This window comes from Dicentrarchus labrax, unplaced genomic scaffold, assembly GCF_905237075.1.
Source record: "Dicentrarchus labrax unplaced genomic scaffold, dlabrax2021, whole genome shotgun sequence".
In the NCBI taxonomy this organism is placed as follows: Eukaryota; Metazoa; Chordata; class Actinopteri; family Moronidae; genus Dicentrarchus; species Dicentrarchus labrax.
The window spans coordinates 19,316,181-19,382,757 of record NW_026136705.1 but is presented as its reverse complement, the minus strand read 5'-3'; the positions used below and the strand labels follow the sequence as shown (position 1 = coordinate 19,382,757).

Genomic DNA, 66,577 nt, shown 5'->3' with positions numbered 1-66,577 from the left:
TAGTCTGCCAGAAAGCGCTGAAAACCCTTGGCCTTCTCTCAATGAGCTTCATGATGTAGTCACCTGAAATGGTTTTCACTTCACAAGTGTGCCTTGTCAGGGTTCATTTGTTGAATTTCTTGCCTTCTTAATGGGGTTGGGACCATCAGTTGTGTTGTGCAGAAGTCAGGTTGGTACACAGCTGACAGCCCTATTTGACAACTGTTAGAATTCATATTATGGCAAAAACCAATCAGCTAAGTAAAGAGAAACGACAGTCCATCATTACTTTAAGAACTGAAGGTCAGTCAGTCCGGAAAATTGCAAAAACTTTGAATGTGTCCCCAAGTGCAGTCGCAAAAACCATCAAGCGCTACGACGAAACTGGCTCACATGAGGACCGCCCCAGGAAAGGAAGACCAAGAGTCACCTCTGCTGCTGAGGATAAGTTCATCCGAGTCACCAGCCTCAGAAATCGCAATGAATGCCACACAGTAGCAGACACATCTCTACATCAACTGTTCAGAGGAGACTGCACGAATCAGGCCTTTATGGTCAAATAGCCGCTAAAAAAACACGATTAAGGAAAAGCAACAAGCAGAAGAGATAATTATTATTAGTTTATTATCAAAATTGTTGTTTTTCCACTGACACTATCAATCTGAACAAAATAATAACAGATCTAGAGCTGGTCTAATCACATCTGGATGGAGAAAAAGCAGTGAAATTACCATATTTACAATGGAGCTTACTTTGAAGTCTCCATGCTAACCTGAGCTAGATCTGTGTTTTGTATCTAAATTAGACCTGGTCTGATGTAGTCTGAATCAGGAAAAAGCAGTGAAACCAAATCACCATTTTTGTATTGTCCCTGTTTCACAGCTTTAAGTGGTGTACGAATGGCAAGTCCTCAGATTAATACGGCCAATTCAAATCTTAAAATAAATTAAGTTTGTTCAAACACCTGGTCAACAGCTTTTTGGTGGTTTACAAAGCTGTCAGTTGAATAACTAAATGTTACTGTTTGCCCCATTGGGCCTGGAGGCTTTAGTTTTAAACTTAGTATGGCTGCTAGTTAGCTTACAGGTGCTATGAGTTAGGGAAATCAACATTGGCTAAGCTACATTTAAAAATACTGAAGGCCCTAGTATTTTTCAATAAAGCCTTTTTCTATATCCTTTGTGGCTCCAGGTATGTTCTTCCTTCTCCTGTCCAATGTTTCATTTTGGCTCCCCCATCTTACATAAAAGTGTGCTAAATTGCAAGACATTCACAGCGGTCTCTCCCAGTTGTGCATTGTAGCTTGTCTGTGCAAGCTGATTTATTTTTCCTAGAAAGTCACAGCATATTTGTCCAATTTCCATGAGTGTATGGAATAAGGAAACAGGAACAGTTGTCTCACCCTATAGTCTGTGGGCCAGTATTTATTCTTCTGTGGCTAAAAGTAATTTGATAATGGTCCTTACTGCCTGAAGTCAAGTGGCTATGTGCAAATACTAATGGCCCATTTTTGATTTTTGGGAAAGCTAAATATGCTAGACATGTCACTGTTTATAAAACAGGGCTTGTATCCTTTGCTGTACAGGCTGCCTTAAAAAAAATACTACAAAAAAAAATAAACCACAGGTTTCTCCACAGCAAAGCACACATATCAATGGGTCAAAAAACACGGCGGATTTAAAGGGGTGGCATTGGGTGGCAGTGCCTGGCCACCCGATGCCACCCAGTTGGTGTCAAGTGCTGTAAAATTAAATACATTAATTAAGATTAATTAAAAAAATAACTTGTTACACATATAATTTCATGATCTGTTATGACCACAGTTTAGAATAAGCGATAGGTAAATTCAAGGAAAACAGACATGTATTTGGAGAAATGTCTGAAGATTTGGACATAAAACAGTTCCTAATCTTTAGATATATTCTATTCCCTGTTTACTAATGTGCCACAATAATGTAATGCAATGTTTTTGAGTTAAAATATCTTCATTTGGGGGATTTTCTAAGTAAACATTGATATATGTGATTGTTTGTGATTAAAATATATTTCTGCCACCCTTTAATGCCTCCATGTCACCCTCTTGCCGCATCACAAATATTTCTATAGATACACCCCAGTCAGTAAATACCATGTAATATATTGGTCCATGTCTGGTCTTACAGTACCCTAATAAAAAGCTAATATCCACATAGTGTAGTACTTTTTACATTGTTGGACAACACAGGCATACTGAACTTGAATATAGACTAGATCAGAGGTTTTCAAAGTCAGAGCCTGTGGGCCTCCCCTCAGGGAAATTCCTGTATGTCTATCAGATCATTAATATGTTAGCCTATTTGATCCATCCAATGTTTGTTGTATTTAAAGTACGGCAATATCTAATTCTAATATTTCACAAACATGATTTTCATTTGTTTAATTTTGGCAGCAGAATCTAAATGTAAAGTAGAGCCTACCCTGCATTTAATATATATTTTTTTTCCCTACCATACCATATGTTACATGGTTTATGGTATATGATGAAAATTAATGAAAACAGTGCACCAATATTGTGTTCATCATAACACACTGACTTTCTGTCAGGCATTAGTGAAGTTTTGGATCCCGATTTAGTTTGAAAGTTAGATAAAAACAAGGCTTTATTTTTTTCTTGCCATGATACAATTGTTATGGAAAAGTTAATGGTGTGCAACTTTTTTTTTGTCCTCCACTGGGTCATTTCCTGCCTGTTACAAAATCTTTATAAAACTGACAGGCTGCTGCTTGTGTTTGTCACACCATCAAGGCCGTCCGGTGAGGTAAGCACTGAAGTGCATCTCAAACTCATTGCAGACACAATCCCTCTCAATCATGTGCTGTGCTGTAATGGTTGTATTGTTTCTTCAGTATGGTTCAGGTGGATGAGAACTACACACAAGTTTCAGAGTTTGTTATTGTGGGCTTCCCAAGTCTCCAGCCGGGGGATTTTAACCTGGTAGCATGGTTCTTCTTTTTCCTCTATGTGGCTACGGTGGGGGGCAACCTTTTGCTGGTGGTGCTGTTTGCTTTGGAGCGCAGCCTCCAGAAGCCCATGTACATCGTCATGGTCAGCCTGGCCCTCTCAGACATTGGTAAATATGGTATTGTTTGTATTGTACTGCCTACTACTACTGTGTATTAGGTGTTACACATAAAAATATTACTGCCAACGGTCAGCACATTGCTATTTAAGAAACACTGATGGTCTCAGTGGTTGTACAAATTACTGTTGTTGACTTTGAGCATAACCCGGATTCACTATCTCAGCGCCCTCTCTTAATCTTTTGATGTACAGCAACGTTGAGACTTGACCAGGAAATGTGAGAGAAACAGTCAATACTTGAACTATAGTCCAAGTTTTTGCTGAAAGAGGTTAAAAAAAAAGAAAAAAAAAAAAAAAAAAATTTTTTAATTTTATTTAAAATTTTTGGGGGGGGGGGTTTTTTTGAAAAGGATTAATTTTTTTTTTTTTTAGTTTAAGTGAATGCATTTAAGTGTGACATTACTTCATAGGTTTAAAAATTAAAGTGATACTAAAATGGAAGTGAAATAGCTGAATAGTAAAAAGTCAAATCTGCTTTGCCCTGTCTTTTCTCATTTTTCTTCTCACCTCTCATTCTCCTGTAGGGTTTGCCACAGTTGTTTTACCCAAACTGACTGCTCGCTACTGGTGGAATGATGGGAGTCTTGGCTTTCACACTTGTCACTTCCAACGGCACATGATCCACTATTTTGGCTCCCTGAACTCCCTGATTTTACTGACAATGGCCCTGGACCGATACGTGGCTATCTGTTTTCCTCTCAGGTGAAGGGAAGCAATCTAAGCCCTGAAATAAGACTATATGAAATGAAATATGACTTAATTTTCTTTCTCTCTCTACCTCCCTTTCTCTCCTCAGATACCCAATGGTGATGACAAACCAAACCATGACGGGCCTCACGGTCTTCTGCTGGGTGGTTGCGCACATCTTCCCTGGCATTAGCACCATCAACTTCACCATGATGCCGTTTTGTGGGCCTAACCAAATCCTACAAGCCTTCTGTGACACTCTGTCTCTTAAAGCTCTTGTGTGCAGAGACACTGGCGAACTATACAGCAAAGCCTTCACTGTAGCGATGTTTATTCTTTATGTTCCTTTATCCTTCATCATATTATCTTACATTTTCATCATCATCTCAGTATTGCGCATGGCCAGTGGACAGGTGAGGTTATACTGTCCTACCCTTTAATATACTTTACTTTGATAATTAGTGCCCACCCTTAAATCTAAGGTCACACACTATTTATTTTCTAAATTTTACACACATTTTATTTCATTTTATTATTCATACCTCATTTTAACCCTAAGACACTGTTCTCCTCAGGGCAGAAGGAAAACCTTCTCTACCTGTGCCACCCAGGGCTGCATCATTTCCATCTACTACATACCACGTTTCTTTGTCTACTCCACACCTTTCTTCCCTAACCTGACGATGACCGCTGACAAGCGTATAGCCACCATCCTCTTCTACAGCCTTTTCCCTCCACTGATCAACCCGTTCATCTACTGTCTGAGAACCAAGGAGATCAAGCAAATATTTGCACGCTGGATCTGGAGACAAAAGGGCATTGCGCCTAAGAAGCAAGGCCAAATTGAAGCTATCACCAAATCACAATGAGAAGTAATGCAAGACCTTTATTGTTGTAATAAATGCATGCATGATCATTTAGTCTATATGGTTATGCACAGAAAAGTGTTTGATTATAGAAAATAATAATAACTAAAATGCTGTTTTAGTGTGGAAACCAGGGCACAAGTTTATATCCCTCTTTCTGTCCTGCTTTCACTCTGTCTGTATGTGTATAAATAGTGCTTTAATTCAAAAGAAACTTATCCTGCATTTCTATCTGTGTCAATATCTTAAGTCTTAAATGTAAACAAATGCCATATCAAAAACAATATGAGTCTCTCTAAGTCGTATAGATGCAAACTGAACCTTTGAGATGTGCGACACGTTTGTAAGAATGTGTTTTGGCAGTTTTTGGACTCATCGTCACAGATAACATTGATATAGTTCATAGCAGCAATTCTCCATTCTCTTGTAAAACAAAACACACTGGAGGGAGATGCTGCAGACATATCAGCATGTCAAAACCATCACCAACAGAAGGAACAATTATAAGTATTGCATTAAAGACAAACTAAAGCAAAGGGTAAAGATTGCTAGTTATTTAGGGAGAAAAGACAGTAAAACTAATCCATATTCATGACCTATGGGTATTAAAACACAAAAATATTTTTGAACCACCGAATGGTGACTGAATCTGATTTAAGAAATATTTATAATTAATATTATGGTGACAGAACTTTTAGGTTTTATTGAATGACTTTAAGTCCCCAAATCATCATTATTATTACAGGAGGTCTGTGTTAATGAGTCTATAAACTTTTACCAGACTACATTCCCATTATTCTTATTCAATTCATTCAAGCAATATTCCATATTTTCCAACAGGAATATGTGGAATTTGAGATGAAGAAACCTTTAAATATAGCTAATATATGTTATTCTCTATCTCTTATCTGTTGACTGTTAACTCACAACAAAACACATTCCTACAAACATTGCTGGAATATAAAGTACATTTGCTCAAGTGCTACTTAGGTACAGTTTTAAGTTGCTGTTGCTTTAATTGAATGTTTTTCCTTTTGCTCTTTTACTTGGCTGCTAAAGTTACTTTGCAGATTAATCATTTACACACAACACATGTAATAATCATATACAGAGGTGGACAAAGAATCAGATCCTTTACTCAAGTAAAAGCAGTAATACAACATTATTAAAATACTGTTTCAAGTAGGAGTATAGAAGTATAAATGGATTTAAAGCATCTAAAGTAAAAGTACTCGTTCTGCAGAAAAATTAGCCCTGTCAGTGTTATATTATTATTAAATTATAAGAAACATTTTACTGAGCTAGTTTTAACTACTTGTAACCCAACCTAGGAGTCGGGCCCCTCAGCCATTTCAGTGGAGCAAAAGTAGCGTGGAATGGAAATAATCAAGTACAAGTGGCTCTTAAAATGTGCAGAAGTACAGCACTTCAGTAAGGACTTTTTTTGTACATTTTGCCACTAATCGTATGTGGTGCATTGTCATAGCTTGACACAGAAAAATCTGCATAGCAAATAGCTCCTGTAGAAAAAAACATTTATATGTTTATCAGACAGTGTGAGGAAGAGCCTTGTGCTCGAAATGTAATGAAAACTCTTTCATGATGTGTATTTGTGTAGCTTCCCAGCAGCTACTACATCCCTAGTTCCTATAAAAGGTGAACCAAAGTAATTGAGTAATCTCAGTGAACACATATTCTGTGGTAAAGTTATCCAAAAAATCCATGAAGGAGTCAAAATTCCCATGGTACAAGTAATTTAAACTGCTGCCTTCATATGAAAGCATTGATGATAATAATAATAATAATAATAATAATAATTATAACAATAATAAGTCATAAAAATACATAAAATGAATGAATTAACTTAGTTGACTGTTTACTTGTGATGGGAGTGTTTTTACATTGTGGTATTATAATATTCAAGTTCAGAAAAGAATCACAGTACTTCATTTATAACTTTAAATGAAATGCATTGCCTGCATTACTGTTCAATAACTAACTGTAGCTAAGTGTTTTACATGTGTGTAAAGTTAAGCCTTAGTCTTAACCAGTTTCCCAACAGACTCATTTCAGCAGAAATGCAGCACAATCCACTGCCATGTAGTTGTCAGATAGTTCAAGATTTATTGAGTCACAGTTTATGTGCAGTAAGACATGACAAAAGGCAGTGCACTTCAATAACCTTTATTTAGATTACAGATATATTCCATTTTGAAGTTTGAAGTCTAATATTTCACCAAACCAAAAGATGATGTTAATTTGTTTAATTTTGGCAGCAGAATTTAAATGTAAAGTAGAGCCTACCCTGCATTTAATATATATTATTTCTTTCCTACCATACCATAATGTGACATGGTTTATGGTATATGATGAGAATTAAGGAAAACAGTGCACCAATATTGTGTCCATCATAACACACTGACCTTCTGTCAGGCATTAGTGAAGTTTTGCATCCCGAGTGAGAAAATCATTAGGATTCAGTTTAAAAGTTAGATAAAAACAAGGTTTTATTATATCTTGCCATGATACAATTGTTATGGAAAAGTTAATGGTGTGCAACTTTTTTTTTGTCCTCCACTGGGTCATTTCCTGCCTGTTACAAAATCTTTATAAAACTGACAGGCTGCTGCTTGTGTTTGTCACACCATCAAGGCCGTCCGGTGAGGTAAGCACTGAAGTGCATCTCAAACTCATTGCAGACACAATCCCTCTCAGTCATGTGCTGTGCTGTAATGGTTGTATTGTTTCTTCAGTATGGTTCAGGTGGATGAGAACTACACACAAGTTTCAGAGTTTGTTATTATGGGCTTCCCAAGTCTCCAGCCGGGGAATTTTAACCTGGTAGCATGGTTCTTCTTTTTCCTCTATGTGGCTACGGTGGGGGGCAACCTTTTGCTGGTGGTGCTGTTTGCTTTGGAGCGCAGCCTCCAAAAGCCCATGTACATCGTCATGGTCAGCCTGGCCCTCTCAGACATTGGTAAATATGGTATTGTTTGTATTGTACTGCCTACTACTACTGTGTATTAGGTGTTACACATAAAAATATTACTGCCAACGGTCAGCACATTGCTATTTAAGAAACACTGATGGTCTCAGTGGTTGTACAAATTACTGTTGTTGACTTTGAGCATAACCCGGATTCACTATCTCAGCGCCCTCTCTTAATCTTTTGATGTACAGCAACGTTGAGACTTGACCAGGAAATGTGAGAGAAACAGTCAATACTTGAACTATAGTCCAAGTTTTTGCTGAAAGAGGTTGAATGAAGTTGGCCAGAGAGAACCAAACACTGCTGTAACTGATATTAAAGATTTAAGGCTGTGGAGCTTTTACTGAACAACATGAATCCGTCTGTCTTTTAGTTTAAAAGTTAATGCATTTAAGTGTGACATTACTTCATAGGTTTGAAAATGAAAGGGATCCTAAAACTGAATATATGTGTCTTCTTCTACCATGAAATAGTAAAAAGTCAAATCTGCTTTGCCCTTTCTTTTCTAATTTTTCTTCTCACCTCTCATTCTCCTGTAGGGTTTGCCACAGTTGTTTTACCCAAACTGACTGCTCGCTACTGGTGGAATGATAGGAGTCTTGGCTTTCACACTTGCCTCTTCCAACAGCACATGATCCACTATTTTGGCTCCCTGAACTCCCTGATTTTACTGACAATGGCCCTGGACCGATACGTAGCTATCTGTTTTCCTCTCAGGTGAAGGGAAGCAATCTAAGCCCTGAAATAAGACTATATGAAATGAAATATGACTTAATTTTCTTTCTCTCTCTACCTCCCTTTCTCTCCTCAGATACCCAATGGTGATGACAAACCAAACCATGACGGGCCTCACGGTCTTCTGCTGGGTGGTTGCGCACATCTTCCCTGGCATTACCACCATCAACTTCACCATGATGCCGTTTTGTGGGCCTAACCAAATCATACAAGCCTTCTGTGACACTCTGTCTCTTAAAGCTCTTGTGTGCAGAGACACCAGCGAACTATACAGCAAAGCCTTCACTGTAGCGATGTTTATTCTTTATGTTCCTTTATCCTTCATCATATTATCTTACATTTTCATCATCATCTCAGTATTGCGCATGGCCAGTGGACAGGTGAGGTTATACTGTCCTACCCTTTAATATACTTTAATAATTAGTGCCCACCCTTAAATCTAAGGTCACACACTATTTATTTTCTAAATTTTACACACATTTTATTTCATTTTATTATTCATACCTCATTTTAACCCTAAGACACTGTTCTCCTCAGGGCAGAAGGAAAACCTTCTCTACCTGTGCCACCCAGGGCTGCATCATTTCCATCTACTACATACCACGTTTCTTTGTCTACTCCACACCTTTCTTCCCTAACCTGACGATGACCACTGACAAGCGTATAGCCACCATCCTCTTCTACAGCCTTTTCCCTCCACTGATCAACCCGTTCATCTACTGTCTGAGAACCAAGGAGATCAAGCAAATATTTGCACGCTGGATCTGGAGACAAAAGGGCATTGCGCCTAAGAAGCAAGGCCAAATTGAGGCTATCACCAAATCACAATGAGAAGTAATGCAAGACCTTTATTGTTGTAATAAATGCATGCATGATCATTCAGTCTATATGGTTATGTACGGAAAAGTGTTTGATTATAGAAAATAATAATAACTAAAATGCTGTTTTAGTGTGGAAACCAGGGCACAAGTTTATATCCCTCTTTTTGTCCTGCTTTCCCTCTGTCTGTATGTGTATAAATAGTGCTTTAATTCAAAATAAACTTATCCTGCATTTCTGTCTGTGTCAATATCTTAAGTCTTAAATGTAAACAAATGCCATATCAAAAACAATATGAGTCTCTGTAAGCCGTATAGATGCAAACTGAACCTTTGAGATGTGCGACACGTTTGTAAGAATGTGTTTTGGCAGTTTTTGGACTCATCGTCACAGATAACATTGATATAGTTCATAGCAGCAATTCTCCATTCTCTTGTAAAATAAAACACACAGGAGGGAGATGCTGCAGACATATCAGCATGTCAAAACCATCACCAACAGAAGGAACAATTATAAGTATTGCATTAAAGACAAACTAAAGCAAAGGGTAAAGATTGCTAGTTATTTAGGGAGAAAAGACAGTAAAACTAATCCATATTCATGACCTACGGGTATTAAAACACAAAAATATTTTTGAACCACCGAATGGTGACTGAATCTGATTTAAGAAATAATTATAATTAATATTATGGTGACAGAACTTTTAGGCTTTATTGAATGACTTTTAGTCCCCAAATCAGCATTATTATTACAGGAGGTCTGTGTTCATGAGTCTATAAACTTTTACCAGACTACATTCCCATTATTCTTATTCAATTCATTCAAGCAATATTCCATATTTTCCAACAGGAATATGTGGAATTTGAGATGAAGAAACCTTTAAATATAGCTAATATATGTTATTCTCTATCTCTTATCTGTTGACTGTTAACTCACAACAAAACACATTCCTACAAACATTGCTGGAATATAAAGTACATTTGCTCAAGTGCTACTTAGGTACAGTTTTAAGTTGCTGTTGCTTTAATTGAATGTTTTTCCTTTTGCTCTTTTACTTGGCTGCTAAAGATACTTTACAGATTAATCATTTACACACAACACATGTAATAATCGTATACAGCAGTGGACAAAGAATCAGATCCTTTACTCAAGTAAAAGCAGTAATACAACATTATTAAAATACTGTTTCAAGTAAGAGTATAGAAGTATAAATGGATTTAAAGCATCTAAAGTAAAAGTACTCGTTCTGCAGAAAAATTAGCCCTGTCAGTGTTATATTATTATAACATTATAAGAAACATTTTACTGAGCTAGTTTTAACTACTTGTAACCCAACCTAGAAGTCGGGCCCCTCAGCCATTTCAGTGGAGCAAAAGTAGCGTGGAATGGAAATAATCAAGTACAAGTGGCTCTTAAAATATGCAGAAGTACAGCACTTCAGTAAGGACTTTTTTTGTACATTTTGCCACTAATCGTATGTGGTGCATTGTCATAGCTTGACACAGAAAAATCTGCATAACAAATAGCTCCTGTAGAAAAAAACATTTATATGTTTATCAGACAGTGTGAGGAAGAGCCTTGTGCTCGAAATGTAATGAATAATCTTTCATGATGTGTATTTGTGTAGCTTCCCAGCAGCTACTACATCCCTAGTTCCTATAAAAGGTGAACCAAAGTAATTGAGTAATCTCAGTGAACACATATTCTGTGGTAAAGTTATCCAAAAAATCCATGAAGGAGTCAAAATTCCCATGGTACAAGTAATTTAAACTGCTGCCTTCATATGAAAGCATTGATGATAATAATAATAATAATAATAATAATAATAATAATAATAATAATAATAATAATAACAATAATAAGTCATAAAAATACATAAAATGAATGAATTAACTTAGTTGACTGTTTACTTGTGATGGGAGTGTTTTTACATTGTGGTATTATAATATTCAAGTTCAGAAAAGAATCACAGTACTTCATTTATAACTTTAAATGAAATGCATTGCCTGCATTACTGTTCAATAACTAACTGTAGGTAAGTGTTTTATATGTGTGTAAAGTTAAGTCTTAGTCCTAACCAGTTTCCCAAGAGACTCATTTCAGCAGAAATGCAGCACAATCCACTTCCATGTAGTTGTCAGATAGTTCAAGATTTATTGAGTCACAGTTTATGTGCAGTAAGACATGACAAAAGGCAGTGCACTTCAATAACCTTTATTTAGATTACAGATATATTCCATTTTGAAGTTTGAAGTCTAATATTTCACCAAACCAAAAGATGATGTTCATTTGTTTAATTTTGGCAGCAGAATTTAAATGTAAAGTAGAGCCTACCCTGCATTTAATATATATTATTTTTTTCCTACCATACCATAATGTTACATGGTTTATGGTATATGATGAGAATAATGAAAACAGTGCACCAATATTGTGTCCATCATAACACACTGACTTTCTGTCAGGCATTAGTGAAGTTTTGCATCCCGAGTGAGAAAATCATTAGGATTCAGTTTAAAAGTTAGATAAAAACAAGGTTTTATTATATCTTGCCATGATACAATTGTTATGGAAAAAATTAATGGTGTGCAACTTTTTTTTTGCCTCCACTGGGTCATTTCCTGCCTGTTACAAAATCTTTATAAAACTGACAGGCTGCTGCTTGTGTTTGTCACACCATCAAGGCCGTCCGGTGAGGTAAGCACTGAAATGCATCTCAAACTCATTGCAGACACAATCCCTCTCAATAATGTGCTGTACTGTAATGGTTGTATTGTTTCTTCAGTATGGTTCAGGTGGATGAGAACTACACACAAGTTTCAGAGTTTGTTATTATGGGCTTCCCAAGTCTCCAGCCGGGGAATTTTAATCTGGTAGCATGGTTCTTCTTTTTCCTCTATGTGGCTACGGTGGGGGGCAACCTTTTGCTGGTGGTGCTGTTTGCTTTGGAGCGCAGCCTCCAAAAGCCCATGTACATCGTCATGGTCAGCCTGGCCCTCTCAGACATTGGTAAATATGGTATTGTTTGTATTGTACTGCCTACTACTACTGTGTATTAGGTGTTACACATAAAAATATTACTGCCAACGGTCAGCACATTGCTATTTAAGAAACGCTGATGGTCTCAGTGGTTGTACAAATTACTGTTGTTGACTTTGAGCATAACCCAGATTCACTATCTCAGCGCCCTCTCTTAATCTTTTGATGTACAGCAACGCCGAGACTTGACCAGGAAATGTGAGAGAAACAGTCAATACTTGAACTATAGTCCAAGTTTTTGCTGAAAGAGGTTGAATGAAATTGGCCAGAGAGAACCAAACACTGCTGTAACTGATATTAAAGATTTAAGGCTGTGGAGCTTTTACTGAACAACATGAATCCGTCTGTCTTTTAGTTTAAAGGTTAATGCATTTAAGTGTGACATTACTTCATAGGTTTGAAAATGAAAGGGATCCTAAAATTGAATATATGTGTCTTCTTCTACCATGAAATAGCTGAATAGTAAAAATTCAAATCTGCTTTGCCCTTTCTTTTCTCATTTTTCTTCTCACCTCTCATTCTCCTGTAGGGTTTGCCACAGTTGTTTTACCCAAACTGACTGCTCGCTACTGGTGGAATGACGGGAGTCTTGACTTTCACACTTGCCTCTTCCAACAGCACATGATCCACTATTTTGGCTCCCTGAACTCCCTGATTTTACTGACAATGGCCCTGGACCGATACGTGGCTATCTGTTTTCCTCTCAGGTGAAGGGAAGCAATCTAAGCCTTGAAATAAGACTATATGAAATGAAATATGACTTAATTTTCTTTCTCTCTCTACCTCCCTTTCTCTCCTCAGATACCCAATGGTGATGACAAACCAAACCATGACGGGCCTCACGGTCTTCTGCTGGGTGGTTGCGCACATCTTCCCTGGCATTAGCACCATCAACTTCACCATGATGCCGTTTTGTGGGCCTAACCAAATCCTACAAGCCTTCTGTGACACTCTGTCTCTTAAAGCTCTTGTGTGCAGAGACACTGGCGAACTATACAGCAAAGCCTTCACTGTAGCGATGTTTATTCTTTATGTTCCTTTATCCTTCATCATATTCTCTTACATTTTCATCATCATCTCAGTATTGCGCATGGCCAGTGGACAGGTGAGGTTATACTGTCCTACCCTTTAATATACTTTACTTTAATAATTAGTGCCCACCCTTAAATCTAAGGTCACACACTATTTATTTTCTAAATTTTACACACATTTTATTTCATTTTATTATTCAAACCTCATTTTAACCCTAAGACACTGTTCTCCTCAGGGCAGAAGGAAAACCTTCTCTACCTGTGCCACCCAGGGCTGCATCATTTCCATCTACTACATACCACGTTTCTTTGTCTACTCCACACCTTTCTTCCCTAACCTGACGATGACCGCTGACAAGCGTATAGCCACCATCCTCTTCTACAGCCTTTTCCCTCCACTGATCAACCCGTTCATCTACTGTCTGAGAACCAAGGAGATCAAGAAAATATTTGCACGCTGGATCTGGAGACAAAAGGGCATTGCGCCTAAGAAGCAAGGCCAAATTGAAGCTATCACCAAATCACAATGAGAAGTAATGCAAGACCTTTATTGTTGTAATAAATGCATGCATGATCATTTAGTCTATATGGTTATATACAGAAAAGTGTTTGATTATAGAAAATAATAATAACTAAAATGCTGTTTTAGTGTGGAAACCAGGGCACAAGTTTATATCCCTCTTTCTTGTCCTGCTTTACACTCTGTCTGTATGTGTATAAATAGTGCTTTAATTCAAAAGAAACTTATCCTGCATTTCTATCTGTGTCAATATCTTAAGTCTTAAATGTAAACAAATGCCATATCAAAAACAATATGAGTCTCTGTAAGTCGTATAGATGCAAACTGAACCTTTGAGATGTGCGACACGTTTGTTTTTGAACCACTGAATGGTGACTGAATCTGATTTAAGAAATTATTATAATTAATATTATGGTGACAGAACTTTAGGTTTTATTGAATGACTTTAAGTCCCCAAATCAGCATTATTATTACAGGAAGTCTGTGTAAATGAGTCCCATTAACATTCCCATTATTCTTATTCAATTCATTCAAGCAATATTCCATATTTTCCAACAGGAATATGTGGAATTTGAGATGAAGAAACCTTTAAATATAGCTAATATATGTTATTCTCTAAATTTAAACAGAGAGAACACATCAAACTGACCTTTTAACTTAGGTAAGTCGGTGATATATAAACATATTTGCAGTGTAACTGATAATATGAGATGTCCTGAAGCTGTAATAAAGGAGATTATAAAAAAGGACCACTGTAATGAAATGAGAAACTGAGTAATCTGCAGTTACAGTTGAAGCAAACATAGCGAGACTGCAAAACACAAGATAGATTAAATACTGAGCATGAGATTTAAAATATTTATTTAGATATTTCACAGGGACATTTTGAAACTAAAAGAATAAGTGAATAAATAAAACTACAGAATAAATGCAATGAACTGTGAAGAAGGGAGACAAGCGTAAAAAACAAGCCTTACAGAACAAATGTAGTAATATCAAGTAGCTTTAAAAGGAGATTATAAGGTGTTTACTTTCACTCCAACAGAAATTTAAAAATCCCAAACTCATCCACCTAGCACTTGGTGGACAATTTTACCCAAAGCACCTTCTACAATGCGCATTCATAGCACTGGTGGTTATAATGTTCCTACACAGGTATTTTGCCAGAAGATGGCAGCGTCCTCAAACCTTACTGCAGTCTATGAGTCACACTGAGCAAAAACAAATCATGTCGTGCCATGCTGTTTGGCTGATGTTTGGTGTATGTTACCCCATAATTATATTTTTGCCTATATAATCCATCCAAACATGAGTAATGAATGTGTGAATGTAGCTCTATGATAGGGGTTCTCCATACACACCCACCCTGCCAGTCCCTGTCATTTTACACCCTGTTGTTGTAGTCAGAAGCATCAGTTTTATTCATGTTTACAGTCAAGCTCTATGTTTAAATGTCGCTGTTGGACATATCACATATATTTAAATGATACTGCAATACTACCTTTGAAACAATAATTTGTGTGTTTAAAGTGACTGGAGTTCTGTTCAGAAGCCAGGCAGAGGCAATACTAAGTGGTTTAATGTCACACAAACAGAATGAGCCGCTCTGTACTGTAACCACAATCTTCCCTGTCTGCACACAGACTCTTTCTATGTGTGTGTGTGTTTGTGTGTAAATAAGGGAAGAATAGTCGTATTCATGTTGAATATCTGGCCCACATTACAGTCACTGTGCGGACACAGCATGACTGCAAGGAGGAGGGATGAAAACAGGGAGGAGGAGAGGAAAAAACTACACTGAAGGCAACAGAAGCACAGTCATCATCCTTTAATATAATAACTTCTTAGCTCATACTGTCCTACCATGTCACAAACTCGCTGATATTCAAAGAATCTTTTATTTTCTTTGATTTAAAACTGTCCTCACACAATTATGGACCGTCTTGTTTGTCCAGTGTGACATTACCGAGGTATGTGAGGCTCTCCGGGTGACAGGCTGAACTGTACTTCATGTTCCACACTCTTCTTCCTGCTGCACTTTGGTCGACTGACTGTTGTGCAAACTGGACAAGTGACTTAACAGCATCACATGGTTATAACAGAGAAATGACGCAATTTAATTTTATTCTATCTTCATCACCTTCAATGTTGAGCGAGTGGAAAGTAAGACATCTTTAGACAAGCTTTACTGAGTTTTTAATGTTATAAAGCTGATTCTTTTTCAATCTGTTGACTGTTAACTCACAACAAAACACATTCCTACAAACATTGCTGGAATATAAAGTAGGCTACATTTGCTCAAGTGCTACTTAGGTACAGTTTTCATTGAATGTTTTTCCTTTTGCTCTTTTACTTGGCTGCTAAAGTTACTTTACAGATTAATCATTTACACACAACACATGTAATAATCTTATACAGAGGTGGACAAAGAATCAGATCCTTTACTCAAGTAAAAGCAGTAATACAACATTATTAAAATACTGTTTCAAGTAAGAGTACAGAAGTACAAATGGATTTAAAGCATCTAAAGTAAAAGTACTCGTTCTGCAGAAAAATTAGCCCTGTCAGTGTTATATTATTATAACATTATAAGAAACATTTTACTGAGCTAGTTTTAACTACTTGTAACCCAACCTAGGAGTCGGGCCCCTCAGCCATTTCAGTGGAGCAAAAGTAGCGTGGAATGGAAATAATCAAGTACAAGTGGCTCTTAAAATGTGCAGAAGTACAGCACTTCAGTAAGGACTTTTTTTGTACATTTTGCCACTAATCGTATGTGGTGCATTGTCATAGCTTGACACAGAAAAATCTGCACAACAAATAGCTCCTGTAGAAAAAAACATTTATATGTTTATCAGACAGTGTGAGGAAGAGCCTTGTGCTCGAAATGTAATGAATACTCTTTCATGATGTGTATTTGTGTAGCTTCCCAGCAGCTACTACAACCCTAGCTCCTATAAAAGGACAACCAAAGTAATTGAGTAATCTAAGTGAACACATATTCTGTGGTAAAGTTATCCAAAAAATACATAAAGGAGTCAAAATTCCCATGGTACAAGTAATTTAAACTGCTGCCTTCATATGAAAGCATTAATAATAATAATAATAATAATAATAATAATAAATAAAATGAATGCTTTTAGTACATTTTACTGACCACTGTTTACTTGTGATGGGAGTGTTTTTACACTGTGGTATTACTACTTCAAGATTAGAAAAGAATCATGCATTGCCTGCTCTAACTATAAAGTGTTCTACATGTGTATAAAGTTAAGCCCTAATCCTCACTTTAAACAACTGCTTTCAAAACCTAACCAGTTTCCCAACAGACTCATTTCAGCAGAAATGCAGCACAATCCACTTCCATGTAGTTGTCAGATAGTTGAAGATTTATTGAGTCACAGTTTATGTGCAGTAAGACATGACAAAAGGCAGTGCACTTCAATAACCTTTATTTAGATTACAGATGTATTCCATTTTGAAGTTTGAAGGGGGGAGAGGGAGCATTAGTGCTATTTACAATTGGTTTGAAAACGTTTATCTCTGTACAGATTTGAACCCTGATCAATATAAACAATATTTTTTTTAAGACCTAGTGCGGTTACAAAGCGATTCTATAAAGCAAAAAAACCACGAAGAAAAAAAAGGATTACATTAAATTATAAACAAATGAAAAAAATAATAATAAAAGAGCACAGAAGAAAGAAAATAAAAATACAGTCTGTCGATGATTAGGGAGGTTTTGCTGCTGTTAAGCACAAGACATTGTCAGCAAGTGACTGTGAACTGGCTAGAAGCTAACCGTATACACAATCATAGACTAAACACCAATATACTGTATATCAACAAGATCTAAAGTCATCATGTTCTATATAAGATTCATATTAAATATATTCTACACGTAACCTTAGTTTGGAACATTACTTCCATTGGAAAAATATAAAATAAAACAATAAAACCTTTTATACATTTTTATTTTATCTGATGAAGGAGCACATGCTTCGGTTGTGCAAAATGGACTTATTAATGCAGAGAGAGAATTAAGGAGAGAGTAAGAAGCGAATTAAGACAAATAAGGAACATTTTTCATTCCGAGTTAATTTCCCTGCTTGGACAGCAATTGTCATCCTTCACAACACTGTTTTAAAAATGAGCACAATGAGCCTTTCCTCGGAGAGAGGGATGATGCATCAGGGAGGGAAGCAAACTGACATGACGTCTTATTAATCACAACACTGGTTGGTCAGTAAAATGCATGGACTGTCAAAACACAGTCACAAATGTCATGGACAAACAAATAACCTAAACAAGACCACCAACACTGGTTGTTTGTTTATTTGTTTGTTTGTTAGGCTTTGTTTGGCTAAAATATGATGACTAAAAGAGTGGGATGTGTTCGGTCTGTACAGCGCTCTGCAGACAAAAAGGAATAATTTCTCTCTTGTGACCTTTAAGGGCACATGTAGAGGAGGGCAGTAAAAAGGACACAGGTGTGTGTGTGTATATTGTATCTCTGTGTGTGAGTGTGTGTATGTGTGTATATGTGTGTGTGTGTGTATATGTGTGTGTGTGTGTGTGTGTGTGTGTGTCCTGGTTTGAGTTCTCTGATCAGGCACGTCTAAGCTTCATCTGCTGCACGGAGGGAGATCACACAAGCACATATGGTTGGATGTGTAGACAGGTTGTCACTGTGTGTGTGTGTAAGTGTGTTTGTGAGTGTGTGTGTTGTATGTTGGCGAGTTGTTAGTGGTTAAAATTCTCAGCAGTCTGTATGAGAAAACAAGGCCACACACACAAACTTGGGCACTGCATTACTATGACAACCAGCTCAAATGGGGAGCCAGTTAGAAACTGACTTTTAACCGACCGGCTGAGAATGGCTAGACAAGGTGTGTATCTCTATGTGTGTATCTCTATGTGTGTGTGTGTGTGTGTGTGTGTGTGTGTGTGTGTGTGTGTGTGTGTGTGTGTGTGCGTGCGTGCGTGTGGCAGAAGGCTTAAGAAGGTGTGCATTAAGAAAAAGAAGAAGAAAAAAAAAACCGACATGCAAATGCAGTTGCTTCCTCTAATTTTCAGTTATGACAACAAATCAAATACAACAAAGGAATCAACTCTATCGTTAATCAATTTCCAGCTCCCAACTCTGTGTCCTGGATTAGCCTGAGCCCGCTGTCTTTCTATGTATGTGTCAGTGAGTGTGTGAGAGAAATCAGGCAAAACAAGCGAGAGAAGAGTGTGTTTGTGTTTGTCTGTATGCATATCTGCATTATGGACAGGCTCCAGAACAGGGGACAAGCTCATTAGGTCCAGGATGTTGAGGGCAGGAACGGATGAGAAGGATGGAGGGCCGGCGGCGGAGGTTTGTATTTACAGAATGACACAGCAGTTACTCTCCCCAGTCTTCTCTCTGTTCCTCTGACCTGTGAACACACACAAAAACATCATCATCAAGACAAACACTGATCCTATAAAGTCAGAGAGCTACCCAGCTAAATATATATTGTGACAAAATCATCCCCATTTAAGAGGTATTGCACACTTAAACTAATTTTTTTTTTTACCGCTATTGACACAAATCTGCATTGTATCGCTTGAAAACATGCCATCTACTGTTGTAAATTAACCTGAACCCTGCAAGCGAGTGCTGACATAGAGTCGACCATTTGGGACTATTTCACATCATCGCATCAAATGTATACTGATCAGGATGCATTCACAGGAGTTTATGCCAGTTTTGCTAACCCTCTACCTAGTAGTTTTCTATTTTAGAGCAGTGGTTTGGACTTCTGACAGCTGTAGAAGCACCAGCCTGCAATCTTCACCTTGGTCCCACACACTGACAGTCCCCCCTCAAACACACACACACACACACACACACACACACACACACACACACACACACACACACACACACACACACACACACACACACACACACACACACACACACACACACACACACACACAGTGAATGTGCTTCTAGTGAGTGTGAAAGCTCCAGCGGACTCTCTGTGTTTCCATTGCAGACAGAGAGAGTCTGACAGCAGCTGCACATGGCTAGTGAGCCCTGACTACCATCCCGCTGTTCCTGCTGCACTGCTGTGGTCAGTCTGTAATTCTCTCCAGTCATCATCAAACCTAGAAGGTGATTGTATCTGAACTCTTGACTACCCTATCTCTACATACAATCACCTTCTACTACAGAGTCACAAAAAGGAGACCTGTCACCTAATATGATTCATATAAGCTGTATATTCTACACAAATTGCTGTATCTTCAGAATACAGTTAAGGGAACCAATTACATGCACCAATGGCTATTCCTAACACAGAAGCGATGTGTAGAGATAAATAATGGCTGGGAGCAGAACGTTTAAAGTTGCTCAGCGTGTGAAAGGCCCACTGAAAGGAAAGAAGGGAGACGGAGAGCTGGTTACCTTGGGAATTTGGCTCAGGCAAAGTCTCTCTGGCAACTAAATGCATCACTGTGGTCTTCCCCAAGGGCAGTTTGAGAGCTAGTGAGAGAAAAACATAGAGGATGTAAAGGTTATTCAATGAGCTACAGTATCTGTGTATGTACAAGTTATTCACCATCAGTATAATCCTAGTACAAACTGAGCTATCCTGGAACGAGTAGCTACATCATATGACATAATAAACTGGCTGAAGATGTCAAAAACATATGACTGGTAATTTTGTTCCAGAATAATAATCTCTTGCAGGTAAGAAAAGGGCCTGAAAATCTTTAAACCTTTATGTAAATCAGTGTCAGATGGTGTAATGAATAAAATTATACAGCAGTTGCTTTGAACATCAGTGATTACCTATCTGAAGCTATTTAGTAGCTGATTTTACACCAAAATTGCTGGAAATCAATGGCTGTCGGGAAAATGCAGAAAAATGCAGTCTACTCTAACTACTGTATGCTTTGTAATATAACAAGTAGCACTAGCCATACTGTGATATTTCACACACTAAATTACAGTTAATATCTTAGCTGCAATACTTGTAACTCCTTTACAGCCAAAAAACTGTTTATCAACCATGTGGTGTGTGCTTTCACACGTGTGTGGCGTCTATGTTAACATTTCAAAACCACTAGGAGTTTTGGCTCAACTTTAAGAGGATTCTGTGTCAGCGTGCAAACATGTTAAACCAACGATAAGGGAATTATCAGATAGATGGCAGTAATGGGATGAGTGTAAAAGGGTTGGGGGCGGCCTTAACCCCATTAACCAAACAAAACACCAGTCAAATCAAAATTGGGTTAAGTAGACTCGAAAGCCTAAAAGCCAGAGAGAAGTGAAGTGGGCAGCCTCAAAAGAAGACCTCGTCTATTTCTCTTCACTTATGGCATTCACTTTCACCGGCCCCCCCTCCCTTTCTGTCTCCTCATTGTGCTGCTTGAGGTCTACTCTAACGCCAGTCTTGCCCCTTTCCTGACCAGTCTCTTTCCCCTCTTTTTCTGTATTTCCTCTCTCCTCCCTCTCTCCGTCAAAGCAGGCTTGTCCAGAGCACTGAGGTACCTCTGTTCTGCGGCTCAGGAAAGGGATGAGAACAGCAAAGAACTTTCCAGCAACACACTGCTGTGATTTTGTGTGCATGTCTATGAGCACATAAGGGGTGTTTTTTTGGAGGTGGAGGGGGGTGCACTTTCTGTGTTTTCTCACCTCCTAGTGTTACGTTGCCGTGTAGAAAACGGCCCTGGTAGATCAGCCTCAGGATGTTAGGACTGCTGACCTGCTCTTCCTCCCAGTCTGTAAAAAAGGGGAGACACAGATAGATGGTTTCAGCAAAGTCAACATTTTGTCTAAATTTTCACATCATTTTACCTATGTTCCATAAGAAATTATCATCATCATCATCATCATTGTATAATCTATAAACTGAGAACATGCAGGTTCAATAATGACATTTCACAACTTTTTTATTGCTACCTGAAATTGAATTAGCTTTAAAAGCCACCCTAAACAAAATCAGTTTATGATTGAACATTGCTAATGAACGTCCCCAGACTCTAGATGAGCAATTTAGAAAAGAACAAAAGGAATTTAATTGTTAAGGGGTTCTGACTGAGTTCAGCAGAGCTCATACAATGAAAAGCTTTGAATTTTAAACTACTGCTTTAGCCCTGGTCTACGTCAATATAATATACTGTATATAGTGTAGTGAAAAGAAATCAGTCATTGCATGGTGAAACAAAAAGACCACCAACAACCGCACTGAAGATATTTTAAGGCATTTAGGGCCTTTATTTCAGATCATTATATGCAGAATGTATAATATGTGGGTTTTGTGGGATGCGCTACAGAATGTGAGAAAGACTCAAAGCAAAAGAACACGAGGTGTGGCTTGGGAAGAGCTAAAGACAAAAAGTGAAGGCATTAAATAGGAGAGAAAACAGCGGGGGGAGTTGCACGGCAGCAGAGTCTGGCCACCAGATGTTTGTCTCCAGCTAAGGGAAGGGTGTTGGTGCTGACTGAGTGCCTGCTCTGGGTCTCACAGGGTTCAGATCTGTTGTCTGGGAGGAACACAGGGCACTTCCAAAACTGACAGGACTGAAAGAAGAACCCCTTCTTGTCATGGAGAATCAGTATAATGTATAGTTTTTCATGCACTGTGGGCTTCTCCTAAATTGGGCTACAGTCACAACACCGTGGGAAAAGGCTACAGTCTGTTCAGATTTGAAGGTGGCATAAGGTCGGTAGTATCAAATGAATTCTAACACTGGTGTAGCAGCAGTTAGGGAGTGGGTGTGTTACACAGAGGAGGTGGCAGCGCTGTGAGATTCCACATTGTCCTTGTATGCAATGATAATCAGGCTGAACCGAGGAGTGCACCCTAATTATCTTACACCAAAGATTGGCACATTCCCACACTGCTATACAGACCTACATGCAAGTAATTAGCGGTGGGTTTGAATGTGATCGCAGCTCTCTGTATACACAGTATAGCCCCTCAGCTGCCGTTATCTTTGTTATATAGAACATAAGGTCAACATAAGTCAGATTGTCTGGTTTCCAAGTGCATTAGCCGCTAAATTGTTAGCAATTACTGTTCATGCGAACGCACTGCAGCTGTGCTTATGCAATAATGTGATTTATTACAAAATAACACAATATGGGTCTTACCTATATGCTCAATGTGCGAAGATACAAAATGTCCCAGCAAGAATACCTAAACCATCTGGTAAATGTTTACATTTAGTAGTTTATCTAGTCTAATCTTAGTAGCGCAAGAATCTCTCAACTAAAATCACATTTTAATTTTATAACTCAACTCTTTAGACGTAAGGTTGGGAATATTTATTGTTGGCTGGCATGAAGGCACAGATATAGATAAAACTGCCACGGAAGACTAATACATAAATACTAAAAGAGAATATTTGATTTGGATAGTACGCTTATAATGGTATTCTGTGATCAAAGAGTAGATGTTCAACAAGAGTAACTCACTACTATCACTTTTACTATGTGACTGAATCTTTCTTCCCGACTTTAAAGTCTCTCTATCTTTATGCATTACATTATTATTTTTCACACATTGTACATTATCTTTATACTGTGAACATTTGCACTGCTCTTCTATGCTCTTCTTTCTATGCACCACAACACCAAGACAAACTCCTTGTATGTATAAACCTACTTGTCAATGAACCTGTTTCTGTTTTTATGTTAACGTATCTAAATAAATTACAAATCTGTGAAATCTGTCTTAAATACTTGAGAATGTTTAAATTTTTTGAACACAATGTACCCATCTGAATCAATGTGATGAACATAAATTTTGATAATATGTAATGTATTTGATAATATGTTATAATAATTGTTTATTTATTACCTAATTGCTAAGTAATCACCATCCCAAACAAAGTGTCATTTGACTATGCATCTCCTAGGGCTTTCTACCGACTCGGAAACTGTGACCTGAAAACACGGCTGACTTTTTGCTGTCACATTAAAGCTGCATTCATCTTGTTGGGCAACTAGGTGGTTATAACTAAGTACTTTTACTCAAGTCCTGGGCCCAGTCGCATAAAACCACTTAAACCAGAGATGGGTTCAGTTTAACCACACATTTGCATTGTGCACGTGTTGTGTTCATTTCTGAAGACATGCACTACCAATGCTTCAGTGGTCAAAGGGAAGCTCATTTTAATGAGTTTAAATACGGCTGGGTCGCTTGTGAATTTGCCCCTCAGGATCAACGTTTATCTTTATCTATGCTTTATTTATCTAATCATTGTCATTTCTTTGTTGACTACAGTTATTCAATAAATATAGTCAAGTAAAAAGTATAATATTTTCCCCTGAGATGTTGTGGAGTATAAGTATAAAGTAACAGAAAATGGAAACACTCAGGTACAAGTACCTCAAAACTGTAGTAGTACATTACTTGAGTACATTTACTTACTTTCCAGAACTGGAACTTGCACACTGAACTCTGAACATGATTTCTCCAACCTGAACAAGGTACGAGGCTACAACACGGACAATGATTTCATGATTCTTCTGATTCTTCTGATATCAATTTATTCTTAAATTTAAGAATTAAAAGGCTGCAAGGAGAGCACCTTTGGCAACATTTACATATAATGATGCCTTAATAAAATTGTTCTCCAAGCCTGCACACTGCGTTCATAACGTGCTAATGTTTTGCAGGGGTTATTCTTAGAAATTTAAGAAATAATAGTGGGAAGAGTAAATATCTGAGTGACCTGTATTTGCTTTTGTAGCTAGTGGATGTAACTACCGCTACTTCTTTATCAACCACCAAATCACTGATGTATCTAAATGGAGGTACTCACCCATCGGCCAGTTGTCATACACATGTTTAGCAATGTCTGCTGCCGAGTCATTGGGAGAGAAGAGGAATTCTTTCGTCTTCCCGCTGACTAAAATAAGCCGCAGGTTTATCTGCAACACAGATAAAAACAAGATGGCTATGTTAGAACTGTATTTGAGAAACATTATTGGACACATCAGATGGAACATAACACAAACAACTGTCCCATATGTCAGCTTAAACACAGTCAGATCAGGAAGCACACAGGTTCAAGTTAAGTAATTTAATAGGAAACAGGAGAGGGATATGAGCACCCTGAGGAGCGTCCTTCCGCAGGATCAACTCCCATTAGTCTCTCCAACTTCCTCCTCACTTTTCTCTCATCGCACTTACTCTGTGTTTCTTTGTATTTTGGTTCCGAATACTGAGAATTTGTCACTTTCTTATCCTTACCACTCAAAAAGCCAGATGTTATTATATAATATCCTACAAGACACTGCAATAAAATTTGCTCATTGAACTGCGAATTAGAGGCACTATGTATGCACATTTTGTCAACAACTCGGTTTTCTCCATTTATACTTAGATAGCCAACTGCATTTTCCAATTAAAATCATATTGCTATTTTATATGTATTGCATTTTAAAGGTACACTATCAAAAACCCTTTGGCTTGCAGGCATAATGGTATTATTCATGAATGAGACTATGAGCATGTTTATAATTTCAACACAACCGAACTTGGCTCTCGCAGTGTAAAACAATTAGCTGGTGTTGGAATATTAAAGGCTGTTATAATGTGCAACCTGCCCCGAATAGCTTATCCCAGCAGTCAGTGGTGACAGCCAAGTATAATAATAAATGACTAATAGTGTGAGACTCTTGTTTACAGCGGGCGTCAATTCTCATCACACAAAGGTCAGAGTCAGCCACTGAACAGCACCTCTGGAGCAGGTGGGGAATTGTCATTATGGGGTCTACTATATGATTTTTAGGGTTGCAAAAGACCTCATTAAGTGACTGAAACATACAAACATGAGATACCACACACATAGTGAGTATTTTTAACAACATTTCTTTTGCATTGACAGTCAGAAGTGTACACATATTGAATGACATGAAAATAGAGACAACAATAACCTGTGAGGCTATTGTGAGAGTGAAAATCCCCTCAAATGCTGATAATGCACAAACCTGTACCAAAACAGAAAACCACATCCATCTGAAACTTTAAATAAGATGGGTGATGGTGAGACGAGGGCGACTGTAAACTCTTCAGTGAGAGCTTGAGGTGAGTGAACTTCAGCTTAGCTGTGGCTGCGTACTGAAACCTGCTGAACTGGATTATTCTCATTAACAGCACACTATTTTACTGATTCCTCGCTGTTTTTTTGGCACTTACTTTATTTCCCCTACATATTGTCAACGGTCCTAACTCCCACTGTACATTTTAAAATACTGTGAATGATCTTTTGATCTAGTCAGCAACAACTAGATCAAAGGTCAAACACCACGTGCTGTGTGAGAACGTCATCTTACTCTGATCCAAAAAACTTGTGATGTCCAAATCCTAACAAAAATCAGCCTAACCATCAGAATGTGTGTCCACATCTTTACTCACTGTGCTCTGCTCTTAGTCTAACATGCCACTGTCACTTTAAACATGCCAACAAATAATGAAGACAGAGAGGTAAATTCGTTGTTTACATTTGACTGGTATGGAAATAATCACACAAAGGAGGAGTGGCAAAGATGTGTGTTATGCTAATCACCACATCTCTTTGTGCATCTATCACCTTAAATCACCCAAATACAGAGATGAAATGAACACAGTAAGGGTGTTTTGCATTTAGAACCACTAATTTGTACATCAATTGCCTGGCACTAGGATGCAGATCAGAGGTTATCTCTTAACTGGCATGATGTGTGTTTAATTGTGGCACAGTATGCCTTTAAGAGCCAGAGCAAAGGTCTGTCGTGTGTTTGTGTTTGCCTTTGCTTACTGTGTTTGTGTGTCTTGCCTGCAGTGCGCGCATGGCACAAGCACGTGCGTGTCATTGTCCCTAGTGTGTTTCCATGTGCCGAGCGTCTGTCAGGCCTCTACATCACTCACAGCCCACCCCAACGAAACCTCACTGCTAAAGCAACACACACACACACACACACACACACACACACACACACACACACACACACACACACACACACACAAAAAAAAAAAAACACACACACACACACACAAGGGTGTATGTATAAAACACACACACACACACACACACACAGCCGACAGCAGTGATGTAACAGAGCTAACACCAACGGATTGAAACAGAGATCTCTGTAAGCACGTTATCAAATCAGCTTATAGGTTTAAGAATGGAAAAGCCATACAGAGACACACACACACACACACACACACACACACACACACACACACACACACACACACACACACACACACACACACACACACACACACAAAAAACAACACATACCTCATCATTGACCCCACAAACATACAGTTCATATACACATGGGTAAAGCTGCTTCTAAGAGATCAGATGTACTTCATAGTTGTATGTACATGCAGAATACTCTGGACCATAAAAACATACAATGTGCAAATACATGCAGCCAGTCAGAGACACTGACAAACCACAAACTGGAATTAATAATAAATATCCGCATCAATAAAATGCTGATTCCAGCTATACAGATGAGATACGGATCATAAAGCAGGAATTTGCATAATGTTGGTGAGTGACGACTGAATGGGAAATGCAAGTTATGACATTTCTATATACATACACACACCCTTAAGACAAACAATGATTCTGAATGAGACACATGAAATAATGAGGAAGAAACACACAGAAGAAGCCCCTTAACATAAGCAAGGTCATGCTCCTTCCTGTTTGAACGCCTGGTCGTCACCATGGCGACAGCCTGCAGTGGGTGGCTTAACCTGATAACACCTACAAGATAGCTTTACCCCCCTCCCCATTTCCCACCGTGTCACATCATATTGTCTTCCCCTCCTCGCAGCAATGTCTGCATCTCCTCCCTCTCTCCCTCACTCTGTCTGTCTACTTCCCCCACTCTGTCAATCCCTCGCTCTACACAGAGTACAGTGAAGGAATGTACAATGCCAGAATAACAAGAGGCACTGAGCTAGCTTCAATTAAACTAGGTAAACTCAGTCTTTCTTCTCTCATCATAAACCTGCACAACTTTATTTGCTTCGCTTTCCCTTTCCATTAGTCTTTGCTTTCTCTGTTCTTTATTCTCTCTATATATGTATTCATCCTATAGACAAATCAAAAGAAAACCTAAATACCCGGGTACACGATAGATGAAGAAGCAAAGAAGCAAACATACAAGGTACAAAGGTCATTGAATTGAACAATGGATGCTGAGTAAGTAAGCACAGTGAAACATCTTTTAAAGACGGGTGACAGAAGACTTTTTTAATTATTATTTTCATGACTTTTTATAAATTTCAATCTTTTTTTGGGTGGTTTAGTGTAAAAAAAAATCGGTTTTTCCTATAATTTCTCACCCAGCTGTATCTCTACAGGTGAGCTTTTATTGTCAATTTTTCTTCTTTTTTCCTCACTTCACCCTTTACTCTGATTTAAACTGAATCAAGGTCTGAACTCTCTCTTGCTCTTTTCTCCTCTCCCTGCCCCCTCTCCTTGAGGGTCGCTGTGCCTTCTCCCTGGACTCTCTTCCGCAAAGGGGCTAGTAATGAGGTTTCACAGTCAGCTCAGGGAAGTATATTCAATTGCCATCTATTCTCTGTGACGAATACAACAGCTCCAGGTATGGGGAGAGCAGTAGTTCATGCATTCATGCATATACATATAGAGCCAATGCACATATCTGAGGGCAGTCACTCATGCATACAAACAGCACATCCTCGCCTACAACCAGCCTTCAGTATGTTGAAGGCTTCACCAGTTTGCAGAGCTCGTGGAGAACTAGAAGGAATCAACATAGTGAGTATTACAATTCCCCAATGTGAGTATGTAGAAGTATTAATAAGCTCTGCTATAAGAAAGCTGAAACATCCTGGTGCAGAAGCTTCTATTTCTGGCTACTTCTGAGAAAAATAAAATAAGGTTATTTCTGCATGAAACTGGCTCCCCTGCTTGTCAAACCTCAACTGCAGACAGACATTCAGAAAAACTACAATAGTGCGACCCTGCTGCCAAGTAGTGCCATGGTGTAAACATGTGAAGTAAGCAAACCCTCTTGGCTAAACACTGTTTGCACACGGTGGAGAGCAGGAAATTCAATGCCATCTATAATTATTCCTCCCAGAGTACCGCTCTCAACTCTTTCTCAAGGCTATAGTGTGTATGCGTGTGTGTGTGTGTTTATGTGTGCTTGTGTTTATAAGTGCATTAAAGAGTATTGCTGCTCTTTAGACCCTCTGCAGCAGTCAACAAATTACAGAGTGGGAAGCCTTCCTGTGGGAATATATTAGAGCAGCTTTATAGGTAGTCTACGCAGGAAGGTTAGTCGCTGCTGTCAGTGTGGATTCCTAACTGTATGAATGAATTTAGGAGGTGGGTGATTAGCCTGACTGGGGTCTGTACAAAACAAGCCAGCTGGATCCAGCAGCCAGCCTGTTCTGACTTGCCCATTAAATTTGGAGAAAATTTGACTGTAAACTCAAGAATGTAGCTACACAGCACTTTAAGAATACAAATCCCACATGAATTATCATTGAGTGATTTTTACCGATAATAACTTGTAGGCACTTTTCTGTCTGGCGCTGCTTTCTGGCTGTCAACAAATTTAAATGAATATTAACAGCTACAAAATAGGAGACATAATAAGCTGTCGTGGCTTATTGGACAAACTGTGAACAAACCGAAAGAAAAAGAAGAAAAAGAGCAGCCTGAAAGACTCTTGTCCCATTTTTTAATTAGTCAAAACTGAGTCAATGAAACAGCTTTGCGAGCTCTTAGTGATTTTGCACACACACAAAGAGATGTTGCAATTATTAGCCCCTATTAGCACACAAATGTTATTATGGAGCCATTGTTTTAAATTAAAAACACACTGAAAGGGGTGTTTTTTCAGAGAATCGCTGTATGTGATGGAACAGCAGAATGAATGCACATATCAGAAGCTGCAGCTTCACTCCCTCGGAACAGCAAGCAAGCTCACAGGAAAATAACCTTTTGGTTTGCCAAATGGGCTCATTTTGAGTTCGACATATTCAATACAATATTATAAATAGAGGTTTTTTGTTTGTGTGAGTTTGCTGTTTTGTGTGCACACATACAGGGTGGTTATGCAACAGCAGCTGACTGATGATAGTGTGATATGAGAAACAAAGCCCAAGGCTAGGATTTGTAATCTCAGTGTCTCTGTGTGTGCGTGTGTGTGTGTGTGTGTGTGCGTCTTATAGTGTTGGGGGTAGTGTATTACTGCAATTTGTTTTTGGGTACTTTCTCAAACTTAATTTGATACTTTTATTCCCCTTCCCTAAAATGTGCACTCTTTAATATTAATTTCGAGACCTAACACATTACTGGAGAGACACACAACAGCTGAGACTACCAACCGGCTATATTCATCCTGGGAAGGAGCAGAAATACGTCACATAAAGGTTTCTTTGAAGTTACAACAGCACAGACAAAGATACATAAATGTCTTATTTCAGAATTACTTTACCAAGATAATTATGTCACTTAGTTTTGTTTCTTTCAAAATGTTCCATAAATTAGAATAAACCAATTTTACAGGATGAAGCGAGAAGCAAACTCCAAGCTTAAAAAAAAGGAACAGTAAGTCCATGCTTTTGTGCTGATTATGATTTCTTTATGTGCTGTCATATCATGCACTTCCATTTATAATATTTGAAAGTAAAGCCAGGATGAGTTTGTACGCTTTGAAGTCTGCTTCACTATACTCTGCTAAGGGATGCAACAGACCTTTCACTGCAGTAAAGATAGAAATAAACAGAAAGACATTGACCCGGCTGAAATGGGTTTTTTATTAACTTATTTATTATCTTTATAGGACATTTATCTATAATGGCTAGTGTGTCATTGTTTACAAATACAATACAAAACACGCACCTTAAGCAAAACATTTGGTATATGTCATTTCCATAAAGTAGAGAGAGTACAGGTGAAAGGTAGAAATATCATTTAACAAATAAATAAACTGTAAAATAGAGTAAAACAACAAGTGACGTCTTCTTTTTGGTTATATGTATACCTTATATAGACCACAAGCCAAGCTGAAACTTCCCAACAGGTGTCAGGTGACTTGAGACAACAAACAAACAAACACATAAACAAACAAAGCTCCTGTCCTCTAAATGTTTCACCTTGAGACAAATTGTCTTTTTTTTTTTGCTGTTAGACAAGCTAAAAGAAAGCCTCAGCCAAGCTATCTGACTGGTCAAGATTTATTTCAACACTGCTGATTATGCCTACAGTCATGCTCTGCTGGTTGCCATGCCAACACTTGTGGTAACCAGGGAGCTAGATAGTCATTTGTGCTGTTTTGTCCTGTTTTTGTCCTGTTTTAATGCCTGTTCAGTATGTTGAAGCCCTCTCAGACGGCACTCATCTAATCAGTGCACAAAATATTAATGCAACATAATATCATAAAAGACACAAACTGCTCTTTTAAATTTTCATAACAGTATTCATTTCTTCAAGGGGTTGCTCATGCTTCAGTGCAGTTAAGATTAAATATTTCTAACCTGATCAGCACCAGTAATACATCAAGAAAACAATTTCACAAGTTGATGTAGCTACTGCTTTAGCCTCTGCATGGCGTGAATTATCAGCTTTAACTTGAGTGTGATTAAGTTTTATCATGCGCCTAAGAAGCAAACAACTGGTCTTTTCTTTAACAGTAAATAGGATGTGGTGTTTTTGTGCCTGTTGAAGAAATTCAAATAATCGTAGTCTAGTATTTCTGCTGCATTCATTCAGGCATAGCAGCCATGCTTGAATAATTGCTACAGTACAATAATATGGCTTTATCTCTAAGCATCATATTGACTGCAGTCATTTAAATCTACTACAGTATTACCAGGAATTTCACTTTATCCTCGTATGCTGGGGGAAGAGGGGCTGGATTCAAGGAAATCCAGGCAGCAAAACCTACGGCACAAAAGCCATAATAACAGTCTAATAATACAGTCTGAGGCGGAGAGAATCCTTTAAGTTGCAATACCTATTTCTATAACCAATGTTATTTTAAGTTTTCTGATATTGGTTTTGGTAAAAAGGACAGGTTATCTGAAGCCCAACTGTCACTTCTTGCAACCTACTTGCTTTGGTGCATTGGTGCAATGCCAAAAAATATTTCCTGCAAACATCACTGTCAGCAACATAATTTGCTGACAAATGTTTAATATGCAGTGCCATCTAAAAGCGTACAGTTATAATCAATGTTCTCAAAATAAGAACGTATCAAATGTGAAAACAATCTGATAATGTGAAAGGAGTCGCTCATGATGAACCTATAGATAATTCTAACCCAAATCTGCAGCTTCCCTCGGCTTTAAGGGGCTTTATAGTGAGTTTTCTGGCCCGCAACTGTATTTATATCAGACACATATATATTTCCCTCAGGAGTTGGTAGAGACCAAAACAAAGCTAAAAGAGAGAGAATACTGGACTTACATTTGCAAGGTGGTAAGAAACACAACTCTGAATGAATGATAACTGTTAACATAGTTCATGATATTAAGTTGATAAACTTGAAGCCACACATATGATCCTGCAAGGCCTGGAATCAAATCCCAGTAGTTTTCTTTTCTGTCCCTGTTTGTGTGAGCAGCCTGTTCAGTGGACATAAAACACAAGCTTTCTTCCTGTTGAACTCTATAAAGGCTATTAATCATTAAAGAGAATATCTACTGTACGGGAGACTGTAAAAGCCAACACCACAGACCTTTATCAGATGCACTTTCTGGTACAACTGATGGTACAAGTCATGCAGACTTCCTGTGGCAGAGGTGGCTAATGGCAACATTACAGTTCTAATAGTGTTGTTAAATGGAGGTTCTGTCCTTTACAATGGCATCAAACATCCTGTGATGGTCTAATTGCACAAAGCAACCCTCCACCTAGCTCAGCAAATACATCATCTATGCTAGAATTATTTTGGAAGACGTATTATTTGACAATTAATATTTCTTTATTTTAATGTCTTCTTTTTCAGATTATTTTAGTTGACCCTTTAGTTTTTAAATGTCGGGCTGCAGTCATAACTCTGGGTTTTGGATCCAGGAGAAAACGAGCAAACAAAACTCCTGTCTCCTTTTGGTTGCTCTCACTACTATCAGTCATATGTCTCATTGCTCAGTTGGCCTATCATACCTCATATCTCTCTCCAAGCCCTCGTCTTTTTGTACTGTCATTCAAAAAGACCTATCCTTTGATATGCTGACATCCTCATCACAGCCAGAATCCACTCTGCTCCCTCTCCTTCCTGTCACAAGCACAATCAGCTGTTTCCTGTGCTCCAGCTGGCACTGTACCTGACAGCTCTCTGCTCTCGGTCCTCCCTCTTCATCACTCCCCCTCTCCCCGTTTACCAACACCTAACCCTTTAATCCATCAGCTGCTTCTACTCTCTCAAGAAACAGGCAGAGCTCCCTTTCATGCTGTCATCTCCCCTTCCTGGTATCTCACTGTAAACTCGCCTTGCTTAACTTGCACACACACCCAGGGCTGCATTCCTTCCCTCCTGACAGACGCCAGGTAAGTGCCTTTGATCACGCGTTCCTCCTATCGGCGCCTCTCTGCGATCAGAGCTGTCACAAGAGCTTGACGCAGGTTTGCATCGCACGGTTGCCTCCTGCCACTCCCTCAACTCTATGTCTTGCTTCAAAATGGCTGTTCAAAAACACAGGGCCAAATGAATTAACATGCCAAATGTGAGCTATGCAAAAAAAAAAAAAAACCTAAGCAAATTACTCTGCATTACTCACTGACAACACACACATTGATGGAACACTGTGTGTGATTTTTGGATGAAAGGGCATTCACTGAATCACAGCTGTAACACCAACAATAAAGAGACAGTTTGACATTTAGGGAGACACCCTTATTTGCTTTCTTACAGAGAGTTAGATGAGAAGATTGATACCACTATCAGCAGGCAGTTAACTCAGCCTAGCATAAAGACTAGGGTTGTCCCAGACTAAAGATTTTGCCAGTCTATTAGTAGTCTTTAGATAGAGTTAATAAATTTTAACAGCTGCTTGTTAAATGATGATGGATAAAGTGGTAATGATTCTGAATGTGTCAGAACAACCAGCAAGGAGACTGAACATTTAGTTAATTTATTTCAGTATAACATCACACAAGACTAAATTTTTTTAAACTTTGGACAGGGCCTTGCTCGCTGTTTCCCCATTTCAAGTCTTTATGCTAAGCTAGGCTAACCAGCTGCTGGATGCAGCTTTACATTTAGATTCTAGATACTACAGTGGTATCAATCTTCTCATCTAACTCTCTGCAAGAAGGTAAATGAAATATGTTCACATCAAACGTATCTCAAAACTGTGTCAGCAGTTGAACCTGCTTGACTTTACATTAAATCGTTTATAACACAATGTTAATCGTGTCTAAAGACAGACTAAGCCGGCTTGACTTTTACATGTTTAAAGAGATAAACAACTGATAATCATGCTGCTCTGACACAACCATCTTCCAAACTGCACGTTCCTCATTTTGCTTTTAGCTGTTAACCACAAACATGGCAACTGATAAATGTACTCTCACTGAAACAACTTCATGTTTGTGACACCAACACAAATAATGCATGATACAAACAATATTTTTAAAATAACAATGTATCAAATAATGTGAGCATAGTGTGAAGGGGGTCACTTGTAGTGATGAACCTACAGAGATTTATCACCCAAAACTGCAGTTCCCCTCGGTTTTTCAGAACTTTATGGAGTTTCAGCTCATTGTTTAGCTGTCTGGACCACAACAAAACAACAACAATCACCACTCTGGTAGCATCACTTTGGCTGCAGCAGGCAGCTGTTTTAAGTGAAAAAGCTCTAAAACCCCAGTGCACACTACCTGCTCAGCACCCCACAACAGACAGACACAGTTAGAGACTATCTGGTGCACACAGTGGAGCATTTAACAGGCAAAGAATCCAATATTTTCCTCAGTTGGTAGAGACCAAAACAGAGCTAAAGCTTCTCACCAAGTGGCCAGAAACGAGACTCCAAATGAATGATAATGTTTCTCTGTTACTTCTTTCCGTTCCCCCTAAGTAGCCATAAAATTCTTTTTATTGTGATTGTGGGTCTAAGTCCTTTTATTTGGCATCCTTAACTGCAAACGCCTTAGTGCCAATCTATGGACATTAGTGAGACTTAAAGAAACCCGAACAGTGTGCACTCATAACCAATTTGTAAGACAGTATCAACCAAAGGCTGGGGCACTGAAACCTTACTCCAAACATCAGTCTTAGTACTGGCCACCACCACAGAAACTTGCCTGCTGCTCTTCTTTACACCAACAACATGTGGTGTATTAGCTGTGACACATCACATTTACTACAGCACAATGGTTGGCGGTACAGTATGTATGGTTAAGAATATCCACAGGTACACCATTAGCCGCCAGTCACCAAGACACACACAAATATATACACACATGCAGCCATGTCTTGAGCTTTCACACATCTTTACAGAGTCAACAGAAAGAGTAAGGGAACGTTATAAATGACCAGAGAAAAACAAGAGAAAGATGGAAAAGTGAGAAAGAATGTCATGTCATGAAAAAGGATGACAGTTTCACTTGAAAATTTCCTGACAGACACATCCCCACATCAGACCTCAGCTAGGGAGGGGCTCCGCTGTCCTCATCTCATCGGGGAAAACAAAACTCCAATAAATACTTTCAGAGAGAGAAATGTAACATAAAACAGGCAAAGACAAGGACATGAAAACACCAACAGACAGAGAGATTTAACAGACAACAGAGAGTCCTGTATCAAGCATCACCACCAAATGCTGATGGTGTACAGGTTCCATGATAGTGATGACGAGGTCTGATGAGGACAGAGGAAATGCTGACATTTTTGGAGGCGAGCCCAAGGGACCGAGCGAGGAAATGAGAGAGACTCAAAGGGGATTCAAAGAGGGAACAATGAAGGTGGAAGCGTGAAGGTGAACGAGGCGATGAAATCCACTTTGTTCTTTCGGTCATCCACTTACTATTTGGTGTTTTACATTCATGCACATTTTGCACACGCATGAACACACAAACATTTGCGTGCACACCAAAAAACGGCTGCCGGTGGGGCTGCTTTTGAAGCTGTGGGCCGGGACGTGAAATTGCTCTTGTATGCTGCAATCGATTCTCCTCTCATCCCTCTGTCGGCGTCTAGACCGTTTGTCCCTCTTTCCCAGCGAAAAGTAAAGGGAGAGAGGATATGGCGAATGAGATAACAAGGTGCTAAACAGAGAAAAAGAGATGTCATCTTTTCTGAGCAAAAAAACAAACAAAACAAAAACCAATGTGTAACAGACGGTGAGATTATGTTTGACTAAGAAGTCAGAAGGTTAGCCAGAGGAAGCCCCTCTGGAGCTGATAAGCAACACAGACATTTACCACCATGGAGATCTAAACCCACATGCTGTGGCTACCCACACTCTGCTTCTCCACATACATACATGTTGAAGCAAAGGAAAGCAACAACTATTTTGAAACTTTTCTATGGCTAGTTCCAGCTCTAGAAAGGGGCTATATGGGTGATAGCTAAAGTATACTTCATCAGACCTGCTTGTCAGATGATTGAATAGCTTCAGACACCCCTACCATTACACTTTTCTGGGCTTCAGAACTTTCTGACACAGACAATCAGACATACACACCCATTTCATGCAGTGACTGGCTAGTTGTGTGGAGGTGAGAAAGTAAGCTGGGTCTGAACTAACAAGGTCGGACAAAAGGTCTTACGAACTAGTTCTTTTCTAGTCTTTAAGTCTTCTTAACTCATTTTCTTCTGACATCCAAGCCAGACTTTCACTTTGGAACTCATTTTTGTTTAGCAGCACAATGAAAAATAACATGATGTCCTCTGTATCAAATATATATCCAACTTTAATTTATAAGCACAGTAAATAGTTACGTCAGGTCTTCTGTAACTGACTGCTGCTGGCTGGGAAACAGAAAGAAAGAGCTACTTCAGTAAACAAGAGGTTTACCTGAAAACTGTTGAGCAAAAAGTTACATGCTCATATAATTCTGTTTCAGAAACTGTTTTGAACATTATCATAAGGATATTAAGGTCTTGATTTAACTAAACATTTCAATGTACTGTATTACTGTGTGTTCAGCCTTGCAGGCCAGCATGGTAGCTTCTTTCATATTTTGTGTTTCAAGTAAAATCCTAAAAATACAACAGGCAGCTGTGACTAAAAGAAAACATGTACGCTGTAATATTGGAGTTTTACATCTATATTAAGCTTTCTTAGTTTGAATTAGCACTGGATTTTGTTATGTCTTCATTTCTGTGCAGTTGTGTTTCTGAAAATAAACACTATTCGCTGAGTTCAGCTTCCTCGTCTACATTCTCCCTGTTCAGGTTCTGGGGAAAAAAACAGCCACCAGCACACACACACACACACAAACCCAAAGGCCAAAATGCCACCTGTCGGCATTCTGCTGGTGTGAAGGGACCACACAGAGGGTTGATGATCCCTGGTGATGGCTTTGATGAAAGGACCTCCTGTCCTTTACCTTCTTCGTCCTATACCATTTGCTCCGCAGCACTCCTGTCTGCTCACTCCTCCTCCTCCTTCTCCTTCTCCTCACACTCTCCCTCCCTTCCATCACAGGGCGTAACACCAATGTGACTTCCTCCCCCGTGTTTTCCTGACCCCCCGCTATGTGAAAGCCCTGGAGTCAAGTAAAGCATCCTCATGCTGTTCTCCCCCTCTCCACCTCCCAAGAGAACTACATACTCTGTGGTGACCTCTGCCTTCCCCTATCTCCCCCCCCTTCCCTCGCCTGTGCACATCCACCCCCCATCCTCTTTCCTAGGTGGTCTCCCCCAGCGGTGTGTAGTTGATGCCCTGCAGTCAGGATTAGCTTGATTTGTAACCTTTCAGGTTGTCCTTTCCAAGCACGACCCTTTCAGTTTTTCCTGCATGCATCTAAAATTAAGGTTTTTGGATATTTAAATGTATATTTTCTTTACACATTCATTGATTTCCTGCATGTTTACATATATAAGATACATAACAACAAGGCTTTGTAACAAATGCAGTAATGCTAAAAGGATTATCAAAGTCAATCAATTGACAGTTATATTGATATTTGATTATCACAGGCAACAATGTAGACCAGTTGCTGCTTCTAGCTTTGACAAGTTGAGAATTTGTTGCTTTACTGTTTATATACTGAAAAATTTGGAGATGTCCCGTTGTGCCCTGGGAAATACTGATGGATGTTTTTCATTATTTTCTGACATGTGGTACTAAATTCAAGTATCGATCACTTTCCTTTAAACTAAAAAACAAACATTTGCTGGCTTTCCTTTTTTTCTATGCATGAAGTTTGAAATTAATGGTACACGTCTCTCTGTGAGTTGGAAAAAACCTTTCAAGAAACTTATAAAAGGGTTTCTGAAGATAGTTTTCATTCTATTGAGGAAGCACAGCACATTGCTACTCACACTGAAGTTCCAAAACCCATTCCCTTTCTGTTTCTATCTTTGTCCCTTTCCTCAGATACAATAAAGGCTTAGCAGAAATTTAAAGGAGAAACTTGTGAGAGACAGAACAGAGAATCAACATCAGAGTAGAGAGGAGAAAACGCCTGGGAGACAGCAGTTACATCCACAACGCTGCATTTTCTTTTTCTCCCTCAGAAAAGAGTACTGGCCTGCAGTCACAACTCACGTGATGCCATGTGTGTGTAGAAGAGAAAATGTGTGTCTACATGTGAGTGTGTGTGTGATAGAGAGAGAGAGGGACAGAGAGAGAGAAAGAGGCACACTGATTGAGACTGTTGGCAAGCTAAAATGCCCTCTGTGCTGGAATTTACCAGATGGCACTGGACAGAAACAACCGGGGGTATTACTACCCCACACACACACACACACACACACATACACATACAGCATATTCTAGGCTTGTTCAGGAATGAAGACGAAGCAGCAGGCAATGACAGGAATAGATGCAGGTTCACATGCAATGAAAGCACTTTATAAATTCTTCAAGTCAGTATAATACTAAACATAAAACTTATTAGATGTATTGCGCTTGACCAGATTCTTACTTGTGTTTTCTCCGAGCAAATTCCATCTACAGTCCCCTGAGAGTTTATAATCACTAACACTGATATAGAGCGCACACACACTAATTATAATAGTGATAATAATGCAAGTAGCACTGGACCTAATAAAGGTAAACATTGAAATTTGCACATTTGTTTAACACCCTTAAATAAAGATAACAGGGGATAGGCATAATACCTGCAATAACTAATATCTCTGTGACAACTGCAATGCTCAGTTTTTGTTAAGACTTAGCTTGAAAAGCATATATTTAACATATGAAACTATTCAACACTGCTCATTTTTATGGCTGTTTGTGGCATTGTTGTATTCGATTTCACTCTACTACACCTCCACAATATAATTCATCTATTGCAACACAAACTAAGGCTTCAGTAATTACCAGGGTTAATTCAACAGAGAATCTACCTTGCACTAAGAAGCCCATGGGATTCCCTAGTTCTACTAGTCTGTGCTGATAAGTAAATCTAATTGAATAAATGATTAAAAACAGGCACACACTGAGTGTGTCTGACATGCATCTATAGTGGTTTCCATTTTGTTTTGTTGTTTTCTTTTCATTGTTGTCTGGTTAGAGATCTGAGCCACTGGTTATGTTTGCGCTGTGCACGACAGGAACAAGGCAGCCTCAGTGGGGAGACAGTGGAGGCAACCACTTACACAAGCAACAACAGGAAGGAACAGGGCAGCAACAAGGAAGAGGAGGAGGAGGCGGTGCGTTAGGAGAGTGGTGGTGGCTGGGGACCCAATCAAGATCTTTAACAAACATTTTTCCACCCCAAGGCAGAAAAAAATATGGATATAGATGACATAATCGTCCAAGGTGTGCTGTTTTGCTTCCTGTTACATCACCATAATTAAGATGTTTACAACCATGCTAAACAGTTTAATAACGAATTAAATCCTAATATGAGATGAGAAGTTCACGACAAGCTGCATGCAGAGGAAGCTTAAAGTTTAAGACCATTCTGAGACTGAAGCACACTTCATTCAGAGATTCAGCCCCGTTTATTCAACACTGTGATAAAAATTGAACTGCATTACTGTACCAGCCATCTCTGAACCGTAATGGTCCTAGTGAGCTCCAAACCACACTGAACCATGAACTGTAGCTGTACCAAGATCAGCTGACTGAGCTATATTCTGTGCAGCGCTAAATGGAAGTCAGCTAAACTTAGCTAAAATGTGCCAGCCGTACTCACCCACAAACATCCAAGCTTTCAAACCCACTAGCCTAGAACACTGATTTAAGAGTCAGTGAATGCTGCTGTCACGCTCATGACCGTATATTTAGCCAAAATGATCTCTGTCACAGAGAAGCCACTTCACAAAAATGTGTAATTAAACTAAACTATAGGTCGATATCTGATGTCCTCTGTGTAAGTCAGAGTTCTCCTGCTTCCCTCAAAATAAACCAACACTTCCTCATTACAAGAAACAGAGAAAAAAATAGAGGAAAAGCCCTGAATCATTCTAGTCCAAGGTCCAATGCTTCATTACTGCCAGCTCGTTTAGATAAGAACACACATACACACACATGAAACACACACACACACACACACACACACACAACCCCTGCTGGGATCATTACATATATTCATACTCATAGTGCTCCATAGCGTCCAACATGGAATGACAAATTTGTGCAAGACAGCATGAAGGCCAAATATACCCTCTCTTCATCTTCCCTCTTTCTGTCTGCCATTCCCACACACACACACACACTTTTGTCTCTAGCTGTCTTCTAGCTGTCTACTCTTTGAGCTCTATCTTCAACTCTTCTTTGACCTCTTCAGCCTCTCTATTTCTCATTGACTATTTCCCACTGTGATATGCAAACAAAGGCAGATAGGTTTCCTGCTTCCATCTCACTATTGCTGTTTCCACTGACATCACAACAACCTTTCAGCAACAAGCCAAGAACATTTCCTACTAATTGACATTCACTCTCGCTACTACAGCTCACAAATTTAAATACTAAGTACATGATAAATGTACTGTTACATCCTGTTCAGCACAAACTTGACAATCTTTCAGCACAAGAATCAGACCATCAAAACCAAAGGGACTTAAAGTGGTTGAGATAAACATAAAATCCATATAGTGCAATATGAAAATATATGATTGTCGGTGTTTGTTCACATAGTGGCAAACCCCTGAGAGCCTCAGTATTGAAGCTGACTCACATTATCAGCTGAGGATTAAGGCTGTAGTTTAGTTAGTGCTTGGTATGACACACAAGCTCCTGCAGGATGAACTCTGAGATGGTTACCAAGCAACAAAACAACTTCTGTTTTTCCCCCCATTCTCTATTCCAATTTGGGATTTTTCTTGAAACGAAATCCTCAGTGTTACTTTACAAAAAGAAATGAATTTGAGCTGCAGATTGTATTTAATACTACTAATGTAGTGCCTCCACCTGCCGTTAGTGGCAGACCTAACAGAATTTTAAACCGGATGTTTTTTTCCCTAAATGCAGTTGAAGTTTTTATGTACAAAGGCTTGTATTTTTTACTTTCTTTTTAATATATTTTCTAAAGCAATTGTTAATCGTTTGTACTACAGATTCGTGTTTCATGTCCATCGAATTAGTGGAAGTGTTCCAACTGTCAGCCACCAAACATTGTCTATGAGGAAACATATAAGGCTTTTATTTCTGCAAAAAGGGATGTCCTGTGTTTTTCTGGCTCCCTCTCTTCAGATGTGTTTATATCACTAAAATTGGAACAATCAATTAACAGATTAACTGATTATGAAAACAATAATTATTTGTAGCACCTATTAGCTACAATACGTAAAGACAGTCATGTATGCTGTATTGCTTTTGGTCTATGTCGAGTTGGGTCTCAGTACAAAAGCATAAATTTTGAACACAGGAAAAAGTACAGTATTTCTTTAATTGCAAACCACAACATGGTAAGAATCTGGGTTAAAAGGCATGTGAGCGAGGACTAGAGGCCAGCTGATCCTGTTGGAACATCCAGTCGATGAGGCTTGACCTTTGGATGACTACTCTGTGGCCCGTGTCTGCCCTGTCTGGGACCCGAAGAGTCTCAGCGCTGACCCTTTTAATTCCCCCAGTACGTATTGTCTGTCCGACTGCGCTGGCACAGGACGTTCAAATATCAGGACAGATTTAAGCACTGATCTAGAAACGGCAGCCTGTCCCAAAATGCATGAGGAAGAGGGACAGTTGATTCTTGCTAGCTTGCTGCTCTGACGCACAGACAGACTGTGCTGGCAAGGCAAAGCTTTAATATAAATGTCCCCTCAGCTGGAAATTGTTTCCAGTGCAGCTGAAAGGCTCCTTTTATTGAGCTAGTCAAACACCACTACCCCCCCTCCTCCATCCCCTATTTCTCCTATGCGCATGCTCGCTCTCTTTCTACTCAACATTCAGACTGACAGAGAAACAAAGTGTGTCCTTTTTTCACTTGAGTGCTGTTGTTTTATGTCTGTTTAAATGACAGGTGGGAAAATTGCAGCTGCATAGCTCTATGGAAAGTTCCACTCTTATAATATCACTTGAATGCCAATAACATTAAAACAAAAGACTGTATCGGTGCAATTAATGCCTGGTGTAAAACTGAAATCAATACAGAATATGCACTGAGCACATTGATTGAGCATATTATTTCAGTAGAATTTCCATTAGAATCTTATTATCTAACAGGAACACACAGCTACTAACTGAGCAACCCAGTTTTACATTAATGATTCACATTAGTTCACATTACTGATTGGCAAAAAATGTGAGTAGGATATTTGATGAGGATAACATACCACTGCTTCAGTTAATATGAGAAAGTTTTTTTTTTTAACATTGTTGCTTTACAGCTCATTTTACTGCACTTTACCGTAGGAAGATCTTATTTACTAATGAGATCTTTTGAAAGTAAAAAGTGCAGTAAAATGAGCTTTTCTCTCGGCAGCTCATCTTCCTCTCTTCGTGTTACTCTGTGACTCTCTCTCAACTCAAGTTTCCCTTCCTCTTTCAGTTTCTTCATTAAGCTAGCCCACACCATCCTATGAATTTCATTTCTTTTGTATAAGGAGGCAGTAAGTCATCTTTTTTTTGCCACCATGGAGGACATCAGGTCATATCTTTAGTATCATTTCTGAGTACTTTTTTGGATTTGGATTTCGGAATCATATTCCTGTCATTGTGGAGATGGCCTTCAGTGTCGTGGCACAGCGCCATTTGGTAGTGTCACAGCACCATTACATGCAAACAATAGCCTTTAGGCGCAGCCCTAGTTTGTGCTGTTCTCTGGAGCAAAAGTGAACTGGAGTGGGTGTTACTCCAGTGGCAAAGCCAACAGCAAACACGTCACACTTAACAGGAAGAACAGGTTGTGCCTTCGCTGATTTCTCTATGCAAATGTGCACATGCATAAATACAAGGAGAAAACACACACACACACACACACACACACACACACACACACATTCAAAAGTGGCTGCAGGCATACAGAGTGTAGTTGGGACTTTGTTGTGTTAGCACCATCTGAGTGCTCACATATTACTCACACTCACACCCACTCATTTATGTCATGCTCTGACTCTGTAACACTTGGCATAAAAGCTGAAGACTGTCCTCACTTTACTTCTGTCCTGCGGTGTTCAGTGTCCAACACGTACTCTAGAGACTGGTCCTGTTTTGCAAGAGCTTCCTGCTCCGGAATCAGTAACCAGCAATGTGAATTTGTTTATGTCACTATCACTGCTTCTACAATAGGCTTGTGCGGATCGGATCTTATATTGACGATTGAAGGGAGCATTGATGACTGGTTTTCCTCCGCTGATATTAAGGAGATTTTAATTAACTTACTTTCAGAACGATGATGTAACAATCTCTAGAATCTGTTCCCTACTGTGCATTTAGAGACGTTTCTGGTGGAGCAGCATGTCCGCCCACTGAGTCCCGTTAATAGGCAAGTGAATTCTAAGTCCTTAATTACAAACCAGTTCACCATTTCTTTTCCATAAATCTCACACCCCACATCTCCGTTCTCCAATACGCCTGCTCACTAAAACTTTGCTCTGCGCTCCGTAAGAGTGGTTAACATTATGGATATGATTTTGATTGTGATATTAAAGATAAGCTAAAACTGTTAATTGGAACATGATGCTGTGATATTGTCCTACCAAGCACAGACACACAGACTTTTGATTTTACGTTCTCATGTTAATCTTTGCAGCTGTGTGTCTGCCCCGCCTCCGTGCAGGCTCGCCTCTCAGCTGTGTCGTACAGGCGTAACCGCAAACTGAAGCGTTTATTTAAGTCTGTTTTTGAATAATACGCACATAAACGTTTGATGCCCATTAAAGAGGCACATAAAAAATTATTTATCTACATTTTGCAATGTCAGCAGAGCAGTGTGTGCTGCTCTCTGGAAAGAGCCAACTACGTTTTATAATCCCACAGACTCTCACCTAGCAACAGTCCACTTTTGCCATCATGCTTTGGCCTAATGCTAGTTGTGCAGTTTTTAAGTTTTTATGGTGTAAAATGCAATATGTTCCACAATGCAAATGTTACTTTTTGTAAGCGTCTGTAATATATATTTTCAGCACATGGTGGTTTATGTTAATAACTGTTATCTTTGTGCTGGTTTATAGCTTTATAAACTATGGAGTCCTCCATGGTAAAATTTTGTTGACTGTGTCATCTTTTTCCCAGTCATTCCTGGCGATTGTGTCACATATCAGCAATCCCAAGTAGCCACACACTATCTGACGAAATAGAGATGATCACCCAACCCTATCGTACAATATTTATATTCAAGGACATGAAGACTTTGCGGCATACAACAAGTGCCTATTCACTGTCAAGACAGATCGGGACCAGAATCAATAGTGAAGATCAGAAGTTTCCTCTTGAACTGGGACCCTGGGAGTCCCCAAAACTGTGAAGTAGTTCAACACATTCCTCAGCCTGAGCAAATCCATACCTGCCAACACTGAGTGCTGAAAAGAGGGGGCTTTTCCAGCAGAATAAGCCCTTATCCCAACACGCACACACTGACTTTTTTTTCTTAGAAACCCACAGAACTATTCCGTCTTCTAGTTGGGCCTATCAGGAATGCAAACCGACAACAAAAGAGATACGGTCTCACTTTCAAGCCTGGTGAGTGATGAAATCTAATAGCTAGCTTCATCTTGAAGATTTAATCTTGGTGGTTTTTTAAGTCTGCTTTGTGAAAAGTGTCTCTCGCTTAAATTATGATAAGCATTACATCCTACAAAATCCTCAACACCAGGTTTAACTTGGCTACCCACTGCAAACATCCAAATTAAGGCAAGTGTTTGATTGAGACATCTACATGGATCCAATAAGTTTAAAGGATTTCTCTGATAGTGGAATCACTGTCAGGGAGTATGTGTGGTAGACTACAGCGAAACACTGATTGGCAGGAAAACTGAGAGACTGTGTTAATGTTAATAGTTTTTGCTTTTTGTGTGTGTGTCAGGTGTAACAAGACAGCCCCCACAACCGCTACCATACCCTACTACTACTAAATAATCTGCTTCCCTGTGTTAGCTTTGAGGCACATGCACAGAACAGCTTTAAAATAACCAGTTTAAGGCATATACATATTAATATACATATACAAAGTATAGTAGCCTTGCTCTACTATGATTACAACCTTAACACAAGTAGAACATACACTACATTTTTAGGCAGTCTGCAGGTTTAGAATCAACAATTCGAAGCTGTCAAGCTACAGACAAGAGCAATATAACTCCCATAGAGAAAACATCGGCTAAACAGCATATAATGAATAAGTAATCAGCTGGAACAGACATGAAAGATGTAAAAAAAAAAAAAAAAAAAAAAACAGGTTGACAGGTATGCAGAACTAGATCTGTGCAGCATGCTGTCATTGCACATGCAGAGACACATGCCACACTGAAGAACACACAGATATTAAGCAAACAAACAGTTACATAAGCAATCAATGGATGAGAGGCTCTCAATAGGACTTCCTGTTGGTGTTGTGGACATGCATCAATACAATTGAATTAACCCTACACGATCATGGATGGACTAGTGGACATAAGCTCTGCTGACTGTCAATACCAATACTATTTTTACAGAGACAAAGCACAGCCTCACAGATAAAAGATAAAAATACTACCACACAGTCTAAACAGCCAATCACACCATTCAATTCTCAATTATAATTGGGTAATTATGTCATTCATCTTAGGAACATGTAGTTTAGTTTCTGTATTGCACAATGTGTTTTAAACTTGAAGTCATCAATTTCCTGAAATGCTTTAAATCAAAATGAATGGGGCACAACTACTACACTTCCAGAAGTGCTGTCAGAACTTTCCGTGGCGCTCCAAGGCCTACATGTGACAATGTCAGAGTCAATATATCAACTCCAGCACCCAGGCTGGATGATGTAATCCTGATCTGTGACTCAGACTCGCAACACATGGCATCGGCAACACACACATATTCAATGCAGTGCTTTATCCAACTGGCACTGTCAGGATTCAATGGTGCTCTTTCTCCCTCTGAATGTGTCAATCAAAGCCCTGTTAGCAGCTCCTGCCCGAGGCTGAAGACGCCTGTGGCCCTCTCTCCATCACTAGTTTCTCGGTGTCACAAGTGCTGAGCTAAGCTTGAGTGGGAAGAGGGGACAAGGAGTGCTGTTTTCAGCAGCTAGGATTCCCCAGCCATTGTTCTTTCATCCACGACCAACACACCGCTGACCTCTGACCCAAACCTTTGACTCCTTTGTGTGTGTGTGTTTGTGGGTGTGTGTCTGTGTTTCTGTGTGTCCCAAAGGGACTCTTGACAATGTGGGAGTGAACTATAAACTTCTTTCGAAGCACCACAATTATACTTAGCCACACACAGAGAAGCAGAGGTAACTATCTTTTAGCAACATACTGATACAGTAACACAAAAATACACTATTCTAAATAGATGTTTACTTTATAAATTTATATCTTGATATATATGTTTGCTTTCTAATGTGGTCCTCGTAACGGGCAAGAGTCACAGCGGCACAATTAAAGATCAGCAAATTATGAATAACAACAGAGTTGAAATGGTTGATCACATCGACAGAAAATTAATCAGTAACTTTGATCATTGATTATAATAATTACAATAATATATAATATAATATTAATATAATTATAATAATTCACTGGTTATGGCTTCTCAAATGTGAATTTTTGCTGGGCTTTTTTTGTCTTTTTACGATACTGAACTGAATATCTTTGGGTTTTGGACTGAAAAACATCACCTTTTAAACATTTTATAGACTAACTAATTTATAGATTGAGGAAATAATTGGCAGATTAATTAATAATAAAATAAGATAATTAAAAGCTAAATAACAACGCACAATATTTATTGTAACAAGTGAAGGAACCAAAGAAGCCCACACATGAAATATTGATGATGAAGTGAGTACAAGTGATCGAGTGTGCAGCATTCTTTGGTTTCTTCTCAGTCAGGAGTGTATGATCCTTCACACTTTAGGTCAATAAGACCTGATGGTGCGTAAGAAGTTAGTCAAAATTGTGATGTGTTGTGCACAAGTGAAAAAATTCCAATCATTACAAACAATGAACAATTAACAAAAAAGGGTGTTGAAGTGTTAATGCGTTCTGTCGTACCTCCTGGTCTGTTTGAGTATTGTGGCTGTGATTGCCACCTCCATCACGAATTACCACATACTCACCACTGCACAAATGACAGGGTGTTTGAATACTACCCACTTTGTGTGTATGAGTGTGTACGTGTGGTGACAGTGTTTATTTCTTCATTATTTATCAGGATCAGATGCGTGCCTGTGCGCCTTTAGTAACCACTTCGAGGAGAAGCCACACGGTCATGTTGATACAACACAGGCAAGTTGTAACTAGTATTTTTATTAAAGGTTGAAAAATGTTTTTTTTTTTTTTTTTTTATGCTTTATACATTTATTATTGGCTTTAGTAACATTTGTCATTGCAGAATTGATGGCTCATTAGTTACATCCATTAATCTTTATTAATGACTTACTAACATTTATAACTATTAGAGAGATTTTTTTTTTTATCAAAGGGATAATCAGTCTTTTTATGTTTGATTCTGTTGTTATTTGTTCTAATCAATCAGAAGCTGTATCCAACGTGTCAAAATCATTTTCAGTCGATGCAGACACAGCGGCTTTTGCTAGGAGCAGTTAACTTAATCTTTGTTATATTGACCTAAGAAATATGTTGATTTAAGAGTTGCTATTCCTGTAATTCTACTTCAAACTACCTTTATGAGTTCAACTCATTCCCAATGAGCAGACTTTTCTGCTATTTAAAAGGTCTAAAATCAGGCTAAACCAAAAGTTGTTCTAATAAATACCATATAAGAGGAATCAGTAAATTATTTACTAAACATCAATAAAGGCACTGCTAAACTCTTATGATAAACTGGAACCATTATGTACTTCCCTCTGTGTGTGTGTGTGTGTGTGTGTGTGTGTGTGTGTGTGTGTGTGTGTGTGTGTGTGTGTGTGTGTGTGTACCTGGATCTCCCTGTCTTGATGGTGATGTTTGAAATTCACTCTCTGCTCCATGGGACTCTCAGTCTTTTCTGGAGTGTATTTATTCAGGCTTATCTGTACTGAGGTGCTTTATTCTCCTACTGCTTCTGTACTACTCTCCGTCTTGTCTGCTCATTGTTACAAACACACATACACACATACCTGCAGTACACCCCAACCCAATCCTCATACACACTCACAAGGGCATCTAGACCTCAGATCCAAGCGTCCCACTGTTGCCATGGGGACCATTTCGACCCTGTCAGCACATCTGAGGTCTGCCTGGAGCGAGGCAATTTGCCCCCTCCCGATCCTTCACTCTTCCTATCCCTCAACCCCTCCTTTTTTTTCTCCTTTTTCCAAGACGGGAAAAAAAAATCTCATCCTCCATTCTCAAGAGGCATGACTATACTATACTAGAATCTCCTATTCTTTCTCTCAGATTCATTCACCCACAATGTTTGGCACCGGCAATCTCCTCTCCTCCTACTCTCACTCCCACTCTATACAGCCTTTATAAGTGTGTGTGCATAAACACTCACTTGCTCGTTCCACAGACTGAGAGAGAGTTGGGGGGGGGGGGGGGGGGTCTGCATCTGCTGCTGATTTCAACCACACAGGATGAGTTAAATGCAGATTGCTGATATTTCCCCCACTTTTCCTTGGGGAACACAAGGAGGTAGTCTGATGTATAGATTGAGCTAAGCCACAAAAAGAAGCAATTGTTCTGAAGATTTATGCTGGCCGAAATCCTGAAACTTACTTATGTGCAGAATTTGACCTTTATGTTTATGCTGCAGGCATGTTAATAATATGAGCCCAAGGCCAGCAGGTCTAGCAAGAATAAAACTAATTTGAAACAAAGTTTAAGAGTTGGCAAAAAATATTATTACTTTACCATTGGAGAAATGAACTTTATGCCCGACACTGGCGATAAACGATGCGATAATAATGTGATACTTCCCCCACAGGGAAATTCTCAGAGCACAAATCAGGCTGAGCTTTAAACCAGCTGGCAGGGATTCACTGTGTTGCTTGAAGACACTTTGTACCCAAATTCTCTGGCTGTATGATAATCTTATGCTACAGCTCTAATACTGTAAACTGACCTATAACAACTGGGACTGAAGCCTCACACATCCACACGGATGATGATACAGCACAAGACCTTCTATGAACGTTCGTCAGGATTCGCAAGGATTTAACTACCGGTCAGATCAGGTCAGAAAATGAAAGATTCGGGTCACGATTATGTTCATAATCCATGGAAATTCCTTGCAATGTGCTATTGCTTTAGCTTTGACTGGACCACATATACATAGAGGCCAGCTCACCTCTAACTTCCACCCAGTATTATCCCAACATCCTGACAACATAATGGACCTGCTGTTCAGGGGATCAGCTGAACTTGGACATGCAGGAGTACAGGCACAGCTGGGATAGCTGGTGTCTCTGTGGAGGGGCACATTACGAGGTTTTTTCTTTCTATACATAGACCTGGAAGTATTCTTAGGGACACCACGCACTAGCAGCAAAGATGACAAACATAAAACTGCCAGACAGGGGGGGAAATATGATTTCTAAGACTGGGTAAATGCAACTAAACGCATTTTATATGCCTTTTAATTTACCCACAACAGGCTGACATAAATCTTGATGAGTTCATAACAGTTCATAATAAACTCACCACAAGCAGTTAGCTTGTATAAAAGTCACAAGAGGATAGTGTCTTGACAGGGTAAACTAATAAAGTCACCTGATGATGACCAGGTCATAGTTTAGCCTGCTTTTAAAGTACCACCACTAAATCAGCAGATATGACATAATTAGGTTGTAGCAGCAATGCAGTTACCGGTCAGTGTGCACTCAGAAGAGCATCTAGCCTTTTCATAAACTCCAGTCTCCTTTAATTCCTGCTTTCTGTGATGCTGGAGGTTTGCAAAATGTCAAACATAAAATATACAGTAGACACCAGTGAAGTGACAGAGCCTCGATTTAATAGTAAACAGATCTGAAAGGAATGCTAGTATTTCAGGGGGCATTTACGACCACACTACACTATAATCCCAATATAAGCAAATCTAATCAAACTAACAATTTAAGGACCAGTGGGTAGAATTTAGTGGTATCGTGCGGTACGGTTGCAGACTGTAATCATTTAAATACAGTTTAGCCTTCCAAGCGTGTAGGAGAACCTATGGTGGATCCGTGGAAGAACATCTGCTCCGTCTGTACATAAAAACAGCTCATTCTAAAGGTAGCAAAAACACAACAAACTAAAACATACCCATGAATATTATTTTCCATTTCTGACAATAGATCCTCCTAAATGTTACACACCTTTAAATCTGTTCCTGTAGGAGCCTCCAGGTAGTTTTGTATCTTTTAGCGCATTATCACTTATACCTAAGATCACAGCTAATCATTTTGTTTTTGACATTTTTATGTATCTCGTCTACTTTTCCAGGATGCCATTGTCTTCCATTCATTTCCATACAATATGAAAATCTATTACTAGGCTTGTTGTATTCAATTTCCATCAGCAAACCCTCACATTTCAAAGCTGAAACCATTGACAGCATATATAATGGACAGAGCTTCCGGGTTAACCCTGCACTCTATGTAATGGCAAACAGGTGGAGCTCCATTGGCTGCAATAACAAACCAATACCATGCAGTCTTATGGAGAAATGAGCCGACTTCTCACTTGATTTATTAGCTCTGTAAACGGTTTGCTAAAGAGTTTATGGTCTAAATCCCTAGTTTCAAGTCTTCTTCCATACAGCATGATGTTAATTTTGTAAGTAAAATAGAGGATAAAGCAGGGTATGCTTTTTGGCGTGGCTACCTTGTGATTGACAGGTCATTCTCGCCGCATCAAACTCAGATCAAACTGTCAAACTAGGCAGCGCTGATCATATATGAAGCAAGCATTGCCTATTTCTCACCTAAATTCACTTCAGAAACATAGTTCAGTGTACAGTTTGGCTGTAATAGAGAGATTGTGTGTGACAAGGCGAGCACAATTCAACTCAAAGTACGTCACATCCGCTGGCTTTGACAGCCTATCATGGTGACAACCATAATGCCAAACTCAAGGCTTCAAAACAGTACTCCACAAACCAATGGGTGATGTCGCAATAGGTTCACACTTGGCTGGAAAAAGCTAATGTTTGGATATTTGGACGACAAATGATCAAAATTGTCAATTAATATTCTCGATGGACATATCGTTCAATCGTTTTATCTCTTGCATGATCACTTAAAAAAGGATTTGTCCGTAACAAGCTCTTACCACACAACACTGTGATAGATTAATCACAATGGGAGCCAATGGCTGCCTGCATCTATAGGAAAAATAGGTTGAAAACTGTACAACATGTATGTATTGTATTGAGAGCAAACATTAGGGAGGTAAAACTGTGCAAACACTGATAAGAACCATATCAGTGCCACAGTTTCGTTCCCAAGGTGCACTTGAGGATCCACAACCCCAACAGTGGAACCCACTAGGACACTGGCCCTTTTCAGCTATCTCCTCGACACCGTGGCGAAATAACATTAATGTAAGCAGAAGTAGCAGCTTTGAAGAAGAAAAAAAATGTCTGATCCACTTCTTTTGGCTTAAAACCTGGAGGGAATAAATGTATGTAAACGGTGTGGAAAAAAACTCACCATGTCCGCTGGGGTGCTGCCCGTCATCGTGAAGGTTTTCCCGGTCCTCGGAGGGGTTCACACACACTCACACTCAAGACAAGGACACAAATATTTCCTCTTTTCGTCTCCCTTGTGAGCAGCTCTCTCTCTCTCTCTCTCTCTCTCTCTCCAGACACACACAGTCACACACACACACACTCTTTTAAAACCACGTCGTTGTTGGGTTAAGAACAGGAAACACAATGTATTCCTGGTGACTTGCTCTCTCCACAGTCACAACACTGAGGTAGCCGAGACGGTGTTACAAACGCTTCCTTCCTCTCTTATTGCACAATCATTTCGTTGATCATTTCCCCACACACAAAAAAACAACGAAAAACGGCGAAAATGTGGAGGTATGTTTATAGTTAATGTTAACGGGATAAGCTGTCGACCCGAGGGCCTCCTGCGACCCTCCAAAACAGCAAGAATATCCTGCTTTAGAAAAGGTGCCTACGCCATGCGAAAAACCAAATACTGCTGGCACATCCGGATACACGGATCTTTTTTCTCTCTTGGTGGAAAGAAAAAAAAAAGCACAAACAATATCCGAAAGGTTAACGGTTAGCGTCCTCCGATAAACTCAAACCCTCCGGCCGGTTGGTACGAAAGAAAAACACGGTGTCACACGGTGAAATCTGTCGGTGCCTTCACTTTAAAAAAAAAAAACGGGAGCCTGTGATGGTTGTTGTTAATGTTAAAAGACTGCGCTGCTGTACCTTTACGACCCGTTCAGCTGTCAACCTGCCTCGGAAAACTAGCATCAAGCTAATAACGGAGAAAATACACGGGACTTCCGGTTACGTTTTTCAAAATAAAACCCACTTTAAACTCTGTCGTGTGCGCAGTATGCTCATTTATGTTTGAACTTCGTGAATGCTACGACCTGCATTCACATACATTTATATGCATCTAGCAAATAATACTTTGATGAAATTGGCTGTCATGCTTCTCGTGATAATAAAGTAAAAAAAAAAAAAAAAAGTAGAAATTCAATTTAAATGTCTGCATTATTGATGCTCTTACTCTATAGCACTGTTTAGTTTCCTATAGGGACATGATACTTTAGAATAAATTATGTGGTGTTTCCTTATCTTTGATTGATGTATTTTTATGTGAATGTTAACTGTACATAAGTAGATTCATTAATATAATTGTTTTAAGAAATTTTACATAATTTTGCTCTTGAAAAACCTTCAGAGGAGCTATTTGAAGACACTGTTTAAGAGATTATTAGCGAGCAAGTCAAATAGAAACTATAAACAAACATACAAAGGTAGTAGTTATATAGTACAAATTAGCATATAGCTATGATAATTTCTTAATTGAATTTGGTCATTTTAGACTGTTTTATTCAGGCAATGTTCTTTGACATTCAAGACAACACAAAAAAATGGATGCATTTGGCTTATTTTGTTAAATTAAAGAGGTTTTGTAGTAAACTGTAATTATACTTAGTATGAGATAGGAAAAAAGTAGGTTATACCCTCATTAAAACATTTTGGTTGATGTGTAGACTATAAATGATACACTTCTAAACTGAATTTCCTATCAACAACGTCAAGATTTGATATATTACATTAAAAAAATTAAAATGCAGTTTATTCCAAAATGTTGGACACACTATGACAAGTAATTTTTCATGTCAAGGTTTTGCTTTATTTTGATGTCGAAATGACTTTATATCCGGGTTTAATGTTTCTCACTGCCCCTTTAAGAACATGGCGGCAGTCCCCAGATTGGTGGTGGAACAGTGACAAAAGTGTTGGAAGTAGTGGGAGCATGAGTGGGAGAGAGTACAGCTTGGCGGAGGAATGACTGCACACACCTCCTGAGAAACCAGCATAGGGGGGTTGTTCCTTTTAAACAGCAACACAGAGAGGAGGAGATGTGTAGATAATCAACGGGATCTCTCTGGAAAAATAATAAATTCATCCTCTTTGATAGACTGCTGTTGTGAAGTTCATTAACTCATTTTCAAACACAAGAATGAAGCTTTCAGTTTCTGTTTAGCTGCTGTAGAATTTTAATTGAGCAGCTCAATCAAACATTTTCCAACAAATAAAAACATGAAACATTATTGATCGGGAAAAGGGAAAATTCTTATTCCGCCTTCCATGTCTGGGAAGGTCAAAGGTCAGGGCCAGTTAAGAAATAAACAACAGGACAGCTAGAGTCAACTTAGGTCTTCTTGGATTCACAGTAATATTCAGAACAAACCTGTTTATATTTGCAGTCATCCGTGGTGAGAGTCAGTCCATTGGAAGTGATTAGTGACTTAGAGGATGTGACAAGGTGATGGGGCTGGTCATCCTTCTGTAATGACTTAATCAATAAATTAGCCAATCAGTATCCAGTGCTGTCATGGAGAGTGAAGAATGTCAATATCACTGCTTTACTGTATCTATACTGTAACATATGTAGTAAGTACAGAGTAAGTATTATCATAAGGAGTTGGAAAAAGACATGACAGCTTCATATTAGTTCAATATGGTTGTGGGGTTATTTATAGTGTGCACCTAATACATATGTAATATAATATCCTGTCCTTGAAGTGCTCTGCCTTGTGTGTGCGCCTATGTGTGTGTGTGTGTGTGTGTGTGTGTGTGTGTGTGTGTGTGTGCCCTGTTTCTGTCAGAGGTCGAGATGCATATCGGCAGCAGGTCTGTCCTCTCTCTGGTGGCCTGAGAGAAATCCATTGTGGCATCAGGAGTGGCTTTTTCTCTGAGATCTACAGGATTAACCACCTAATCTCCCCACCATAAAGGGAGAGTGGAGAGGGGGTAGTGAGTCTGACACACACACACACACACACACACACACACACACACAGTGTAAGCATGTCTGCACAAACACAGTGAATGTGTTTTTGTCAGCTGTGTTTTAAAAATTAAGGTCAGTGTATGATTTTTAGCTAGTGAGCCAAGTAGGGCAGCATCATTCATTCATTATTTTCTAATTGATTGACAATTGTTTGATGAGGATAAAATGTTGGTGACGGCATCAAAGACCAACAGTCTCAAACCAAAGGTCGTTAATATGATGATATAAAACAGAAATTAAGAGCACATTGTCCCATTTGGGAAGCTTGATAAATGATAATTAATTGGTTATTGAAACTGTTGTTGGTTAACTTTATGTCGTTCAGCCACTCAGTTAATCGACTCATTGTTTCAGACACTAATGTACAGACACACGCTTTTCTTTTTTTTATTAAACTAGCTATACTATATCAAACATACAAGTTTTGGGGTAGAGAATGGAGATTATGACTTGTGATTGTGTCGGTGTGTGCATGCATATAAAATACAACTTGAAGTGACACAAGAAAGACAGGTTGAAACAATATTATATGTACAATATAATGCAATATATGAAATTACTACAAAAAACAGTCATGTTCCGATATTTGAGATACGTAACACTTACTTGTATGTGTTAATAAATTGTGAATCAATCTTCCACCACACCACTGTTCCACCTGCCCTATGTATAACTTCCACTGACCGCTAATAGGTTACATGAATATGAACATGAAACACATTCTGCTGCAGATGTCCAGCCTTGCTTCACATTCAATCATAAATGCTGGCAAACTCATGTCTTCCAACCAAAACCAAAATGTATCTAGGTTAAATAAATAGTGTCTGTCCGTCTATGATGCCTGTGTTTTCCTCCTCAGCACTTGTCTGTACTTGTATGACAGTGCAGGTCTGTGTAATATGAACCACTGAGTCACCTTTACAGTCCCTTAGTTCCTCTCCTTAAGGTCTGCTGCTCAAATATAAATGTAACATTTTGTGTAAAGACAATACAACTCTGTAATCCGCTAAGCCTCTTGAGTCTGTTCTCATTTAGATTTTCATCTGAGCACCTGCTGTCTTGCTCAGACCACACACAGATGTACTGTACACATGAAACACATACACATACAGAATACCGGTAATGAAAAGCAAAACAGCATAACATTTGTGTGTGTTTTAAAGGTCAAAAGGCCTGATTAGAGTTTAACCGGTACATCGTATCCGCTTTCATACTGTCAGAAAAGAAGATGGACTTTAATCTATTTCTGTTTCCAGTGTCACGACAAAACAGTTGCTGCTTTTTGGCTTTGAAGGGCGGCATGCACGACGCACTTGGTGGTTACCGCTGCTCCATATATAAACACTGACATTCAGCATAGCAGTCCTGGAACATCCCACTGCTTTGCCTCTCCATGTTTCCCACAGATTATTAACATGCATCGTGTGTCTATTCTGAAATCCTGAAGCAGACTTTGAGCTCAGACTGTGGCGCAAAGGTTGGTGCTGGGAGCCACTGACGCAACACATGACCCAGCATGACGCCTCACACCCCCTGAATGAGAGGACAATTCATTTCAGGTCTCCCAGCGGAGGTGTGAGCAGTTATTCCCCCACCATACTCACACCGTGCTGTTTTATGTCCCCTTCCTGCTCGTCTACAGGCTCCCTCATCATCAGTCCCCTACAGAGAGAGATCAGTGTCAGGAACTGGCTGTCTTGTTCTGAAAGGATAGGTTCACCCAAATAATACAGGAAATCTCACTTTTCTTTAGTGTATATAGTTTCTATGTTCTGAGACCACCACAGTACAGTGGAAGTCAATTAAATGTTTGTGGGACTCATGGTAAGGCTGAATAACTCACACACTTGTATAGGGACATTATTTATTAGAAATGTAAATGTGTGCAAATGTTTTGTTTTTCTTCTCATTTTTTTTTTTTTTCTCTTCTCTTATCATGACATTTTTAGTATAGATATCCATGGTGCCCAGAAAATGAATGCTAATGACTTAGGTGATACCTGACTTTGAGGTTGATGGGTTTTGTTTGTTTTTTTTGATTGAAATGTCTCAACTACTATCTATCTCATGAAATTGGTTTCAGACCCTTAGGATGAATTGTAATAAGTGTGGTGACCCACTGACATTTAGTCTAGCGCCATAATAAATTTATTCACAACATATTAAATTAGCTGGCACTTTAATCTAAAGCGACTTTCAATAAATGCATTCAACCATGTGGGTACAAGCCCACAACTGTAGCACACAAGTGCATCAAATGTGTTGGATTGCTTCGAGTGCTACATTTGGAGTTGCACATGTGCAGTACACATCGGGGCAGGAAGTATGGATCGGGCACTGACAGCGGCTCGTAATGAAGGAGCAGCAAGTTTTTGACCGTGTCCTAATTACATTCCCATCAGCCACAGCTGTCCTTTGTGTTTAGTGCTCATTAGCAAATGTTAGCATGCTAACACACTAAACTAAGACGGTGAATAGGGTAAACATAATACCTGCAAAACATCAGCGTGTTAGTATAGTCAATGTGAGCACGTCAGCATGCTAATGTTAGCATTTAGATAAAAGCACTGCTGTGCCTAAGTACAGTCTCACAGAGATACGAGCATGACTGTAGGCTCTCAGTCTTGTTTTTACCTAGATATGACAGTGGTGACAGACAGGAAGTCAACCAGCCATTGTTTCTTGGTCGTGTACATAGTGTAATGATCAGAGGTGCCAAAAGTGCACACATTCTGTACTCAAGTAGAAGTACAGATACTAAAAGACTCTAGTTAAAGTACTGATTCAATTTCTTTACTCAAGAAAAAGTGAAAAAGAAGCAGCTTTGAAATGTACTTAAAGTATAAAATGAAAAAGTACTCTCTTGTTCTCTGAAGGACATTTCTACCGGCTGTTTCTGTGCCAAAACTAACTGAAACTTCAGAATGTAGGCGTCGTCTGTTTCATCCTGTTACTTTGTTACGTATTTTATGTAGTTTTCTGCGTTTTTGTCATGTTACGTCTGTCATGCTAACAAATTAGGTCTGAGGCTAGGTAGCAATCAAACTTTTTTATCACGAATAATGACTGAATAATGTCCTTATTTACATTGCTAATCTACCTTCATCTGTTATTCCCCTCTAACATTGACGAATGTCAGTCCAACCTTCAATACTTTCACTGAACTGTGTCCACATAAATCTGGATTCATGCCTGCATATGAAATACTCTCTCCTATTATTGTCGCGAACCCATTCTTTTCTGTGACTGACAGCTCTGGTACAATGTCACCAATCCTCCGAAATCTGCCTTTATTACTCAGGATCAGGTCCCTCTCAAAAGCAATGGTTTAAACCAAGTTGGATTTGGCTCAGACTTACCAGGAGACAGCCTAAGCCTGAGCTTATCTACAACGAACTGTTGTTGTGGGGATCAGGAGGAGGTGGGTGCTCCTCTAATCTGCCCACCTGTCTAACACACTCAGTGGTAAATATACACAGGGATTTGTCCTGAGATTCCTCTGATAGTCCTTTTGCTGGAGCCTAAATCTGAGATACAAATTGTATGTGTGATTTTAACTTACTGCGTTTGAGGGTTTGTGTTCTGAATCTGTGTCAAGTGCAGTTTGGTGGTTTGTTGGCCGATGTACGAGTAGAGAGGCAGCGCTCAGACACTCATCATAGTTAAAAGCCTCCTCCCCACTGCTGTGAAAACAATTTGTCATCATCTCACGTTTTCACCATCTGTCTGCCACAGAAGGGGAATGAGGTACACATTCAGTGCTTGTATTTTGAATCTGCGTACTCTGGGAGTCTATATACTTATCTGTTCTCCTCCTGTTTACCTGTGAGTGGGAGTTATTTAACAATTTATGTGTGTCTCTGTTTGTATGAGTACATTATGTCTCAGGGAGGTTCTGTTCAGTCTACATTAACTGGCTTTTCACAACCTCTTGCCTGTGCAACCTGTTCACATTCACACATCGGCCTTAACAGCGCCTATGCATAACATCCAACACAATACTTCCAGCAAGGCTGTGTCTGTATATGTACAGGCATGTCAGGTATTGCCTGATTGAATCATATCATGGAATGCAGCAGTTTAACAGGTTCTCTTTTTTCAAGCACCACCAGCAGGCTATGGTTTCCACTTACAGTGAAATATTCCAACATCTACTGCATAAAACAGACATTCGTGGTTACCAGATTATGTATCCTCATGATGATCCTCTGATGTTTCATCTATCTCCACTAGGGATGTCCTAATCAAGATTTATAGCCCCTGATCCAATCCAAGTCATTTAATATTGAGTATCTGCCGACACCGAGTCGCGATCCGATACTTGTATTTTTATAATACAGGTGTGCCTGCATCAAAACTGTTCCTCAACTCTTTTACACAATAAAATATAAAATACCAAACTCTGTAATCTTGTTGGTTTTGTCTCTGTCTGGAGGGAGTTTCACTGTGCATTAAAGCTTTGTGAGTAAAAACAGCTGTATGACAGCTGACTAGCCGATGCGATCAGTTAAAAAATGCGTTGATCGGCAACTATACCGATCATTGGGATCGGATTGGGACATCCCTAATCTCCACCGCGAGATTAGTGTTGAAATGTCAACAGTTTCTCCGAAAAACAGATGAATTCTAATACCTTTGGTGTTGAGAATGAATCTCACTAGTGCTTGTGTGTGACAATATCACACAAAAGAATATATGTGATACTGTCACACACATCTCTTAACGCTTTCATGCTGATAAAACCTTTTGATATAGGCTAGACCTTTATACATTTATCCCACCACGAAGGATAAGAAATATTTGGATCTCAGCTTTTATCCGTCTTGTGGTGTGTTCAGACCAAACGCAAAGCGAATGTTTGCCTCACATTATTTGAGTGAATACGGCCACTGGAGTGTTTTCTGAAGTATTAACCAACTTGCAAATATTCACCCTTAATTTTAAAAGGCGGTACTGGTTTGCAGTGACGCACAACCGATAGTTGGGAACAAGTAACAGATACAATACTTTTTTTTGTTCCGGGTGCCCACACATGGCAACAATAGGTTTGTCCTCCATTTCTGACTCTCAGTGACATCAGATGAATCTCAACGCTGATAGCCTTTCGCGACACAAACATATCTTTCACTTCACTTCAACTTGCGCTGACCCATTTCCCCGTCTATTCACGTTTCTCAGTGTGATTCTTATGCATGTATTTTAAGGTAGTTATTCCACAGGAGTTGTCTCTTATACAAAAGCCCAAACGCTCTTTCTTTCTATCTGCAGAGACAAACAGAATGATTTTGAGGTGAGGCCTTTCTTTGTAAAAGAAAAAAAAACACTAATAGAAAAGTCACTGTGACACCATAAAACCTCCATGCTCTTGCAATGATTATTACCATCCTACATGCATTTCACATACTCACAGCGTCTATTGTTGGGATTTTGTCTCAACTTCTTCACTAGTCGTAGTCAGACATTATTGGCACACACACAGACACGTTTTTAGAGCAAACCACAGGCAGTGCCAACCTCTGCGTACCTGAATCAACCTCTACTTCCTTCTTCACCTCCCCCTCTTTTGCTCTTCCTCTTTCCATTCCTCCCCCTCTCACGGTGACTAGGCAGGTATAAAGTAGAGGGTGAGGCTGGGTTATCAGCAACACACGACTGGCATTATGGCTACCATGTGGATGTGAGGCAGTTATTATGGCACAAAATAGCTGTGATTAGATGAGCTGTGGTCTTCCCTATAGAGCTCAAAACAAAAACAAGAGGACTGTAAGACAACACGGATTGTGGCTGTTTCCCTCCCATGGTTATCCTTTGGTCACATAACCTTGTAATACAAGAGAAAAGTTGATTCTCAAAAATAAAGGAGCATGTCATCCGTCATTCAGTCTTCATTCAATGAGCACGTGTAACTCTACTAAGCAAATAATAGGATTACATGTTATTTCTGTCGGGCTCAGTTCTCAAGTAGATATTGTTCAGGTGGTCACTTGATTGATGTTTGTTCCAGGATGCCGCTTTGAGTCATCTGGACGAGTGCTGTGTTGTTGTTGTTGTTGGTGGTATGGTTTTGCTTTTTTGCAGACAGAACATGGCAAATTCATCAACACACAGAGAGAGGGCAAAAGAAATCCAAGCCTGACTCACCAACAGTGACAAGAATACAATCTGCAGGGTTACACAAGGTAAGTTCAGTATGTCAGCAAACGTCACGCACACATACACGTGTACAGTAACGTTTAATCTTTAATGCGTGTACTTCTTTTATTTTTCCTTCTGTGTCAGTCTACCCTTTATACCTGGTATAATACAAATGAAACAGCTGTATCATAAGAAATATACTTAAATACATATACAAAAACATTATTCAAGTATTAAATTAAATCCACTTCAACAAGGCAGTAAGTTGTCTATGGGGAGGGGTAGTGTGTGTGTGTGTGTGTGTGTGTGTGTGTTCCCTCTGCTGTCGGTGCCTCACTTCCTGCTTTGGTTTCCATCAGCTGAAATTCACTGGCTTAAAGTCAAGAGAGGATGTGTCTGTGTGTGTGAGTGCACTAACTCACTCACACAGAAAGTTGATTAGGAACCAATGGCCTAAAATGATGTGAGTGATTTAGGGTTTTTACAAGAGAAACTTTTTCTTTTTTTTTTTTAAGTTGACCAAATTAAATTACTGCTAGTGAAAGAGATTGCAAATTAAATGATCGCTTCCTCATGATGCAAGAAAAAAGCAGGAAATGGTCTGAGCAGTTAAAGCAGAACTACCTGGAATATTACTCAGTGAGGCGCACACACTATTTGATGTTATGCATTCAAGTCAACACCTCTCTTCAAATGAGGGAGTTCAGTCGACACCTCTCTGAAAAATTAACAAAATCAACAAATTTATTTTACACATACAACATAATCATTTATATTAGTATATTCACAAAGTTATTCTCTGTTGCAACGGTGTTATTATAGAGGTGTTTATTCACCCCAATGGTGAAACTAGTCAGTGTGTCCTTAATATGGGTGCACTGTAAAGAATAATTTTACTAATATCCAATCAAGTTCTACATTTTAATCAGTATGATGATTTTTAGCTGATAACCAATCCATTAATGAATGTGCCAAAAATCTGCATCCTAATCCCACACTGAAGGCTTTCATTTATGAGAGTCTGATAATAGAACCCACTGGCAGATATTTACTCGTAATATGCCTTTCAAAGTACACTCTTTGATTTTATGAGAGTGCCCCAATCCCCAATTTTCCTCCCAGCTGACTTTGGAGGTTTGAAGACTGAACTGTAAACTGTGTTAAGTTTCAAAATGTCATCAGTGAGCTGGGAGGGAAGCTTTCCCTGGGGCGCTATGGCAAAATCAGTCTCTGCATCTATAAAGAGCAAGTTAACAGATGCCGGTTGTGCTGAGAGGTACAACAGGCTTAGGAACGTACACCCAGAGAGGGCAATGAAACACTTCTTTTCAGCCTGGTATGAAGTTAGTAGACTGAAGAGGTTGTGTTGGTGGTTCATGTACAGTAGTGGTGAAACACTGAAACATGACCCAGGTTGGTATGAGTAATAGATCTGCAGGTCTGAAGGCATATCGGTCACCAAAACACTGCACAGTGGTTTATAATACTATGTGACCATTCTGTAAAGTTGTCATTGTGACAAAAATCTTACCTTTCATTTCCATGATCACAAGGTAAACAGTAATACACTGCTCATGTTACAAAATAATCTACCAACCTACCAACAATCCTGCTTTTTTTTTATTCAAACTGTCATAAAAAAACAGATCTGAGTCACATATGAGCAAACAAAAAAAAAAAAGAAAAAGAAAAATCAGATTTGGGCCAGATTTGCCTGCTGCAGTGTGAACGTAGCCAAAAAGCTGCTGTGAAATGACCTATTAGCATTCGTTTTGAGTTGTCCAAATGCTATATTCACTCTCATAAGAACTTTCTTCACCAGGTAGTTGGCGGTGGTGCTGGGCAGGTAGCGTGCAGGGCGTTTATCAGTGCCTTTTTTTTACTGTTGAGAGTAGTGAGGCGACATTAAATACCGATATGTGCCTCAAAACCAAAATAATGAGCTAAAAGCTTAACAGTCATAGAGCTGCTGCAGAGCTCGGCGGTAATTATTTGTGGGTCTGTAACACTGAGCTAGCTCTTTTATGTTATTGTAATTCAGTGTTAGTATCAAATATTTTAATGAATGCAGGTTTACAGTCTGTAAAACCTTTGCAATGTTTCATTCGAAATTGTTGCTTCTCAACCGACACAGTGACAGAGTATCTGGAAATGGTTTACCTGGCTGGTCTGAATGTACATTTCTTGTACACTTTCTGTATTGGAGAGTGACACATTAAAAGGGCTTTTTGTTTATCTGTCTATGCAAACAATCCCAGCTTTCTTACAGAGTAGTGATAAGGTTACCTGAAGATTAAAACATTGGGTTTGTTTTCCTATGATGACTTGTTTATTCAGTCTGTTAAATGCAGAATGCCATACAGAGTTTCTGTCTTCTAATTAGCGCACATGAAGTGCTGAACGACAGAAATACTTTATTTGCAATTCCCCAACTGGGAAATATTTTTTTATTGGCTCTGTGCTCACAGTATAATCAGTGTAAATCAAACCTATAATGGGCTGATGTAAAGCCCTTATTACCTCATTCTGTCTTCCCAGTCTCAACATCTACGCTCCGAGGCAGCAGCATACCAAAGATATTTCTTTTTAACTTTTTACACATCCATCCCAATCGCTTCTTTGTATTCACATCCTGTTTCCCTTTTTGTCCTTCCACATCTCTCTGTTAATGTAATCTACCATGGTTCTTCTCTCAATATTAAATTAGAACAATACTCACCAACTACTTTGACATTTTAATTTAATCTCAAGCTTGATTTGTTTGTCGGAATAATGCAACAGTCGCACACACTCATACACTCGTAAAAAACGCAAACTGTTAAAGAGACACTGTGGAGGATGTGACTGACAATTTATTGATTTTAGATCAATAAATGGATGTTTAACACCGCTGTTTAGAGCAGCATTTTTTTTTTATGTTTTCCCTCATTTGTTTGCAACTTGCTCTCCAGTTTGTCAGTGTTAATCACAGCACATCTATTCACAGTGTTTATCATCAGAGGTAATAAAATGGCACAGTTGAGCTTTGTCATCAATATTAATTATAGCATAACAGGGAATCTATACAAACAACACCCAGTCAGGTCTATCAGCATTTCACTGCACAAATGTATTATTGTGTGTCCGTCATCACAACTCCAGTGTCAACTTCTGAAGAATATAGAGTGTAATTACTTTCTGCCAATTTATTATCCTTTATGACCATTGATATTTTCCACCCAGGCCTTGTATTACACCACTTCCGCTGAAGCTTCCTGACTTATAGAGTGATTATGAGGTTGAATTGATTCATGGTTTAAGATACTTGTATCTGAGCACTACCTTGGTCACAGCTCAGATCTATAAAGAGGGTTCATTAGGTCTTTGACATGGTGGTTATAGATGCACGGTGCATGAAACTGATTATAGCCATTATTATTTTACCCATATACTGAGAATGGAGATTGCAGTCCTGTTTTTTTCTCTGTTTGTCTCTGTTGTGTTGCTACAACATGGAGTGCACAATGTGATATGTACAGAATGAAGCAAATCATTTTTAAAAGCATTTTTTTCAGTCTGGTTACCTACAGTAAAAGACAAAAACATAAAACAATGCCAGATTTGAAATGAATTTGTTGATCAAAGAAATCCCATTAATGTCCCAGTTACTTTACTGAACAATTTGATTAAAGAACATCTGTATACCATGAAATCCAAGTGATGTACTGATGGGCTTGTAAACTTTAGCTCATTTTTTGCAACTTGTAGTGCTTGAAAGTTTTTTAAAACCAGTTCACTGGATGGGACCGGCTCATTCTTGCAGTGAAATACAAATACTTTCGAATGCTAGTGGTTCTATGAGGCTGCACCGTAGACTGTTCATGAAGAGTTAAATATGAACTTTAGCACTGTTCTTCTTCTTCTGCTCATCTTAGCATGCTAACATTTGCTGCTTAGCACTTAAGGCAAAGCGTAGCTGAGTTTGATGAGAGTGTCTGCAAGTATTTAATCATAAAATCAAAGAATTGGGCAAATTTTAATTTTGAGGATGGCACTAGATGAAAGGTTAAGGGATCAAAGTGATTACAATTTGTCCTGAAGGGGACATGAACGTCTTAACCAAATTTCACGGTAATTCATCCAATAATTGTCGAGACGTTTTACACAAAACCACTAATGTCAACCTCGTGGTGACACTGCAGGAAAAGTCAAGGGCTCTCCAAAGCTGGAATCATGAAAGTATTTTCCTGACATGGTAGAGTCCACTTAAAGAGAAGAGTCAGTGAGCGATCGCCTTTCAATTCTGTCAATTCGGTTTTAGAGTGAATTTTCCCCCAACATTATTCTCTGTTATTTGACACTGATTTTACAAGACTCCTCATGGTTAGTGTCGTTCTGCATGGTGTTAGTCACTTTCTTTGTCTTGCTGCCTACATCTGTCTTTCTCTCTCTGTATCAATACGTTACACATTTCTTTCTCCTGTACACCAGCTGTAAGTCAACATACAGTTTCATACACACAGTTCATATAAACACGTAGAAACACAAGCACATACACTTCAATAATCACTGCCAAAACGCCTACACTGTCTCATACAAAAGACACACAACCACACACACAGAAAAGAGGCGTAAGATGACTCATGAGATACAACCATGAGTGCAGGATGACAAATCTGATTTCACAAGAACTCAACATTTGTGTAGCTGCCCACTCGAGCATGTGCAGCACTTTGTTCACTTAAAAACACAAGAACATGCAAACGCACGCTGTACCGCTTTCTTTCACCCACACAGACAATATGCACTCACAATATTTTTTTTTTATGGATTGATGATGAGAGCCCAATCAGTACTGACAGACTGGTCTCTTACCTAGAGAAATCTTAATTTCAGTTCTTCAGTCCTTTGTTTGATTCAGTGGCCTGTAGAAACACACATCTTAACCAGCATCAGGTTTTTCTGAATGAATAAATTAAACATTATACATTTGTAATGGCTGGTCTGTCCCTTTTTTGATAATGGCATGTTTTTCTTAATCATATAAATGATTTTAAATGAAAATTCAACAAACTGTGGACAAAAATTTTCATACCAAATGAGAAACACTGGAAGTAGTGTTTAAATCTGGTCTCTGTTTCTGACTTTACACCTTTTCTTTGTCTTTATAATGACAGTACACTTCAGATCATTTTAGATCAACTGTGGCAAACATGTAATGAGTGCTTGATGTGCATTTGTTACACCCGTTGTAGGATAGTAATGTGACTAGCACCTTACGCCACTGGATGGGGCCCTGACCCCCACTAGGGGTTGCCAAATCTTCACAGGGGGGCGCGAGGCCTTCTTGATTTTAAGGGGTGTATGTTAAAACAACCAAGGAGCTAAGAGAACAATGGCCAAGCGTCAGGGAGACGAAACACAAAAAAAGAAGCTGATTAATACATAATTGTTCAAAATTTAAAAAATACATAGGCAAAGAATTGCATTTAAAGTTATTAAACACAACATGAA

The 66,577-nt window shown here is 39.0% G+C and overlaps 3 protein-coding genes across 9 annotated transcripts; 2 read left to right on the top strand and 1 right to left on the bottom strand.

Moving 5' to 3' along the window:
- The first annotated feature begins 2,754 nt into the window (after positions 1–2,754).
- Positions 2,755–13,849, top strand: or30bu1 (odorant receptor, family 30, subfamily BU, member 1). Of its 7 annotated transcripts, none has more exons than XM_051400723.1 (5): positions 2,755–2,777; positions 11,979–12,202; positions 12,762–12,939; positions 13,034–13,337; positions 13,500–13,849. In XM_051400723.1, exons 2-5 carry the CDS (start codon positions 11,980–11,982, stop codon positions 13,791–13,793), a joined length of 999 nt encoding a protein of 332 aa, XP_051256683.1. In that variant the 5' UTR covers positions 2,755–2,777; position 11,979; the 3' UTR covers positions 13,794–13,849. The 7 variants fall into 7 exon arrangements, with proteins under 7 accessions (XP_051256683.1, XP_051256684.1, XP_051256680.1 ...); XM_051400724.1 differs by lacking the exon at positions 2,755–2,777 and adding an exon at positions 2,787–2,875 and having other exon boundaries at positions 11,989–12,202; XM_051400722.1 differs by lacking the exon at positions 2,755–2,777 and adding an exon at positions 7,291–7,318.
- On the top strand, positions 2,855–4,867 carry LOC127363810 (olfactory receptor 2A12-like). Its single transcript, XM_051400737.1, has 4 exons — positions 2,855–3,089; positions 3,625–3,802; positions 3,897–4,200; positions 4,363–4,867. Exons 1-4 carry the CDS (start codon positions 2,867–2,869, stop codon positions 4,654–4,656), a joined length of 999 nt encoding a protein of 332 aa, XP_051256697.1. The 5' UTR covers positions 2,855–2,866; the 3' UTR covers positions 4,657–4,867.
- Positions 13,850–17,218: 3,369 nt separating the features above from the next.
- ubl3a (ubiquitin-like 3a) lies at positions 17,219–52,913 on the bottom strand. The gene is made up of 5 exons (XM_051400750.1): positions 52,106–52,913; positions 24,590–24,698; positions 21,453–21,539; positions 20,220–20,297; positions 17,219–19,203 (listed from the first exon to the last, which is right to left on the bottom strand). The coding sequence occupies exons 1-5, from the start codon at positions 52,130–52,132 to the stop codon at positions 19,151–19,153; spliced, it is 354 nt and encodes a 117-aa protein (XP_051256710.1). The 5' UTR covers positions 52,133–52,913; the 3' UTR covers positions 17,219–19,150.
- Between the last annotated feature and the right edge of the window lie 13,664 nt (positions 52,914–66,577).

Excerpts from the sequence above, each read along its gene's own strand:
- LOC127363810 (XM_051400737.1), top strand. The coding sequence starts at position 2,867 with ATGGTTCAGGTGGATGAGAACTACACACAAGTTTCAGAGTTTGTTATT. Across the intron at positions 3,090-3,624 it reads CCTGGCCCTCTCAGACATTG|GGTTTGCCACAGTTGTTTTA; the intron begins GTAAATATGGTA and ends ATTCTCCTGTAG. Across the intron at positions 4,201-4,362 it reads TGCGCATGGCCAGTGGACAG|GGCAGAAGGAAAACCTTCTC; the intron begins GTGAGGTTATAC and ends TGTTCTCCTCAG.
- or30bu1 (XM_051400719.1), top strand. The coding sequence starts at position 11,748 with ATGATACAATTGTTATGGAAAAAATTAATGGTGTGCAACTTTTTTTTT. Across the intron at positions 11,891-11,978 it reads CATCAAGGCCGTCCGGTGAG|TATGGTTCAGGTGGATGAGA; the intron begins GTAAGCACTGAA and ends TTGTTTCTTCAG. Across the intron at positions 12,203-12,761 it reads CCTGGCCCTCTCAGACATTG|GGTTTGCCACAGTTGTTTTA; the intron begins GTAAATATGGTA and ends ATTCTCCTGTAG.
- ubl3a (XM_051400750.1), bottom strand. The coding sequence starts at position 52,132 with ATGACGGGCAGCACCCCAGCGGACATG. Across the intron at positions 20,298-21,452 it reads CGGCAACGTAACACTAGGAG|CTCTCAAACTGCCCTTGGGG; the intron begins GTGAGAAAACAC and ends TTCTCTCACTAG. Across the intron at positions 19,204-20,219 it reads GCCTGAGCCAAATTCCCAAG|GTCAGAGGAACAGAGAGAAG; the intron begins GTAACCAGCTCT and ends GTGTGTTCACAG.